The 70709-nt window shown below is 43.7% G+C and overlaps 2 protein-coding genes across 9 annotated transcripts in view; both read left to right on the top strand.

Moving 5' to 3' along the window:
- The first annotated feature begins 15829 nt into the window (after nucleotides 1-15829).
- On the top strand, nucleotides 15830-61088 carry LOC120865497 (WASH complex subunit 2-like). 3 transcript variants are annotated; one of them, XM_040242827.1, is made up of 31 exons: nucleotides 15830-15978; nucleotides 16064-16186; nucleotides 17036-17200; nucleotides 24299-24361; nucleotides 26510-26683; nucleotides 28852-28945; nucleotides 30223-30284; nucleotides 31495-31542; nucleotides 33331-33435; nucleotides 34006-34093; nucleotides 34716-34787; nucleotides 35469-35587; nucleotides 36298-36355; nucleotides 37365-37424; nucleotides 37812-37985; nucleotides 40121-40248; nucleotides 41243-41329; nucleotides 43264-43365; nucleotides 44699-44830; nucleotides 46782-46945; nucleotides 47535-47637; nucleotides 49801-49956; nucleotides 51762-51944; nucleotides 53745-53873; nucleotides 53996-54076; nucleotides 54676-54798; nucleotides 55726-55788; nucleotides 56142-56354; nucleotides 57937-58554; nucleotides 59831-60008; nucleotides 60757-61088. In XM_040242827.1, the coding sequence occupies exons 1-31, from the start codon at nucleotides 15976-15978 to the stop codon at nucleotides 60894-60896; spliced, it is 4008 nt and encodes a 1335-aa protein (XP_040098761.1). In that variant the 5' UTR covers nucleotides 15830-15975; the 3' UTR covers nucleotides 60897-61088. The 3 variants fall into 3 exon arrangements, with proteins under 3 accessions (XP_040098761.1, XP_040098763.1, XP_040098762.1); XM_040242829.1 differs by lacking the exon at nucleotides 51762-51944 and having other exon boundaries at nucleotides 60757-61087; XM_040242828.1 differs by lacking the exon at nucleotides 55726-55788 and having other exon boundaries at nucleotides 60757-61087.
- Nucleotides 61089-64278: 3190 nt separating this feature from the next.
- ZFAND4 (zinc finger AN1-type containing 4) overlaps nucleotides 64279-70709 on the top strand; it is a 56741-nt gene continuing 50310 nt past the window's right edge. For 4 of the 6 annotated variants that reach the window (XR_005721422.1, XM_040242824.1, XM_040242820.1 and 1 more), the window contains exons 1-2: nucleotides 64279-65333; nucleotides 70199-70499. Coding sequence is in view for 5 of the 6 variants with exons in the window: in XM_040242824.1 (XP_040098758.1) it covers nucleotides 70316-70499 (184 nt within the window). In the remaining variant the exon portion in view is untranslated. The remainder of the gene's footprint in view (nucleotides 65334-70198; nucleotides 70500-70709) is intronic. The other 2 variants (XM_040242823.1, XM_040242822.1) reach the window with 2 other exon arrangements.

Here is a 70709-nt window from a genome sequence, read left to right as displayed (position 1 = left end):
CTTCACTTTGACTTTTCACTTTCATGCATTGGAGAAGGAAATGGCAACCCACTCCAGTGTTCTTGCCTGGAGAAACCCAGGGACGGGGGAGCCTGGTGGGCTGCCGTCTATGGGCTTGCACAGAGTCGGACACGACTGAAGCGACTCAGCAGCAGCAGCAGCAGTGGTACCGGCTAACGTAGAATGTGATTTCGCCAATTGCCTGATCTTGGAGGAGACAAGTGATTGTGGGCGGGCAGGTCTTTATGGGGAAAAGCTGCCCTTCCTTTCTGAATAAAGACAGGGAGAGGCATCTGGTGGGCTTTGCTGAGAGTTCAGTTCTCCAAAAGCAGCTGCATAGATGGAGTTTGAGGTGTGTGATATTTAATAGAGATCAACACCTATGAAGGGAAGGAGACGAAAGCAGATGGGCAGAGACTGCCAAGCCTCCGCCTACCTGGGGGTGCCACGGAGCAACTGTGCCATCAGTGTCCACTTCAAACCAGAATGGTCAGGGCTTTGGACTCTACTTGACCTCACTGCTGGATGAGGCTGCCGCAGGAAGGCAGCAGCCCAGGGTGATCCAAGGGCACTCTGGAAGACCAGGGACCTTGGAACAGCTGAGAGCTGGAGGCCATCGATCAACCACACTCCCTGAAGCTGGGCAGCAAGTTCTTCCTTTATGGGGGTGGGGGAGTCTGTGGTCAATGACTTTTTCTTAAATGTTGTTGCAGCAGATGCTATCAATGCTTGCTCCACATCCCTCAGCCCACGCTTGAGCTCATCTGTAGCCGTGGAGGATTCCTCCTGTGCAGGCTCAGAGCTTCTACTTTTTGCTGTTAGGGTCAGTTAACTCTCAGCTACAGACAACACACACACACACCACATGAAAGAAAAGTGTTGTGTTTTCAGGTGTCAGATTCTGAGAAATTTGGAGGCCAGAATTTGCCACAGAGCTTTGAATTCAAGGAATGGACTGGCATTGTTGAAAGAAGCTGACTCATTCGAGAGAAGAATTTGTACCTGCGTTTCTCATGAACAAAATTCCATTATCTTATGGCTATAACCTATCTGGATTGTGGCACGTAGGGGCTGGCATGTTCCCAGTTTTTCAGTCGCAGTATTAGCTTTGCGGCTTCTTGGGATTTCTTATCTGAGAAAGTTACTTCTTATCAAATTACCCATGAAATACATTGGGCAAACAGGATTTGATGAAAGAAGAAGGAACTTCTTTAGATGCATTGGATGTTTATATTTTAGCTTTAAATCATGGCATGTACATATTGGTTCTTCATTAAATAATCATCAGCTCACTGTTGTCAAAGTTCAGATTAACAATGGAAACAGTTTCTTTGTAAAGAAAAACAGCTCTGCTGGTTTCCTGCTATAGGGCAAGTTATCCTGCTACTGGTTAAGGCCCCACAGAGATCTATACCCGACTTTGACCCTCTTAGTGTCATCCTTAAGTTGTTGGCCAGGGTCTTCAACTAAAAACCAGACAAACCTAAGTGAAATACATGATCAGTTTCATACTTATCCCAAAAGGGATTCTAAACAAAACTTGAATGAGAGTCGTACAGTTAAGCTGATTGAATAGAATTAGCAAATCAAGACAAGGAAATAAGGGAGAAGAATTCATGGGAGTAAAAGGGCCAGAGTAGCAGCAATTAGAACTTGGGCTGGAGGTTCCTGGTTTCTAGGAAGGCAACAACAACCAAAAAAGCAAGTTACATAATTCTTCTCAGAAAGAGAGAAGCATTCCAGGTTCTTAACAGTTTTCATCCTGGATTTCTAACATTTTTAAATAACAAAAAATTTTTTGAAGTTTTTAATTAAATTTTATAAAATAGGGGCTTCCCTGGTGGCTCAGTGGTAAAGAATCCGTCTGCGAATACAGGAGACAAGGGTTAGTCTCTGGTCTGGGAAGGTCATACATGCTGCGGAGCAGCTAAGCTTGTTGCAACAGCTGCTGAAGCTTGCGTGCCCTCGAGCTCGCACTGCACAGCAAGAGCGGTCACTGCAGCAAGAAGCGTACCACCGCCACGAGAGAGTAGCCCCCCGCCCCCGCCACAGCTAGAGAAAAGTCACGCATCAGCAAAGACCCAGTACAACCCAAAATAATACAAAGGTACATGAAAAGTGTTCTTTAAAAACTCCTTGAAATCCCTTAAAAAATTTATAAAATAAATTTCTCATGTGGAACTTTATGGTGGTCCGTCATACCCAACTCTTCAGCCTCATGGACTATAGCCTGCCAGGCACCTCTGCCCGTGGAATTTTCCAGGCGAGAATACTGCAGTGGGCCACCATGCCCTCCTCCAGGGATCTTTCCAACCCAGGGATCGAACCCTCCTCTCTTGCGTGTCCTGCCTTAGCAGGTGGACTCTTGACCACTAGCGCCACCTGGGAAGGCTTTACACGGCACGTACTAATTGATTTCATTTGTGTAACACTTTTTGCAGCACAGAAGTGAACCTTGCATAATATCTGCAGTTCTTATAGGGGAAAGAATATGGGTTTTAGTTTTAGGAAGAGCTGTGTTTAAATTCCCCCAACTCTGTTCACTATTTGGGGGATCCAGAGAAATTGTTTAATCTCTCAGAAAATAGAGATGATGGAATCTTTATTACAAGTTTGTTGGGAGGCTAACATAAAATAAAATGCAAAGCTAGCAGTATCTGGCGTGTGAGAGAGGCTGTTCACTTTCCATGCGCCCGCGTGTCCTCTTCCTCATCCCTTCTTCCCCACCCGATGTATCACTCAGACTTCTGCTGGGAAAGGACTGCACATAGGGGCGGGGTACAGGCGGAGGTGCTCCCAGAGGCGCCGGTAGCAGGGCGGCTCTCTAACCCCTAGGGGTGGGAACCATTACCAGGAGCTGCACCCGTGGGAGACGGGCCCCAACTGAAGCCTTTTCTAAAGGAATACAGCTAAGGCAGGGAAGGAGCCAAGGTCATAATTTAAAGTCCCCGGACTGTTTTGAGCTAGTTTCTTTTGGCCGTTCCATGAGGCATGCAGGATCCTAGCTCCCCAACCAGGGACCGGACCCTTGCCCCTGCGGTGGAGGCAGAGTCTTAATCACTGGACAGCCAGATGGGTTGATTTTTGTGTATGGTATAAAGGTCCACTTCATTCTTTGCATATGGATGTTCAGTTTTCCTAATACCAGATGGTAGTTTTCCCAATGCCACAAGACTGCTCCTTCCTCGTTGAATTGCTTTGACAGTCTGGTTGAAAACCATCTGACCATATATCTGAGGATTCATTTCCAGGCTCTCTGTTCTGTTGGTCTATACGTTTGTCTTTATGCCAACTACTATGTCTTTCATACTACCTTGCTTACCTCATAGATTTGTAGTAAGTTATGAAATCGACAGGTGTGAATCCTTCAACTTCGTTCTTCTTTTTTCAAGATTGCTTTGCCTTTGTGGGGTCCCTTGAGAGTCCATACGAATCTTAGGATGGGTTTTTCTATTTCTAAATTGCAAATTGCAAAAAAGGCTTTGCAGTTTTCATAGGCGTTGCATTGAGTCTGTAGATTGCTTTGGGCAGCACTGTTATCTGAACAATATTAAGGTAGTATTAGTCCTTCAGTCTATGACGTAGGCCATGTCGCCGTCTATTTACGTCTTCTCTAATTCCTTTCAACAGTTTTGTTTAGTGTTTAGTGTAGAAGTCTTTCGCCATTTTTTTGAGTACGAGACTTTAATTAAATTTATTTTGAAGTATTTTATTCTATTTGATATTGTTATAAATGAAATTGTTTTATTAATTTCTTTGGTATTGCTCATTGTTAGTATATAAAAATGCAATTAGTTTATGTGAGTTCATCTTCTATCCTGACACTTTGCTGAATTTGTTTATCATCGCTAACAGATATTTTGTGCAATACTTAGGGATTTCTACTATAGAGAAGGAAAACATTTTCCCTTAACTCTCTTAAAGTTCTTTGCTGGGTTTGAAATAAACTAACAAAAACAGATTAACCAGAGAAAGGCATATACAAATTCATTCAGTATAAGTTTTATGAGATACAAGAGACTTTATAAGGAAACAAATGACCAAAGAAACAGAACTGAGTATGTCCATGCCAGGAAACAGTGGAAACAGTGTCAGACTTTATTTTGGGGGGCTCCAAAATCACTGCAGATGGTGACTGCAGCCATGAAATTAAAAGACATTTGTTCCTTGGAAGAAAAGTTATGACCAACCTAGAGAGCATATTCAAAAGCAGAGACATTACTTTGCCAACAAAGTCTGTCTAGTCAAGGCTGTGGTTTTTCCAGTAGTCATGTATGGATGTGAGAGTTGGAATGTGAAGAAAGCTGAGCACAGAAGAACTGATCCTTTTGAACTGTGGTGCTGGAGAAGACTCTTGAGAGTCCTTTGGACTGCAAGGAGATCCAACCAGCCCATCCTAAAGTATATTAGTCCTGAATATTCATTGGAAGGCCTGATGCTGAAGCTGAAACTCCAGTACTTTGGCCACCTGATGCGAAGAACTGACTTATTGGAAAAGACCCTGATGCTGGGGAAGGTTGAAGGCAGGAGGAGAAGGGGATGACAGAGGATGAGATGGATGGATGGCGTCAGCGACTCAATGGGCTTGAGTTTGAGTAACCTCTGGGAGTTGGAGCATCACCACTGTTTGCTCCGGGAGCAAACAGCATCACCACTTTTAACATACAATAGTTCAGTTAAATAGCCCAAGAATTCATCATTGCTTAGTTGTTAAGAACCAGCCACCTGGAGCCATATGGTCTGGATTCAAGTACAGACTCTATTATTCGTGAGCTGTGTGACCCTGAAACAATTATTTCCCTTTTCTGTATCTCTATTTCTTCACCCTAAAATGAGGAGTGATACAGAGAGGCCTATACTTCCCAGGCCGGGACACCCCACAAAAGGGCTGGCCAGCACTCTCCAGACGAGCCAAGGGCACGGAAGGAAACCAAAGAGAGCAAGACCGAGGCACCACTCCAGATTAAGGGCGACCAAGAGGCATAACAGCTGGACGCAGTGTGAGGTGTGGGGTGGGCGCTGGGGCAGGAAAAGGCGTTAGAGGGACAGGTAATAATCGGCTGTATGAACATAACAACTCCCTCCTCCCCCTGGAGAGAGAATTCTGAGGCGTGTGTTTGACGGGAGTAGGCTCCAGCCTCTCACCATGGTAGCTTGATTTTTAAGCTTCCCTTTGTTGGCGGCCGCCTTCCATCCTCTGTTTGCTCACTCCCTGCCTCGTGTTCACTCTACCTTTGCAATAAACTACCGGCTCTAAAGTCCTTCTCTCAAGGTCAGCTTCTAAGGGAACTGGAACTAGGGTATTTCTTCCCATTGATACAAAGCACAATGATAGCTGGAATTAATCTATGCTATTAGAAGTCTGAGTGGAGCTGGATGGGGACAGAGGAGGGGTTCCTGGGGTGTTTTCAGTGGTCTGTTTCTTGATCTGAGTACCGGCTCTGTGGTTTTGTTCCATTTGTGAAAATTAGTTGAGCTCTGTAGCTACAATAGGTGTGCGTTTCTATAGGTATATTATAATCCAAATAATTCTGTTAGTTTTGGCAGAGTGTTTTTTTGTTTTTACAGTAAAGAAATGATTTAAAAAATCTTATTTACTGGCTTGGCAGTGAAAACTGGGATAATATGTTTATATTACCTAAAACAACAAATCATTTTTATAATTTTTTTTCTGGTTCACATATGGTCAGAAAAGAAGAAGAAGCAAAGACCAGAAAGATGGGAACTTGGACCCAGATGGCAAAAGAAGATGAGAAAAAGAAGATGAAGTTGGCATAGTATTCACAGATCAAGGGAGCAGGAGATAACAATGAAAGGTATTTAAACAGATGTTTTTAATCTCCATAGGGTCCAAACAGGTCATAAAGAGTCCTCTCCAGGAAGACAAATAAAATATAATGTCCCTTACATGAGGAATAGGAAAACAAAAACAAATCCAAACAAGCAAACAAACTTCCTCCTCAAAATGAACTCGTACCTATAAAGAACACATTGGTGGTTCCCAGAGGTGGAGGGTGGAGGGGTGTGAGAAGTGGGTGAAGGAAGTCAAAAGGTATAAGCTTCCAGTTATAAAATAAATAAGTCGTGGAAGTGTAATTTACAGCATGGTGACTACAATTAATAATATTTATTTTATATTTGAAAGTTTCCAAGAGTAAATCTTATCATAAAAGTACTCATCACCAGGAAAAAAATCTGTAACTATGTACGGTGATGCCGATTAAGTGGACCTACTGTGGTGATCATTTTGCAAAATATACAAATATCAAATCATTATGCCATACACCCAAAACTAAATCTATGTTGATTATATCTCAAAAATTCTTTAAAAAAACACTCTTCTCCAAAGCTTAGATGCACAGACATTCATAAGATGAACTTGAATTCTTAGATTCAACAGAGAAAAATCCCTAAAATAGTTTCCTACATTCAATAAAGAAAAATTTATTTGAAGAGAAACTGCAGTCAGTCCGTCCCAGTTTATAAGGAAGTACACCTTGTTTCAAAGCATCATGTTACCACCCTGGGGCTTTTTGCCAGAGGACTCAAGATTTACAGGCAAGGCAGAGAGGATACCTTCCACTGCACTTGCCAGTAGTTGAAGCATTAAGCCCAAACCTCAGAGGAGAGTCCTCAACGTTGTTGCAGATTGTAATGAAAGCCAAGGACAGAGCTACCTGAACCCGCTCTATGACTTTTATTTTATTGGACTGAGCAACAGTATTCACAACAAAAACAAGCAGATTATATTATCATGAGATTTGGAATTATTTATCAGTTACTCCTTTAAAATATTCCTTATAGATATCAACCCTCTTATTTTTAAAAACAGGAGATTCCAGATTGACTTACATAAACTAAATTGAATTATTTAGTGTACTGACACTAAAACATGATTTCAAGTTAAAATGTCACAGCATGGGCATGCGAACACACACGCGCACACACACACACACACACACACTCTCACACTCACACACACTCACACACACACACTCAAACACACACTCACACACACACTCACAAAGCCACAGACCTACTGTGAGCTGAGGTCTGATACTCTCTACTTCCCTAAGTAAAAAGCAAAACTTTTGCTGAGATTTTTTTAAAATGTATTAATATTTTAGGGATTTAAGATTATGCAATAAAAAGTCTGAAAATTACTCATCTCCAGGCCCTATCCTTATACACAGAATTAAATCTCTGGGGTCACGCCTGAGCTTGAAATCATGAGGGAGTGCTTGAGAGTACAGAAACAAACAACGAGGTCCCCCAAGAAAGAGATCGATAGGAAGCCAGGAGAGAGGACAAGGCCTCAGGCAACCTGAGTTTACACCCGCAAAGAGATTCTGCGAATTCTGACTCAGGTGGGAGAATTCTAAACCAGAAAATCAGTGTACAATCAAGAAGTGCCAGAGTCAGAGGAAGCCACTGAGCAGATGAAAGATCTTATACATGATCAAGAGATTATTAAAACAAATTCAGTATCTTAGCACCATAAAGAAAAATAAACTTGTGGAACCTTGTGTTTGATAATTTGGAGTAAGTTTCCACTGTTAACTCAAGTTCAACTTATGGTTCTTTATGAGCCATAGACTATTATTCAGTGCATTTAAGAAAGTTATGTTATTTGTCAGCTATTATTTCTGTAGGCATCTTTTATTTCTCCTATTTACCCAACTGTTTTATTAAGCCAGGTGTTGAACAGGTCTGCAAAAATGTAACCCAATGCACTCTCTGACTAAACTGTTTTTGTGAACATATAATTAATTTTTCATGAAAATCTGTAATTTATGCTGATATGCAATGGATTTATTATTGTTATAATAAATAATTTTTTAAAAAGCAAAATAAAACCAAAGAATTATGAAAAAGAACCAATTAGAAATGTTGATAATTTAAGCCCAAATTATTGAAAAGAAAAAAGTCAAATTTTATTCTGAATAACAGAACAAACAAACTAAAGTGCAAATTAGCCAGCTGGGGATTAAGTTGAGAGGGTCTTACAGAGCAGTACAAAGAAGAAAGGAAGATGAAAAAGTTAAGAGACATAAAGAACAGATAAGGACATGTTAGCTTTCATTTAGGAATTCCAGAGGGAGAGAATAGAGAGAAAGGAGGAGATATTACATAATCAGCGGCTAAGTGTTTCCCAGAAGTGAAGAAAGCTATGAAATTTCAGCACATCAAAATAGAGGGAAAAAAGCTAGAAGTTACCATAGCAGAAAGATGGTTTGGAGAAATAAGGATCAGATGTTCATTGTCAATTTCATTAGCAGCACTATATACAAGAAGACAATCAGGCGATTCTTGCAACGAGCTACTGAAAGTAACTGTCGTTTTAGAATTCTACACTCAGATAGTGTCACCTAAAAGCACAGGTGAAATGGCATATTTTAAGCATTCAGCATCTAAGAAAGTTCAGCACCAGCAGATTCTCACTGAAACAAGTATTTAAGGTGTATACCTCCACAGGAGAAAGAGTGAGAATCCAGAAGAAAAAGCAGGATGAAAAAAGGAATCTCAAACTTCATCAGCTATTCCTATAGTTTAAGACTAAGTTAGTATTGATTACCAAAAATGTTTAAAAGAACAATCTAGAATTAGAATTCTGGATGATATCAATGGAGGATTTGGGGAGAAAGGAAACAGCAGAAGGAAGTGAAAATGTCCTGTTTGGGAAGAGTATATACATACTGATTAACTTTAGATTTTGTTAGGCAAGTATAACTTTCTGTGTGGATATAAAAAATTGAGTGAAAAATAGCAATGGAATATATAAATTTCACACCAGCAGAGGAAAAAAATGGAACAAAGAAAATTTAATCAACCCAACAGAAATCAGGAATGGGGAGAAAAAAGAAACAAAAGGAGACCACAGGAAACCGCAAATGCAAAGTAAGATAACATGGTTAAATTCAAACAAATGATTGACTGTAATAAGAAAAAACATTTAAAGTGAATTTAAAAAATGGGAGATTTGTATGAAAAAACCATTTGAGGAAAATGAAAATTGCCAATAAGCTAAGGACAAGATGCTCAATCTCCCCAGTTATGGAAATACAAATATATGGCACTGAGATGCCATTTTTTTACTGATCAGATTGCAAGTATTTTAATTCTGATAATAGCACACGTTAGTACAGTTACACCCTCATAGACCACCACTGGAAGTGTAGTTTGGCACAAGTTGGAGAACAGTTTAGCATATCTATTAAAATCAAAATATTTGCATATGGGAAGCATAGTCAAGGATATCTAGCAGCTTGCCTTGTAACAGTGAGATATTAGAAAGAACCTAAGTAAGTGAAGTAACAACTAAATAAGCCATAGCATGTTCTTACTGCAGAATACTTCACAGTAGTTAAAAAGAATAATTTAGCTTATGATAATATGGATAGGTCTATTGTGAATATTTAAAAATATGCAGAATGAAAGGTACAAAATTCATGTATATATGTGCAGGCATGCATACTCAGTCACGTTTGACTTTTTGTGACCCTTTGGACTGTATCCCGCCAGGCTCCTGGGATTTTCCAGGCAAGAATACTGGAGTGGTGTGCCATTTCCTCCTCCAGGGGAATCCTCTTGATCCGGGGATTGAACCCAAGTCTCCTGCGTCCCTGAGTTGCAGGAGGATTCTTTACTACTGAGCCATCAGAGTAGCAGTTTCCATGTGTAGAACCACATAAATAAATACTGTATGTATAGGTCAGATAGATAGGTAGATACACATACATAAACACCTAGAAAAAGCTCTGAAAACTTAAAAACATCAGACTCAGAGTTAAGGTCATCTCTAAGGGATGAGCTGAGACGGAGAGTAGGGTGAGTGGTACACGCTGGCTTGTGGGGAGAGTTTGGAGCGGGGTACATAGGAGGGCTTTCGTCTTCTTTGTAAAGTCTGATTTTACTTTCAAAGTCTGATTATTTGCTGAATGAGTTTGATTACAGTTCTTTTCCTTCTGGACATGCTTGCCTTTGCACAGACAGCAGATCTGCTAACCTAGACTAGCTATGCATTCAGGGAATGGGCTGTGTAGGCACAAGTGATTTCCCAACCTTTGCACAACAGGATGCATGATCTCTCTCTTCTCCCTCCCTTCTACCCCAGTACTCACCAGACGCTGGAATCTTAAGGAAGGAGAGGCGTCCGCCATATTCAGCTGTGGACTAAGGATGGGAGCACCCACTCTTGAATATGCAGGTTACTAGCACCTTGCTAAGCAAAGCCGTGTGTGTGTGTGTGTGTGTGTGTGTGTATGGGAAAGTCATCTTTTATATAAGCAGGTGGGAAAAATTATACTTCAGATAAGGTTTCAGTGACACAATGAAACCAACCCAATAGTTTCTAGACTATTAAAGCTTTTCTGTGACCTCTCTTGAGCTATCCACTTTCGAGCTCTAACATATAATATTAAGAAAAAGGGAAATCCTCTCCACTTGAGCAGTGAGAAGCTGGAAACGCACTCAGAACAACTCTTTGTGTCACTAATTAGTATCAGGCTTATGCATTTTGCTACTTTAAATTTGTCCCTTATTTCCAATCAGCTGCTTATAAATCCTTCTGTTTGGCAACCTGGAAAATTTAATTAGAGCTCTTCTAAAATGATGCTGTTGTAGAAATAAAATACTTATGAGAACATTAAATTCAAATTTCATACTGCAAAGTCTAAAGTATTTCCTCTCTACCCCCACAGCCCTCAGAACTTTATCCACATTCTGAAACCCCAGTATTAAGTCATAATTTGCAGAATCTACTTGGAATTTACATTTTGAATATTTACTGTGTTGCTAATTGTATTGTACTGATAGCTTACGGTGAATGATGTCGGATTCCTGATCTCCGAAGATTTAGCTTCGGGACCAGGGACCAGGCTTGATCACTCAAGAGCTTTAATGTAGCAGAGTTTTATTAAAGTAAAACAAGGGACAGAGAAAGCTTCTGACATAGATATAAGAAGGGGGACAGAGGCAGTGCCCCCACTCACTAGCCTTATCAAGGCCTTATATACTTTTACCAGGCCCACTCCAATATACATCTTAAATTAACAAGATTAGAGCTAACAATAGAAAGGTCTTATCAGACCCACTCCCACAACATATGTCTTAAGATAACAAGATTAGTCAGAAAACCTCCTTAAGGAGAAACACGTCCTCGAGTAAGACACATTGTTATACTGACTAAGACAAGACAAGGTAGAAGGAAATGTTTGTACTTTTCTCCTGGAGAGCCTCAGACTCCTTTGTCCTTCTCAGAGGCTCCGGACCCCTTTCTCCTCCTTGGGGGCCCTGGACTTCTTATCGACCTACCTAGGAACTGACTCAGTACCAGGGCTTCTATTTCTTTCTCTCCTTTGAAGTTCCTAATGCAGCGGTTACTGGTTAACTGACTAGAATCTCAAAGTTCCTGGTGTCTAAACATCATTGATGCTGGATTCCCTGAACTTGCCTTGGCTCAGTGCCTGGAACAATGACCAGGCAGATCCCTCTCCTTCTCCCCTGTGGTCCAGTGAGCTGAGTCCTGCTATGTCTGGGCCTCCCTAAAGCCAACAGTTCAAGAGAGGGCTGCTTCAGTTTCTAAGCCTAAGTGATTTTCTTCCACTACCATCCAAAGGGTTTGACCCTAATACATTGCACTCCCACCGAAGATCCTCTACGTAAATTGTAGGGCCCAGTTCCTGGCTTCCATGGGAGCCTCCCAAAGCAAGACTTGGCCTCTCTCCTCCATGACAACCTTTCTTAGTGACTTTTCATATGGCACAGAGACAGACTGGCTGACAGGGTTGGCCATGGAGCTGTCCTGCTCGCCAGGGGACTCAGCCTGGCTCTTTATGCCAGCACTCTTTAGTTTGAGGAGTCTGGTCATCACCTGAGAGCTTGTCAGAAATGCAGTGTCTCAGGCCCCATCTCGTACGTGTTCACTTAGAATCCGCATTTTAGCAAGATCCCTGTGGAGACACCTCAGGACAGAAAATCAGATTAGCTCAGAGAAACTCAGATTAAGGTTCTGCGTCTGAGATCTCCCCTGATACACTTGACTTCACAAATACCCCTACAGGAAACTCCTCTAGGATTTTCACTGGTTGACAGTTTCAGTCATGTAAGGATAGCAAGAGGGTCACCCGTATGGTAGGTACATTTATGTGGATTTTCACGCATGGTTATTACGGTACAAGATCTCTTTAACATGAGTAAATTCAGTACAAAACACGACTCAAAAACAAGGAAGGAATACCAGTAAAGACAGTAAGACTGAACACACAGGAAGGGGAGGTCAAAGCAGCGCCGTCCCAGGGGAAGCAGGAAAGGCTCAGTCAAGAACATAGTCACTACTGGCCTTGGGCACAAGGGTTGACTTTTCCAGAGACTGGAAACAAGGAGCTGGGCAGTTTGTAGCCTGATTCTTTGCCAAGCACCCCTTCTTCCCACTTTTTGCCGCATTTTTCTCATCATAGGCTTGTGTGCATGCGAGTTCACGCGTGCCTGACTCCATGGACTGAGTGGAGCCCACCAGACTCCTCTGTCAATGGGATTTTCCAGGCACGCATACTGGAGGGGGTTGCCACTTCCTGCTCCAAGGGATCTTTTCAACCAGGACTGAAGCAGCATCTCCTGTACTGGCAGGCAGGTTCTTTACCACCAGCGCCACCTGGGAATCCCCCTTCTTCCTGATTTTGGTAACAGTCCCAAATTTTCATCTGGGGACTACTTCTCTCCATTCTGTATGATCTCGGTAGAAGAACCAATTACAGAAGTGGGAATGCGATCCAAGGGAAGCTAATGAGATTCTACTTATCTCAGGAGTGTGAAATTCAGAGGCAAAAACCAAGAAGGAAGATGGCTGGAACTGAGCCTCTGAAGGTGGTGACTCAGAGGAGACTGTCCCAAGTGCTTCCCAAGACCAGTGTCTGCTTGGCTCTCCTTAAGTTCAGTGAGCTCTGCAATATCTTTCCCCCAACCTCAATTCTGTTTTGAGTTTGCCAGTCATATTCTGTTGTGTGCAAAGAAAAAAAAAACTGTATGGGATACAGAACGTGTAGACATAGAAACATCTTAAGTTGAAATGAGAAGTGGAAGTCTGCTTTCTCTGGAAGAGGCAAATAGAGAGGACAGTTTGAACCACACGGTAAAGTTACAGAAGAGATCTAATCAGGGTTAAGTACATGGATCAAGTATAAGTAAAAGAACTGTTAACCAGTGCTGAGGGGCCAGCTAAGTTTGCAGAACATGAAATCGTAGTGATTTCCTTCAGGAACCTAGGTGTCAGGAAGGAGAAAGGGCATAGTTAGACTGATTCAAAGCTAGGAGCTAGCAGGGACCATGTGTCAAAACTATGAGGCGAGCCTATTAATGGGCTGTCAATAGAAGTCGAAGGCTAATATCATGAGCTCTGGGCAGGAGAAGCAAGGAAGTGAAGCTGAGAAGGTGAAATGGCGTGGTGGGGCATTGAGAGACTTGGCTTAGCTGAGAAAAGACCAGGGAATGACAGAGGGACTTGGAAGTTTAAGCGGCAGCTCTGTTACAGTCCATGGTGAGAAGTCAGCAGTTTCCGCTGAGGTCCAGGGTGCGGGTAATTCGGGGGCTCTGAGATTGGAATGCAGATTAAGGTACATTGAGGCCAAGCTTACCCATGTGCCCACTGCAGTTGTCCATGATGATGTTAGAGGAGATGTAAGTTCGGTAATTGGCTCGGCCCAGTTTTACCAACCAAATTCTAAAGTGGTTTTATTTATTAAAAATATTTTAAATGAATGTGAAGGAATGGCCAGGAGGTTGGTAGACTGCAACTTAAAAATGAAGTTCCTTCAAGAAAGTAAGACTAGCTACAGAGCAACGTAGTGGCTAACAGTGTGGGTTCCAGGCACTGTTTGTTTACGGTTTGGTCTAAGTTACTTAACCTCTCTGTGCCTCTTATTTCCTCAACTATAATGCAAGCATAAAAGTACCTGCTTCACTGTCATTGTGAGAATCAAATGAAGTAATATGTATAAAGTAGTAAATTCCTAGTACTTCAAACATGTTATATATTACAATTATACATGAGACATTATAAAACATAATGTGATCCTCTATAATGAATATTTGTGAAAAGTATGACACTGTTAGCTGCTCAGTCGTGTCCGACTCTTTGGGACATGGACTGTAACCACCAGGCTTCCCTGTCATGGGATTCTCCAGGCACAAATAGTGGAGTGGGTAACCATTCCCTTCCCCAGGGGATCTTCTTAATCCAGAGATGGAACCAACCTCTCTCGCATTACAGGCAGATTGCTTACTCTCTGAACCACCAGGGAAGCCTGGATATTTGTGCAAACATTAGAAAATAACTGAGGTGGTGGTGGTGGTTTAGTCACTAAGTTGTATCTGACTCTTGTGACCCTATGGACTGTAGCCTGCCAGACTCCCCCTCCACGGGATTTTCCAGGCTAGAATATTGGAGTGCGTTGCCATTTCCTTCCCCAGGGGATCTTCCCAATCAGGGATCGAACCCGGGTCTCCTGCATTGCAGGCAGATTCTTTAGGAACTGAGCTAGGAGGCAAGCCCCAAATAACTGGGGAGGGGCACTCAAGACTATCCTTGGGGTAATCAGGGAAGTCTTCACTCAAGAGATGGAGGCAAACATGAAACACAGGGCAAGAGTTTGATAAACAAAGGGCACAGAAAACACGGGAAGAGCTGTGTTTAAAGCTTACAGTATGGCAGGCACCTTGGTACTTTACAGATACCACATTTAACACCACATTCCTGAAAGACAGGCAACTTGCATGGATTAAATAACCTGCCCATGGGCACATAAGAATGGAAAGAAATTGGAATCTTCATTTTAAAAAGTAAGTTGGTCGGGCAGAAGGTCTCTGCAGATGGACCTTCGGGAAGTGTGAGGCAGAACAGCTGAGTCACTCGGCGCTCCTGGGAAGCCGGGAAAGTTGAGAATGGATTCACATGCAGGGTCAGGTTACAAATGGATTTTGGACTTGAATCTGAGGGCATTGCCTACGCAGTAAAGGATTTAGGGAGTAAAGGATTGTAAGGAGGCCCTACCCAGTGAGTTGAACCCGAGCATGTCCTTAAAAGCATGATGATAACGACACAGATCCATCTCCAGTAAATCTAGCTTTCCGTGTGCTGATCCAGTGACAGCGGAGATGTAGCAAGGAAGAGGCGCAGCAGCGGCGAGCTCTTCTGCACACATCTCCGGACGTTTAAAGCTCCTTGGATGGGTCTTCCAAGATCCTTTTGGCTCCCCTCTGAACACATCTGGTTCCCTGCATACTTCTGGACTAATTACGCGCCGGCCACTCGGGTCCTTCAGCTGAAGCTAAACTTGACTCACGCACCCCTTCAGCGCTCCCTGGCTTCCGCAGTCTTCCTGTTTGTTTTTTTTTTTTTTTCCCTTTTCTAAAGTGAAACAGATTTTTAAAAATTATTTTATTCTAGTTGATTTACAGTGTTTTAACTTCTCCTGTACACCAAAGTGATGGTTATATACATTCTTTTTCATATTCTTTTCCATTACGATTTACCACAGGATATTGAATATCGTTTCCTAGGACTGTGTTGTTTATCCGTTAAATATGTAACAGTTTGCATCTGCTAACCCCAATCCATTCCTGCCCTTGACCCCCCACCGCTTTCACAACCACAAGTTTGTTCTCTACATTCGCGAGTCTGTTTCACATACAGTTTCTGCATATAAGTGATATCATATATTCGCCTTTCTCCTTTTCACTTAGTTCCTCCAGCACGATCATCGCTAGATCCACGCACGTGACTCATCCGCAGCCAGCTGGCCCAGCCTCCCTTCCGCGGCCCCACATCCGGTCACGTGAGGGGCAGGTCACGGGGCGCTCTGGTCACGTGAGGCTGGTCACGTGCCAGGGCCTCGCTGCTGGGGGCTAGGCTTCCGGAGACTCCGGGGCTCAGCGGGTGCGGGCCCGCGGCTTCGGCGCCCACCAAGCTGCACGGCCGGCATGGTGAGGGCGGCGCTCTGGGTTGGGGCTGGGCCGCGTCCGCCGCCTCCCCGGAGCTCAGCTCCTCTTCTCGTCCTTCCCGCTGCAGATGAGCCGGGCCACCCCCGACCAGGAGCCAGCGCCGGCGTCCGAGCCCGTGTGGGAGCGTCCCTGGTCGGTGGAGGAGATCCGCAGGAGCAGCCAGAGCTGGTCGCTGGCGGCCGACGCGGGCGTGAGAGGCGGGACCCGGGACGGGAGCGGAGGGCCGGCCGTCTGCGGGGGGTGCGCGGCCTGCGAGCGGGAGGACTCCAGTCCCAGCCCCTCTCCCCCCAGTCGATCCCGCTCTGTCTCTCGGGGACTAAGTAACACCCCTTCTGGCTCTCGAAAACCTCCTGGTGGCAGGCGTCAGGCCCCTGGGCGGATGCCGGCAGGCGGACTTCAGCTCTCTTGAGGGCTCCTGCTCGGACTGCCGCCCATCGCAGGGCGCTCTCTTCCTTGGTCGGTTTTTTCAGCCAGGCGCCAGCTCCATCCTGAGCGGAGAGTTCGGCTTCCACCACGCCGCAGGCTTGCAGTGGCACCTCATAGGCGACTCCTTGTTGAGATCTAGACTGAGTGGGTTGGGAGACAAACCAGTATATGAATATCGTTAAGTAAGACACCTTAGGCCTGGGACCCAGTAAGCTCAGAGCCTTGATTCCAAAGTCCCATTTGAGTGGGATTTTTGGATGAGTAGTGCTTTGTTATTTTGCCTTTCGTCTGTGATCCCTGTAGAATGACAACCAAACAGCACTTTAAACTTTTTCCAGAAACGAGATAGGAAGTGTCCATTGACTCACTGCCACTGTTTTGATGAGCTTTCTTAATGTTTTTCTATGCTGCTTGGTCTTGGTACTGTCAAAAGCAGCATCCCTTTTCCATTCCAGCACACGCACACACATGCACACACACGCACACACACACACACACACACACACACACACAAAGGTGAAAGAAAATGGCTGCTTTTCTGTTTTGATACGCAGAATAGATGCATAGTATAGACGCATATTGATACTACTGTATATGTTTGTTTTTTAAACAGCTACTACAGTTTCTACAGGAATTTTCACAGCAGACTATCTCTAGGACTCATGAAATCAAGAAACAAGTGGACGGACTAATCCGGGAGACTAAAGCCACCGATTGCCGCCTGCACAATATCTTCAATGACTTCCTTATGCTCTCTAATACCCAGTTCATTGAAAACGTGAGTTACTTAGTTGCATCCCATTTTTAAAGAAATAATACTGTTAGAGGGAGCACTAGTCACTGTGATATTAACTGACCTATTGTTAGGTTCTCTTAAATTCTGGGGTAAGTAGTACTTCTTGGTAATTGATGTTCCCTCACTTTTTATTAGTAAAGTTTATCTGTTTTTTCAAGCCTTTGAGAAAACCTAATGATAAAAACTTTCCTCATATTCCAATGTTTTCATCCATTGTTAATTCTGGAGTTGTCAGCAGTTTTGGTGAATTGCATGGCCCTCCAACAAGCCTTGTTATCCTCTATAAGGAAAGCCATACACCTGGTCTGACCCTCTGGGCACCAGCATGTTATTAATTGTATGCATTATGTTCTGTTAAGTTATATTAAAAGCATGTGTGTGTCTACTTGGACTATTCTGAACTAATGCTCTGTTATGCTGGCTGAACCTGTGTCATAAAATCAACTCTAAACACATTGTTGCACTTAAACCCAAGTGCAATTTTGTCGGTTTATCAAGTTTTCAAAGTTTTAGATTCTAGGAACACATAGATAAACTAGAGCCCCTTCTTAGAGAATATCACAGTTTTCTGTACTAGTGTTATTCCAGAATAAAAAGGAATAAAATGTGGCCGGAGCTCCATGACTCGAGGGGAGATTATTCTAGAAGATAGAGAGAAAGCTTAGTTAAGCTGACCTGTGTTTCTCATAGGGTGACTAACTTTCTAAGTATCAGTGTTAGTTATACTGTGAAAAGAGGATTATTAAATTAGGCTATCTCCTGAGACTGTTAGATACAAAGTAATAAAAATGATTTTGAAAATCGCAAGGTTATACAAAGATTTAGGATTGTTAAGAGGAGACTAAATATTGTCATGCAGATATCTTACACAGCATGTTTGTACATTTTTAGTAATTGAGGTTGAAATGCCACTACTGGGCTTTTGGGGGAACCTGTGTGTAAAATGAAGATGTTAATAAAGGTTATAAGTATCTCTTTGCCTGTAATTTAAGATATAGCAGATATTCTGGTTAAACCTGTGGTCATTTTCTGGCCATCTGTGCAGAATGTCCGTGCTTGGTCCTGAGCGCTGTTCCTATTGGAAGAAGCAGTTTACAGGACCCTCGACTCTCCTTCAGCAGTGCGTGTAGTCCCATCACTTTTTCATCCCGATGAATTCTGTGTCCTTTTAACTATGTCTGTTGCTCTCATTCTGTGCCTTTCTTCCTGGATCGGGTGCTTAGCTCTTCTCGGCAGTCAGTCTTGCAGCCCTCGACTGGGCGAGGGACAGAATTGGGAGCCTTCTTTGTACCTGATGTGCCTGAAGCACACTGATACTGGCTTGATACTGACTGATACTTCGGGGGAAACGGGCATTATAAGCTCCTTTCTCTGAATCATAACCTTCAGGTCTTCTCTTTGCTCAGCTTTCCTTTTCTTTCCAAGTTTTCTTAGATTCTGAGTTTCTGATGATCCAGTTTTTGTGGGAGGTTTTTTGTTTACTTTTGTTTTTGTTGATTATTTTTGGTTTTAGTTCATGATTTCTGTTCGCTTCTTGGATTCCCTGCATCCGTCTCTGTCTCCTTTGTCTTGCGCTTCTTCCGCTTCCAGTCTGCGGCCAAGTTCCCTAGATGTGCTGTGGCCACTGCCAGCTCGAGCTGCTTCCCGGACCTCCCTGTGAGGCCACGTGTCACGTTCTTTCCAACCGTGGTAGAGCGTCATGCTGTTAAAAGGATGGCTAGCGCTTAATAAAACTGAAGGAATCTACCTGCTGATAATACATTTGGCAGGGATTTGGCTTTTTCTTCAAACCCTGACATCAGGACTCGTGTATTACAATTCTGTCTTAAATGATGGTGCCATTTGGTTTCATGGTAGTTTATTGGAAAGATACACAAAGTAATAGGTTTTTGGGTTTTAGTAACTGACCTCAGAGGCAGCTAGTAGATTGCGAACTGCATTACAGAGTTAGTGAAACTGAAGAGCAATCAAGACTTTTTAGGGCAGGAAAAATTAGTACCTTTAGAAAAGGCTCACGAGGGGACTCGAAGGAGCAGAAATGTGCACCAGTGCGTTACCAGTAGGGAATACAGTTCGTGCAGCTTCATTAATCTGTTCCTGTAGCAATTTTGTCCTGAAACACTGAGTGACCTAATGAATGACTTCTTTCATAGCACTTCCTATGATTGTAATTCTGCATCTATTGATATGGTTTGATGTGTTGAACTTCTCTACTAAATCAGGCCCCACATTTTTACCAACTGTTATGTTCTTTGGGTTCAGCGTGAGCCTGATACATAGAGACTCGTGAATATTTGAATGAATTAAAGAGAGATCATAAAAGTAGAGAGGACCATGCCTGTGTATAATGTGGTAAGAAATCTCAGCCGCTTGTCAGATTTTTCTCTTTATTCCTCACCTTCACCTCTTACCTCATCTCCCCAAATGAGGAATAGGTTCTTCAAGTAGAAATACCAAAGATATTTGACAGTTCTGTGAATGGCTGCCTGATTTTAAAATGATCAGGCAACCCGTGGAGCTGTGAGTTCAGTCTGAAGGGTGAAGTAAGTTAGCATTGCTCACCTGCTTGTATACTGAGCACTTGGGATTCATGGTCCTGCCTGGCCACCCTTGAAAGATCCCGCGGGCTTTGTGTGTTTGCTGGCTGGTTTCTTAGATGTCCTGCTTGGCTTTCTGAAGGCTGCTGATGTCTTGTGGGGTGTTTTTAGTGACAGAAAGGAGAAAAAGGAGGGTATTGATGCTGTTCAGACCTAAGCTTGAAGCTCAGTCTTTTAAGTTAAATAGTCTTGCTATTTAAAGTTTGAAGTGACCTGGGCAGCTGTCTTGTCTTAAAGTCTCAATTTTAAGATTTATTTGCCATTTTTTGTTCTTGCTTTTGAAAATTACTCCCCTAATTTCTGGTCTCTGTAGAATTATTATTATTTTTTTTAATATGGAAAAAGAAGCAGCTTTTGAAATTTCAGATACTAAAGAAGAGCCTCTCAGCATTTTGACATGTATATTCCAAGTTCATTCTCATGCAGACATTGGACTTTTTTTCCTTTTTTGTTGTGAGAATAACGTATTAAAAGTATTAAAATATGAAAAAATTTAAACTACAGAAGTCAACTATAATTCTGCCACCCCAAATTAACCAGCCACTGAACATTTTGGCATATTTTTTCTAATCCCATGTATGTATATAACTTTAACCTTTTCTGTATGTACGTATTTTCAGCCTGCATTTTTCTTCATGTTAGCATATTATTTTCTAAGCATTTTAACACATCTATAAGATTTACTGAAGTTAATTTCTGTTTCTGTTTCATTTTATGGCTACCGATATTTAACAATCCCCCATACAGAACTTTTTAAGATAAAATACTTTGTGTATCTAGGAAAGAACAGATAATAACCACAAATGCTAATAATGTGCACTACCTTGTATTAACAGATTTTAATATTTTTTTTCCTTAGCTGTAAATAATTTGGGTGTGGGCTTGCTGGTTTTGCTGTCTCTTTACTTTTCTTATGTGGAGAGTATATATATAGTCTTTGGATGTATATTGGTACATGTGTATGGGATATGAGGTAGGGATCTCATTTGTTTCTTTCCCATACAGGTAACTTTTGTTACGTAGTTCTTTTCCTCACTGACATGTATATGAATGTGTGTTCCTGTAAATATAAATAGGCTTACATGTAATTGTGAGTCTGGCTCTTACCTCTGTCTTTTATTATCTTTATCTGCTGTAGTAAGTATCATAGTCTTAAATACCAGAGATTTTTAATAAGTCTTAATAGGGCAAATCTCTGTGACTTCTCTTTATTCATAATTTTCATGGTTATCCTTGGCTTTTTTACTTCTGTGAATTTCAGGATTATCTTGCTAATTTCCCCAGAAAATTCTACTAGTATTTTGATTGGAATTGCAGAGAGTTACAGATTTGTTGTTTGTGATTTTGAATGTAAATATGATGCCATGAGCATCTTACTGTTTGTATTTATTTTTCTTGGAACTAAATTTCAAGAAGTAGAATTCTTGGGTTGGAAGTAGTGAACATTTAAAAATAATACCGTTAAAAAAGATCTTCACAACCTGGATAATCACGATGGTATGATCACTCATCTAGAGCCAGACATCCTGGAATGTGAAGTCAAGTGGGCCTTAGAAAGCATCACTACGAACAGAGCTAGTGGAGGTCATGGAATTCCAGTGGAGCTATCTCAAATCCTGAAAGATGATGCTGTGAAAGTGCTGCACTCAATATGCCAGCAAATTTGGAAAACTCAGCAGTGGCCACAGGACTGGAAAAGGTCAGTTTTCATTCCAATCCCAAAGAAAGGCAATGCCAAAGAATGCTCAAACTACCTCACAGTTGCACTCATCTCACACGCTAGTAAAGTAATGCTCAAAATTCTCCAAGCCAGGCTTCAACAGTATGTGAACCGTGAACTCCCTGATGTTCAAGCTGGTTTTAGAAAAGGCAGAGGAACCAGAGATCAAGTTGCCAGCATCTGCTGGATTATGGAAAAAGCAAGAGAGTTCCAGAAAAACATCTATTTCTGCTTTATTGACTATGCCAAAGCCTTTGACTGTGTGGATCACAATAAACTGTGGAAAATTCTTCAAGAGATGGGAATACCAGACCACCTGACCTGCCTCTTGAGAAATCTGTATGCAGGTCAGGAAGCAACAGTTAGAACTGGACATGGAACAACAGACTGGTTCCAAATAGGAAAAGGAGTACATCAAGGCTGCATATTGTCACCCTGCTTATTTAACTTGTACGCAGAGTACATCATGAGAAACGCTGGATTGGAAGAAACACAAGCTGGAATCAAGATTGCCGGGAGAAATATCAATAACCTCAGATATGGAGATGACACCACCCTTATAGCTGAAAGTGAAGAGGAACTCAAAAGCCTCTTGATGAAAGTGAAAGAGGAAAGTGAAAAAGTTGGCTTCAAGCTCAACATTCAGAAAACGAAGATCACGGCATCCAGTCCCATCACTTCATGGGAAATAGATGGGGAAACAGTAGAAACAGTGTCAGACTTTATTTTTTTGGGCTCCAAAATCACTGCAGATGGTGACTGCAGCCATGAAATTAAAAGACGCTTACTCCTTGGAAGAAAAGTTATGACCAACCTAGACCGTATATTCAAAAGCAGAGACATTACTCTGCCGACTAAGGTCGTCTAGTCAAGGCTATGGTTTTTCCTGTGGTCGTGTATGGATGTGAGAGTTGGACTGTGAAGAGGCTTTGTGCCAAAGAATTGATGCTTTTGAACTGTGGTGTTGGAGAAGACTCTTGAGAGTCCCTTGGACTGCAAGGAGATCGAACCAGTCCATTCTGAAGGAGATCAACCCTGGGATTTCTTTGGAAGGAATGATGCTAAAGCTGAAACTCCAGTACTTTGGCCACCTCATGCGAAGAGTTGACTCATTGGAAAAGACTCTGATGCTGGGAGGGATTGGGGGCAGGAGGAGAAGGGGACGACAGAGGATGAGATGGCTGGATGGCATCACGGACTCGATGGATGTGAATCTGAGTGAACTTTGGGAGTTGGTGATGGACAGGGAGGCCTGGCGTGGTGTGCTGCGATTCATGGGGTCACAAAGAGTCGGACACGACTGAGCAACTGAACTGAACTGAATCAGATTGATATTGGGTTAGAAGATATGAACGTTTGAAAATAATGTTGTCTAATCAGATTGATAGTTACTTTGAAAAGATGGGCAACCTCGCCCCACTGCTGGCAAAGGTCTGGGAAGTGGGCACTGGGATGTGCTGCGACGGCAGCGAGAGTTGTCCCACACAGAGATCTGGAAAAAGCTCTTAAGAGTAAACCAGAGTTTTGTCCTTTGGCTTGGCAATCCTGTTTTCGAGAAGCCTGTAGAAATAAAGGGTCCATGGCCTGAGAATTCAGTATATCTTTACAGCAGCTGGTTGGCACTAGCAAAAACTGGAAATGTCCTTAATGTTCTCTAATAGAGGATTCTTGAACTAACTACAGTCAACTTCGTACCATAAAATATTATGCAGATATAAAAACAAATGAGTCAAATCTATATGCATTGACCTAGAAAGTGGTTTATGAGAATGTCAAGTGAAAAAGTGGGGCAGAAGGGTATGTGTCATAGGAATACAGTTTTGTTTCAAAGCTGGAAGGGTGGAAAACTTTGGATGTGTGCATATGTCCGTAGAAATTTGTGTAAGAGCCTTGGGAAACAGAGAGGGACACACCAAACTTAGTTATTCTGAGGATGAGGTTGGAGGCAGGGATGGAATTATTTTTAAATAGATCTCTTCTGCAACTGTCTTTATATTGACATTTTAATTTTAATTGATGTGGAGTTTACATACCATAAAATACACCCTTTTAAAAGTGTAGAAGGCAGTAGGTGTTAGTGTCTTCTTAAAGTTTTGTGACCATTACTAGTATCTAATTCTAGAACATTTTCATCACTGCACTATTTATAATGAGAATGTTTTGCTTTGGGAGTTTAAGCGACAATAAATAGTTAAAAAAATCACAATGAGTTGCCGGAATGATGGCCTTGTATTGGAAAAGAGAAGCCACCTGCCCAAGCTGTATGGGTGAATCCCATGACTGGTCTTCTGGCAAATCAGTGGTGGGCTTGGCCTATCTGTTTTCTTATAAATGAGATAATAAAAATGTATCAACCATTTTAAGCAACAGGATAAAAATAACTTACCTTTGGTTTCTACTGTATAAAATGTAAAAGCTCTTCTACCCAGTGGGTAAGTTTCAGCACTTGGCGCGCTCAGGGCCTCGCGTTCGAGGGCCTGTATTAGTGCCATCTCAGCACTGTGCTGCCTTAAACAAGACAGTGTGAACCCTGGTTTCTTACTAATTTTGTGACTGTGGTCAACCGTGAGATGGAAAGTTCTTTTTTTCCTGTTTCCTAGTCTTTTGTGTCTTTTCTTTAAACTTGATTTTGGGAAAGTTGTCTGCTCTTGAATAATCATGTCTTCTTGTCTTTCTCTTTTTAAATTGTGCATTGAACGCTTACATCGTGATTGATTCCAAATGCTGTTTGGACTAAACGCTGAACTTTGCTTCCATGTTTAGCGTGTCTATGATGAGGAGGTGGAGGAGCCGGGGCTCAAGACTGAGGCAGAAAAACCAGAACAGGTACTTGCTTTGAATCACCCTTCTCTTGGGCTCCTTTAGAGAAGAAAAGTAGTGATGTATGACACGGCTGCTGGAGGGAGACTGGGGCAGGGAGCTGGACTTTGGGAGGAGTGGGAGAAGCTGGTTTTGACAGCTCAGGAATTGAACTTGTTTGTTTCTGAAATTTATTGTATTAAGAAATGTATAGATTAAGTTCCTGATTTCCGGCTTAAGCGTAGAGCAGAGGTGTTTAGAGATTTTCTGTAAAGGACCAGGTAAGAAATATTTTGTTTGCTGGCTGCATTGATCTCTGTCCTTTGCTTCTTTTTCTTCTTTTCTTCCTCTCCTATCCCTTCCCCTTCCTTCTTTAAAAATGTAAAAACCTTTTTTACATTGAGGGTTATTTAAAAAACAACAAAAAAATTGGGCCATACTGGGCAGTAAGTGGTGGGTTCTTTGAAGTAGGCGGTGAGTTCTTTGAAGATTGTGTATCCCTGTCCTTCATGACTGTTTTGCTTTTATTACCACCAGTTTAAAAATGAAAGTAAGAAGAAAACCAGACTACTTGTCACATATGAACGTGTTAGACCAAGAAAGGGTACCAGAAACCAGTTACGGTTTTGCCTGAATGGCACCCCACTCCAGTCCTCTTGCCTGGGAAATCCCATGGACGGAGGAGCCTGGTGGGCTGCAGTCCATGGGGTCGCTAAGAGTCGGACACAACTGAGCGACTTCACTTTCACTTTTCACCTTCATGCATTGGAGAAGGAAATGGCAACCCACTCCAGTGTTCTTGCCTGGAGAATCCCAGGGATGGGGGAGCCTGGTGGGCTGCCGTCTCTGGGGTCACACAGAGTTGGACACGACTGAAGTGACTTAGCAGCAGCAGCAGCAGCTTTTAAAAATTTATTTAAAAAAATTTTATTTTTAATAGATTTGCTAAACTGTTTTAAATGTAGTAATATCTGGTTATACCAAGTCAAGGTTCAGTTTAAAGTGATAGTTATTATAGTGAATTATCTTTAAAAAATCCACAAGCACGTTTCTACACACTTAGTACAATGTTAGCTGTTTAACTTAGAATCAGACATACCAGAGTGCCAAAAAGATACAGCCAAAACAGAAAAGGTAAATTAGAAAGACTTCTGCACTTGAGGTAGAAGTATAAAACACTCCTCAGGTTTTCCCTTTTGGCTTTCAAAGCAGCAGTGTGTGGGGACTTCCCAGGGTCCAGTGCTTAGGATGCCGCTGTCCCAATGTCTGGTTGGGGAACTAAGATCCCACATGCCACATGGTGTGCCAGAAAATCAAAGCAAAGGGGGAAACTGTATGGTGTGTTTGTTCCTGTAATTATATATCACCTTGTAGAATTTGTGAGGAGAGGAAATGACCCTAAATATATTCTGCAGTACTTCCTGCAACTGGTGACACAGTTGAGTGTGTGAGAGCTGCTGTTGCAGGAGTGGAGATGGGTGGAATATTCTCAGCAGGCTGCTGTTGTAGACAGAGTTTTTGTTGAGGTGGGGGCATTGTTCTAGGGTAATGTACAGGATAGATTAGAGATGAAACCAACTCTCTCTTGGTTTGAAACAAGTTTATGAAATGTAATCGTCCAGTTATTTGTTTTAACTGTAATTGAAAAATAACGTCTCTGCCTGGAGTATTTTCTTCTAAGTCTTCACCTCTGAAATTGTCCTAAGGACCATTAACCAAGGTTAGTGGGATACAGTCATGGCAAAGCTAAAGCCCTCGGCCCTTTGTTCCTTCAGAAGCAGGGAGGGAAAGTGCCCCCGATGTCTCCTGATGGGCAAGTCGTTGTTTTAGGGCACTTTCACATAGCCCATAGAGGCTGCACCATCACTCCATTGTGCTTTTATTTTTGTAAATGATGAACCTGGAGCTCTAGAACCTTCTGTAGTTTGGTGCGTGTTCAATGCGTAGACACATTTGGGACTCAACACTCCAAAGTCTGAGATGAGGCATTCAGCAGAATCTTTGACTTTCAACATTTTTAAGGTTTAACATTGTAAATGATTAAGAACAACATTTTTAATTAAGTTTTTTTGATGTTGTTTTTGAACATGAGTCTAGGCTTCAGTGAACATTCCCGGTGTTTATTAGGGTGCTATCAATACACTGGAGATCTGACTAAACGTTACTTTTTCCTAGGAAAAGACCCGGGAACAGAAAGAAGTAGATCTGATTCCTAAAGTCCAGGAGGCTGTGAACTACGGTTTACAAGTGTTGGACAGTGCGTTTGAGCAACTAGATATAAAAGCAGGAAACTCAGACTCGGAAGAAGACGATGCTAATGAGCGGATGGAATTGATCCTTGAGCCAAAGGTAAAGACGTTCAGCTGTAGTATTTGTTGTTGCCCCTGTTGTGATTGGGGTCCTTTACTTGGGCGCAGAATTGTGAAGCTGTGGCCTTCACGTCTGAGCAGTGAGGATGTCACTTAGAGCTCTCACGTTGACTCCCCCAGTCGGAGGGTTGCTGTCCAGGAGCACCGCTCGCGCAGCCAGGCTGGGGGAGTGCAGAGAGGCAGGGCGTCAGTTCCTGCTCTCAGGATGCTTGTCCTAACCACGCCAGATGGTCAGAGAAAGGAGGCAGTTACAGAAGTCTCCGTCATAGATGTTTTGACTTCTAGCTGGAGAAATTAGGTGAAGGTGAGATGAGAACTGGGCTTCGAAGGGTGAGGAGGCTCATGAGAGGCAGGGGTTGTTGGGAAACTGACGTTCTGTAGCTTGTACAAAGAGGGACCGCAGAAGCGTTAAAAGACACTGGGGTTGTTCCAGGTCTCAGCCAATGGGCGTGAAACTGCTGTGAGTGTTCACGAAGAGACTGTTGGCCAGCAGGTGCGCCTGGCTTTGCTGTGCTTTCTCTCAGGTTGGCTCAGAAGTAAACACAAGAGGTTGCCTTCCTGGTTTTGAGAGCCCTTGCGACACATAGTGCGTTGTGACTTGAAGCAAATCCAGTCTCGTAATCGTGTATTCACTGCAGGTTTCTCTTCCAGTTCGGGCTGGCCCTGCCGAGCTGGGGCTGGTCCTTTAACCCTGATATGCGTTGGTCGTCTTGCCTTTTCACTGTAGGCATTTGGAAGGCAGCAGCAGGGCCTCCTCCCCCGGTGGCTCCCGCAGTAAAGACTCTGCCTGCAGTGCAGGAGACCGGGGTTCAGTCCCTGGGTCGGGAAGATCCCCTGGGGAAGGGCATGGCCACCCACCCAGCCTTCTTGCCTGGAGAATCCACGCACAGACCTGGTGGGCTGCAGTCCATGGGGTTGCAAGGAACTGGACACGCCTGCGTGACTGACTGACACGTCAGACCTTGGGCACTGTGCTGCCTGGGCCGCGTTTCCTCCTTGAAAGCCTCACCAGTTTTCCTCTACAGAAGGCCCTGGGAACAGGCCTTCTGAGTCCGTGAACAGTCAGCCCAGTTAGCACTTCGATTTCTTCGCACTGAATCTTTGACCTTTACATTAACCTTCCCAAACTTTCTGTCATTTTCCAAGGACAGAGCTGTTCTCTCCTGTCCCCAGGGCCTTTTTTATAGGGAAGAGTTGGTAAAGCCGAAGGACCAGGCCTCCAGGGTGGAGTGCTTCTCGGCTCTAAATTTTTGATGTTGGCAATGGCCTGAAATGGAAGAATCTCTAACATGCACCTGTAGACAGTCCACTTTGTTTTATTCTGTTTGGTCATCTGATCTTATTTTACCAGCTTCACGTTCTGCTGTGTGAGCCTCTCAGGGGTATTATTATTGTTTTCTTTTTTTTTTCTCCCTCTCCTGGATAGGTTCTTATCAGTCTGTTGGAAACATTCCTTTAGTTAATTATGTTGACTGTAGATACTTGCCCTGTGGATAGCTGATACTCGACGGTAAATGCCTGATTCTTTCCGTCTAGCCCACACTTGATGTCTGTGCTCCTGCCTCTGCCCCGATGCGCTGTGGAGGCGGCCTTCTCCTTTCCCTTCCTTTGTGCCTTGTGCCTTGTTTGTCCACACGTCCCACTACCCACTAGCTGTTTGTGTTATTTCCTCCATGTGCTTCTCCAAATTTAGGACTTCGTTCTCAAGAGTCGTTGATGGGTTGCTTTTTGTTCACCAAGTTGCTTTTCGGGGGAGGCAGATAGGTCTCCATCATGAAAGCTTGTCAGGGTTTCCAGTTTCTTTCTCAGTCCTCCTCCTTTGGGGAACGTTGCTATGAAGTTGTGCCCCTTTCTTTGTTCAGTTACTGCTGGTAAACTTTTTACAAGCCTTTGCCATTTTTGTTAATATAATTAGGCACTTGAGAAGGGAAAGTCTCTATGAATCAGCTTTACTTTTCTGTCTTTACTTAGGATTTAAGTTTTTTTTAAATCAGTGATTAAAAAAAAATCCTGCTGTGTTTCTTATTCTTACTCTCTTTTATTATGTAACAGTTCTGGGGTAGTCAGATGGAAGTGGATGTCAAATGGAATACTTGATTTTATTTTAACTTAAATACTTAACTGCTTATTCCTTTTCATTGTTTACAGGATCTGTACCTTGATCGTCCTTTACCTTATTTAATTGGGTCAAAGCTATTCATGGAGCAGGAAGATGTAGGTCTTGGAGAGCTTTCTAGTGAAGGTACACTTTTGCACTACATATTTTTGTTGCTTTTAACATTTATAGCTTAACTTTGTATTTAAAAATAATTTCAAACTTCACTTTAAAGTCTTAAAGTTACAAGACTAGGACAAGAAACTCTCACATACCGTTTACTCAGGTTACCATTTGTGAATATTTCACCATATTTGTGTATCATTCTGTCTCTATATATAGTATTACTTTCTCCTGAGCCTCCTCAGGAGACATCCTGCCGCCTGACTCATGTATACGGTTGGCAGTTCATCTCCATGGGTTTTGCATCTGTGTATTCAACCAACCTGGATAGAAAATATTTGGGAGTAAAAAATTACAGAAAGTCCCAAAAGCAAATAGGCAGCTATTTACATAGCATTTACATTGTATTAGGTATTATAAGTAATCTGGAGACGAGTTAAGGTTGACTGCAGGAGAAGGCTGTGGGTTAGACGTGTATACTATGCCATCTTGGTGTCTGTGTGTGTGTCTGTTGGGGAAGGGGGGTCCTGGAACCTATCCCTTGAGGGACAGCTTATTTCTTTGCGTATTTTCTGAGAATGAGAACTTCCTCTTATTTAGTTGCACATTCTGCATATTCGTTTGCCCATCTGTCATCTTGGTTGGATGTGTGTATTGGGCTTTGATGTGAGACTTTTAATTTTTGTATCCTCCTTATTAATAGAAAAAATTAATCCAAGTGAGACTTGGCAAGAATGTACAAATCAAGTATCCTTGACTTTTTAACCTCTTCCCATAGTAACTTTCATATGAAATAAAGTCACCAATTGACAGGTCTCCAACAACAGTAGCAAAAAGTATAATTACCAAAGTTAGGAAATTTTTACTGGATTTAACACTAGCTAATCCTCAGTTATACTTAAATTTTTCCAGTTGTCCCAGTAATTTCCTTTACAGTCTCTCTTTTTCTCTGGTTCAAAATCCAATCTACTCACTGCATTTAGTTGTCAAATCTCTCTAGTCTTTTAGTTTGATACCATTTCTCAGCCTTTTTTTTGCTTTTCACAACCTTGACATCTTCAGAGAGTATAAGCCAGTTTTTTCCTTTGTAACTAATAAATATCCTGTGGGGAAATACTTTGAGCCTATGTATATGTTCCATTCCTCACTATAGTGAAGATACTTTAAGTTCCAATGAATGAGTATGGATGGTTTTATCAAAATCTTTTCATGTTGATGTATGGTGGTTTGTGATCTTGAGAAGAAATTAAGAATGTTTCCTTATGAATATTGGCTTTAACCTTTATCTTTCTTCTAACCAGAAGGTTCAGTAGGCAGTGATCGTGGGAGTATTGCAGACAGTGAAGAAGGGAACGAAGAAGAGGTAAGGGCTTGCCGGTGTGCCCAGGTCGTAGTGGGCAGGAAACGTAGGGTGCATTTAGCAGGCTCAGTAAATGACATATTCGTGGATTAGCAATTTGTTTACAGCAATCTCTTAATAGCAATGGAAGCCATGTTCGCAGGTTTTTTCCTTGGGAGGGGAGGTTCCTTTCTTTCTTGTACAAAACCAGAGGAAACCGCTGTAACCCTTTACGTCTCTTGTACTATTGCCTGCCCGCCCACCGCCCCGCCAGACCCTCTTCTTACCAGTGTGTTTCGAGGGGGACGGCTTAGATAGTTTGGCGGAATCTCTGCCTGAGATACAGTCTTTGAGTAAGTTCTATCTTTGAGTAATTCTAGGAGGAAAGTCCATATTTGAAACGTTCTTTACTCTAAAACCTTCTAGAGCAGCAGCTTGCTGAAAGCGTCCACTGCTACGTCTGGCTTCTTCCCACCCGAAGAGCCTGGTCTGACTCCCTGTTCTCTAAGGCCTCAGAGTCTGTGGGCCTTGGCCTTGACCCCAGTTATATCTGGCGTTGTTCCTTTAAATGGAATATTTGCTACTGCAAAGGGTAGAAACTCTCTGGAGGATCGTTCCTGAACGTCGCTTTCTAAAAGGCAACGGGCTTGAGCGTGCTCCCCCCGCCGCTGCTCCTCCTCCGCACAGTCGGTTTCCTTGCCTCCTGCCTCCAGCCCTCCCCTCAAGACACCGGGTAGGAGGAAATGAACCTTTTAGAAACAGCCTTGCTTTCACTGATTGTCATCAGCCGCTGAAGCGACTCTTTAGCTAATGGCTTGTGTTAAATAGTAATGTTCCCTTCGTGGGCCTGATGAAGTCATGGTTTTACTCAGAAGGAAAATGGAGAATGCAAGCCAGTGCAAACCAAGCAAAATGCAAGCCAACGCAAACTAGCTTTTGATAATCTGGTTGATTCCGTGTGCAACTCTTAATCCAGAGGTTAGAAATGATGGGGCAGATTGGTAAGAGTGAATTGTCAGAGAGGTTTAAGAGAATTACGAAGATGACCTGTAGCTGGAGTAGCCGTTGGTGACATGGCCAACTCTCCACCTCGTCTGCACCTTGGTGCTGCAGGCGGTCAGTAGTCAGTTCAGAGGCCAGTCGGTGGTGCCGCCCCAGAGGCTTAGACACAGCGTCATTTCTGTACTCCCAAGTAGAGCCATGTTGACAGAGCCTTTCTTTTCCCCCCAAAAAGGAGTCGGACGAAGATTTTGCCAATCACAGTGACAATGATCAAAACCGGGTAAGATGCGTATATTGGAGTGACTTTTAAATTTTAATTTAAGCACAGCATGTATAATGAGTCTATGTTAAAATTACTTGTGAATGACTTACGGGAAAGTAAGGATTTATTCATATTCATGTTTCCTTCAAATTTTAATGTTTTTAGGCTAACAACTTCCTTGTATATTTTTTCTCAATTTTACTTTATATTTTCTTCATTTTTCTTGGACAACAAAGAAGTAAAAAAACAAAAACAATTGAGAAACAGAGCCTCTAAAACACAGCCCAGTTTTTCATATGAATTCACCTTTCCTTTTTTAAAATGTAAGATAATCTTGTAGCAAGGCTAGGGAACACTCAAGAAGTGGAAATCTTATCATCCTACGGTCTTAGCACTGCTGTCTTAATTTTTATATGTCCTTCTAAGGACATGTTCTTTTCATTAACATGCATAGTTTATTTTTTTGTTATTTTATATTAACTCATCACAAGGATTTCTTTGTCGTTATAATAGTCTTTGTAATTTGCTTTGTAAACTTATGTATTTGTTTACCATACATGTATGGTACTGTTGTAGTCTCTGAATGTGTATGGGAAATAGTCTCTAAAGGTGTATGGGAAATAGTTAAGATTATTTTTGCGATAATACTGCAGTCAGAGTTTTCATTCATAAAAGCCCTTTGCCTCTGACCTCTTTTCTTAGGAATCAGGTGATCTAACACTACTTGATACTACTGTTTCATAGACATTCCAGAATAACAGATGGCGCTTGATGATTTTCCCAGAATCTCACCAGCACTGGAATTATGTATGAATTTTGCCACCGTAGTGTATGCTCAGCAGTATATTGAGATGATTCCAGTTTGTATTTCACTTTCCTAATTGAGAAAAAAATTTCCCACAAAAATTTCCAACTATCAGATGAAAGATTCAGCACTTTTTGATTGTTACTTTTATTTTTCACTCTTGTGTTTCACAAATGTGGCTTGTCTTTATGATTTTAATAATCAGTTCTTCTGGAGAGTGTATGTATTTCTATGGAGTTTACTATTAAGATTGATAAATTCAGACAGGTTTTCAAAGAATATGGTGATTTAAAAGCATTGGTGGAACTATTTATATTGCTAAAAATAGACTTGTTTTGTGTGCCATTGCTAATCTCAGTGTTCAAAGGATTAAATTAGTTGAAAAAGTGCTCTAAGCATAGTGATTGGCACAGTTTATTGATTAAAATGTTAACAAATTTAAAAAACGAAACAGTTTTTACATACCATGGCTACCTTTGTAAAAATTAGAACTTAACACATAAGATTAAGTTTGAGCCATCTATTCTTCATATCTTCACACTCTCTAGAGATAACGGGTGTTAACGGAAAGCACATATTTCCACGTGTTGTCCTTTGCTTTTACAAACATGCCCGTGTCTGTAGCCGTGCTGTGTGTCAGAGGGTGGTGAGTCCATTCTGCGTTTATCGCTCACGGTTCTGTGCCTTGGACAGCCTCGGATGCCTCTCCAGCTGTTGTTACAGCTTATTCTTCTTGACTGTTAGCATTTTTATTAAGATAACAGCACACTTACTGAGTTCACTCATTTCTCTCGTGGTGGGCGTGGTTGGTCTTTCCCTTCTTGCCGTTGCACTGAAGGCAAGTCTTGGGTGTGGTTTGCTCTCGCACATTCACTGCTTCGGAACTTGCGGTGAGTCATTGGTTCTTCCTCTTTGAAGGAGGAGCCTGAAGGCTGAGTGGTAGCGTCTTTTCAGCTTGCTGCCGTATCTGATGCTCATAATCTGATGGGTTATGCTCTTAGCACACTGTACAGATGAGTGATGAGGAGGACGATGGTTGCGACATTTTCGCTGACTCTGAGAAGGAGGAGGAAGAGGCCGAAGACGTCGGAGCACGTTCTAGACCCGTAAGAGGCTGCAGCGCCCGTCACCCGGCGAGGTTTTAGAAGTGCTTCCTAGGACTCACTCCTCTTCTTGTCGCGCGTATCTTGTCTCATTTTGCATCGTAGCATTTTTCACTTGGTCACTTTGATCAGTAATTCATTTTCACTTTTGGAAATGGTAATAGTTGAGCATCCCAAGTTGCCAAACAGGTACTTTCTTCTCCAAATATTAAGATTTTACTAGTTAGATCATTCAACATATATTCACATTCAGTTTCAAGATCCTAATACTCCTCCCCCCAAGGACCTTGTGGTAGTTTTCTTATCTAGATCTTTGAGTATTAAAGTCGAAGTATTAAAAAAAAATCAGGCAGTAAAGAGCATCTCCCTCTGAAGGAACACTGAGGCCTCTTTCTCAGGTGACCTGTTACAGGGCGCTTGTGTTTACACTGATTCAGTCAAACATACCTTCTCATCGGGTCGATTTCTTTGCCGTCGTTTGCATATTTTTGTTAGGTGCCCCAAAATAACCCATGCCAGTCAGTCACAGCAAATAGTGCAGAAAGTGATTCCTTTGGTCTTCCCTGGCTGTAGAAAAGAAGCAGGCCTGCATCATTTGCTGATGAACTGGCAGCTCGGATCAAAGGGGACGCCTCGAGCCGGATGGAAGAGGAGCACACAAGTACGTCGCCGCCTCTGAGGGGCACTCACAGGGCGGTGGGGCCATCGGGACCCCTCTCTGGGCTTCCCTGAGGGTGGGTTTCCTTGTTTAATTACTAAGGCACAAGAAGCATAAATTGTAGTTCTTATCAGGTTTGCTTTATAGATTCTCTGATAAGTAAACACTGGACCGCCCCCCTCCCAAGAAAAATGCACATATACACATCTATATATGAAGTTTCAGGGGATTAATGAATAACGCAGAGAACCATCGGCCCTGGATTAAAAATCCCTGGCTTCATATTTACTCTTGTTTTTTATTTAGACTAAATAAAAATGTAGCATACAATATTTTCTAGTGATTTAACAAAGTGGAAAGATATCAGAAGAATCTTTCAGCAAGTGCAATCCTGGTATGCGCGTGACCTGCTGTGATAGCTGGACCCTTCTGCCTTAAAAAGAGGCACTCCTGAGTGTCCTCTCTGGGTAGGGCGCTGAGTGGGTGCTCAGGTGCAGCAGAGATGCAAAGTTGAATGTCTTGCTCTCATCTTAGGAGTTGTGAGGGTGGCGGATGTGCGTGAAGGTTCAGTAGATAAATATTAAGAATAGACTGAATGTTATTAAACTGTGAAATATTCTTCAAGCCTTATCCCCAGGGGAAGCAAAACCTCAGAAGACGTTGAAAGGGAAGAAGGAAAGGAAAACTCCCTCAGATGGTAAGCCTTTCCCCTCGATCCTCTTCTTTAGGAGGCTCTTGACTCAGGAAGGGGGATATCGCTTCCGTAATTCATTAAAATGCCTCTTTAAAAGCTGACAGATGAGGTCTGTCTCCGTTCACTTCTAGAGGTGTGGGGAGAAGTGAGGGTGGGTTAAAAATGCTTTAAAGGTTTGAGTTACTGGATTTTACAGGGAGCATTAGCTGTCTTTCTAGACATTTATAAACTAGGGATTGCTAGCATTTGTTTTCAGTAAGGAATATTGTATCAGGCCCTTTCACGTTCAGCAGTAATGTCTGTTGTATTTCCACTTGGGGCTGTGTCAACCTGATCTCTCCTGAGTCCCCCCTTCTGTCGCCCAAATTCTGGTGGGATAGGTCTTGATGGCAACTGAAGCATATTCTTGCTTCAGAAGAAATGAGATGAAAGGGATCTCCTGCAGAGTTCACTCTGCTCCAGACACGTAACAGACTTGAGAGTGGAAACCCGAAGAACCTTTTAAGGAATCCGATGGGTTTTTGTCTGAAGGCCCTCAGACCACCAGCATTCAAATAGTGCTTATTACATATGGTTAGATAACCCGCCTGCCAGTTTTGGAGGTATTGTAATGTTGATCCCCAGAATTGGAGCTCCAAACCCATCTTTAATTCTCCATGCAAAGCATTCCCTTCTGTTTGCTAGATGAAGAAGATAACTTATTCGCACCCCCGAAGCTGACAGATGAAGACTTCTCGCCGTTTGGCTCTAGAGGCGGCCTGTTCAGTGGAGGGAAGGGACTTTTTGATGATGAGGATGAGGAGGTGAGTCCATGGTAATCAGTGAAGCTCTCCATAGCTGTGTCATGGGTTTGCAAGGAAGAAATAACTTTCAGTTCCTTTAGTAAGGAAACAGTGGCTTCTTAGTTGGAAGTTGCTTCTACTTTCATATTTTAGGAGATTTTGAACTAAGGATCACAAAGGGAGGAAATACTGTATCTTGATGCCTTTGTTAAGTAGGGAGAGGATATGAGAGTGTTAACAGTGAAAAATTTGCATTTACTTGCTTAAGTGGTTGTTTCTTAACATTGTCTTTTATCTTCTTCCGTGTTTGTATTTAATTTCTCTGTAGACTAAATTGGGCTTCCGTGATGGGTCGGTGGTAAAGAATCTGCCTGCCAATGCAGGAGATGGGGGTTTGATTCTTGGTCCAGGAAGATACCCTGGAGAAGGAAATGGCAACCCACTTCAGTATCTTTGCCTGGAAAATCCCATGGACAGAGGATCCTGGAGGGGCTACAGTCCATGTGGTCACAAAGAGCTGGACATGACTTAGCGGCTGAATAATAACAATAAGACCTAAACTGTTTTGGGCTGTGATTTCATCATAGTCTTCACTTTGGAATTGATTTTCTGGCAGAACAGTAGATGTGTTTTTTTTAAATTTTATAAGACACTTTTCTTTAGAAATATTGAAATACAACTCTGTTTTCCTGCGCTGTTTTGAACTGTGTTGTTTAATTTATTATAAGCAGAGTGACCTCTTCACAGAAGCCCCTCAGGATCGGGGAGCTCGAACCCCTGTTAATGAAGGTGAGCGTGGATTGAGGCTGACTGTGCTGCTTTGTTATAGATTTCTGGAACTGGTTCCTTCCCATCAGGAGATGGAGCCCCTGAAGTTATCCCCAAACTTTGTTTCTCTGTTGGGCAGGAAGCTGTATGTTCGCCTTCATCTGGTTAAAAGCGGTTCATTTGCACTAATTCGTGTCTTACAAAAACAAAAAAGTACCATTTGTAAACCCATATCACGATTTTGTCAACCAGGGTAAGCACTCTGGCAGTGTTGCCGATATCTTAATGTAATCAAGTTCAGTTCAAAGAAACATTTCTGAGATTCTGCATCTACATTGGAGATCAGTAATTCCTTAGCCCAGTGTACATTAGAAGAATTTGTGACATTTTTAAGAAGCTCACATATGCTATTAAAAAAGTTAAAAATTTTATTCTGTTAGGTCTGTGATAGTCTTGAGAATTGGGAATGAGTTATTTTAAGTGGCTTGGTCTCCCAGGCCAGGAGTCGTCAGATTTTGGGCTGCTGTGACGCTGGCTGCCCTGACTGTCTTGAGGGCCCCACTCTACTTTTCGGCGTCTGTGACTTGCTTGCTTTCCTGCCCTCCGTTACTCTCTTCGTTTTGGGCACTAACATCTCAGACATTTTGCTCTTTGTTTTTCACTTGGATGTTCTCATTAAACGGGACGGACGGAGTCAGGACCGTTGAGCCCTGCTTGCTCTGCTCCCGCCTCCCCATCTGTGCTCTGCATCTCCTGGGCCTCGGCAGCCAGCCCCACTGCGACTGTCTGCCCAGAGTCTGTGATCTTCCGTGGGAGTCACGGCCTAGATTGGTTTAACACCAAGAGAAAAGTCGTGGCGTCGGTAGAGAAGATAATACTAAGGGATTTGTAAATGGCTCTTCGATGAAAAATTAGTTCTTGAACATCTCCTGTTAGCTTTGTGCTATGTTGTACATGTTTCAGGAAGGTGCGTTTAGCAAGGAAAGTTGCTTTCTTTGTTGAAATGTTATCTCTTTGTTTCTCATTTTAGCATCTTCATCCTCTAAACCTGGAAAGAAAATCCCAGCAGGAGCTGTTTCTGTATTTTTAGGTATCATAACTCACAGTTTGTTTTTGAGAACTGTATAGTGTTGTTTTGTAATTTTTAATACTGTCCTCTTCAAAGAGCTGATTGGGGAGGAGAATAGGAAGAACTTCAGAGGGCATCCACCGAGAGCCGACTTACCTGTGTTAGCTCATATTCCCTTAGAAACCGGCGGCCTTGGGTTTTTTCCAGTCTGGGTGATAGTTGGTTTTGCCCTGTGGGACATTCTGTATCAGTAAAGGACGCGTGCTGTTGGGTCCCGTTAGTGTGTTTGTGGATGAACTGAAATTACGAGCTCTGGCGGGGGTACTGTTGTTTTCTCTTCCTGTGGATCAGGAGGCCCACCCGCGGCGGCTCACTCACGGCTGCTCTGCCCTGTCCTTCCACCCCCAGGGGATACTGGCGTGTTCGGTGGCGCCTCTGCCCCGGCACTGAAGGAGCCTCCGAGGCACGAGCGGCCCCCTCCAGGGAAGAGCGCGTCCATCCCAGCACCTGCTGGCCTCTTCGATGACGACGACGACGACGATGACTTTTTCGCGGCATCCCGTAGCAAACCGCCCAAGACAGGTACTGCGCCAGCCTCTGTTTGAGGGAATGTAGCTGGGTAAAGAACGCTGACCTAAAAAGGCGCGAGGTCCCTCTGGCTCCTCGTCTCGTACAGTGCTGGAATCCCTCCTCAAGCATTCTTGCCAGAGGTGTCTCATCTGTTTGGTTATGGTGCCTTGGCAGTCTCTATTTTATGGACCAGTCTTTTCTTTAGAAACTAATTACTAGGATTATCTTCCTCATAGGGAGAAAAATCTGCTCCCCTCTAGGAGCTGATCAGGATTCTAGCTTCGACCTTCTCAGTTACCAAGAGAGTTTTGATTGTGCTTTCTTCTGGCGTCCTTAGTAAACTGTATGTGAACAGAGCATCTCTGCCAGGTGTTCAGTTCCAGCAAGCCCAGGTGACCTTGGCTTTTCTCGTCTGTGATGGAGTTTTCAGCCTCTTGACCGATTTGGCACTGTCCTTTCTTCACCCCTCAAATTTCAGGCATTTCGTTCCTGAAGTCACTTCTCTGAATCAGTTGTTTAATGAGCCGCTGGCTCTCCCAGGACTGTTGTAAAAATGCAGATTCCAGTTCAGTGGATTTAGGGTGGGGCCCTTGAGTCTCCATTTCTAGCAGGCGCCCTGGCGGGCAGAGATCACTGCTCTGTTTGCTGCTCTTGGAGTAGCAAAGGATTTGGTTCGCTGGTTTGTTTTCCGGAAGAGAAAGGTGGACCACTGAGGTGCACACAGCTTCCAGCAACCTGAGCAAAGAGCTCTTTCTCCTAAGGACTGTGTACCAGGAAGCATCGAGAAGCAGGCTCTTCGACGTCAGCTTATTTTCTAGCAATAAGTGTGAAAGTAAGGATAGCAGCAGAAACGCAAGGGAAATAATGGCCTGCTTTAGAAAGGGTGCAGACTGGACACGTAATGTGCTCACATCTAGGCTGACTGGAATGACAGTGAGTAAAGGCTGTACTGCTTCTCGTGGCTTGGAAGGGGCCTCACTTGCTATCATGAACTGATTTGGAATCACAGGTAAGTGGGCGCCGCTTTGCTGGACCTGCTGCTCTCCTGGGACATTCAGGAACCAGTGCCCTCATTTCAGGGACACACACCTCACACCTCATTCAGTGACGCAGTGCTTGTGGTTGTGAAAGGTTGAAAACCACCCAAATAGTCACCAGTAGGGTAAGCTAGGGTCCTTCCATTTAGTGGAATTTTGTGAAGCTGTGAAAAAAATTGAAGTTTATCTGTGTTGACATGGGAAGGTATTACACCCTGGGTACATGGAAGGAAAATTGCAAATCATAAGATTTTTTAAAAATGATGTTATTTAGAGCCATGTCTGTGGATTGCTAGAGTTAACATGTTGCTATATCTTTGGTAGAAATTAGAGGTATGTGCCTTAAACTGTTCCTGCTGGCCTTCCCGTTTGGGTGGGCAGGTGGAATTATGGGGGCTGTGTCAGTGTTTGATTCTGTATAGTTCGGTGCTTTTAAAAGATTACTTATGTCCGGCTGAGCTGGGTCTTCCCTGTTGCTCGTGGGCTTTCTCTAGCTGTGGAGAGCGGTGTGGGGGCTTCTCACTGGGTGCCTTCTCCTCTTGGGAGCACAGGCTCAGTAGCTGTGCTGCACAGGCTTAGCTGTCCTGAAGTGTGTGGGATCTTCCCAGCCCAGAGACAGAACCTCTGTCCCCTGCACTGGTAGGAGAATTCTTTACCCCCAGATCTCCAGGGAAGTCCCTGGCTTTTTTTTTTTTTTTTTTTCTTGGCTCTGCAGCTTGTGGGATCTTAGTTTTCTGTCCAAGGATTGAACCTGGGTAGCAGAAGGCAACCCTCACTTCTCGGATTCCTAGAGCGATTGCCTTGTAAATGATCTTTCTGTGGGTCTCTTTCTGCCTTTTATGCCAGTCCAGACTCCTCAAAGCATGTGCCGCTGGTTGGAGAGCGATGTAAGCCAGATAGTTAAACTGTCTGTCTTGTGTGTTTCATTGGAGCAGCTCTTATGCTCTTTGAAAAATTCCAGCTAGTCCACTTAATATTTCTTTTGTAACGAATCGAGCAGTAACATGCTTGTTCTGTTTATTCTTTGAGAGAGAAGAAATTTTCATCTTTGAATTCTGTGGTGGGATTTTTGACCTTTGTGTAACTTTATGCTGTGGTCTCTTTCTAAAGACAAAGTCAAATCCACTGCCAGTATCTTTGACGATGAAGAAGGAGATCTGTTCAAAGAAAAAACAGTGGTTTTGCCAGAAGCTACTGTGAATCAGACAGATGAAAATAAAGCAAGAGCAGAAACAAAGGTGAGCAGGAGGGAAGACTAAAGTTAGGAGTGTATATATGGGGCATTTTGTTAATGCATATGGAACCCGAAGGGAAGTATTGCTTTCTTTCAAGTGTATAGTGAACTTCCGATGTGTAGAGTGTTGAAAGAATACAGCATACACCCGAGTAACTACTGCCGCCTAGATTAAGCGGCATCTGGATTTTGTCTTCCTGAGTGGGTCTTAATGGATGTGTTCATTGATGCTTTATCATGTGCAAAAGAATACTGCTCTACTCCTGTCATTTCTCCTGTGTTTATTAGCTGGGATTCTTCTGGACAGAAGAGCTCTCTCTCCCCTTTCTTCCTTGCCTTTTCCGTCTCATTATAGAATCGTGGATTCTCCATTCATTATCTTATCATCCGTTACGTTGTTGTTTTGCTGATGCTCAGGTTGGCCTGTCTTTGGCGAGCAGGCTGCGTCCCCCTCAGGCTTTACGCTCTGCTTGCTCCTGTCGCTTCCCTTGCTGTCCTGCACGGCTTGATCTGCCCTCTTTCTGAAGCACATCTCTTGTTGTGTGTGCATATGAAACCCTGGCCTTCCCGCTGCCGTCCGCCTGGGTGCCAGCGTTCAGAACTCGGCAGGCTCCTAACGCTGGCTGCAGCTGTGCACGTCCCATTTACGCTCTGCATGCTGTGGGCAGTCCGTTCCACAGCGACGCCCCCGAGGAGCCCCGAACCGTGGCCCCTGTCCAGGTCCCGTCTGTCCTGAGAAATGTACTTTCCAAGGACTGCTGCTTCCTTCTTTCCTAACGTATACTAATTTTTAAGTCCTTTTTCGTGGTGCTTCTCTTTTTGCGTTAGTTCTTTATATGCACTTGGTACGTGGCCAGCGTCGATGGTTTTCATTCCTCTGGTGCATGGCCTGCCTTATCTAGCAGAGATTCAGTACATCTTCTGAACAAACGAGTGAATGAACCCATATTTCCAGGTTTCTGGTTTGTTAATTCTTTAATTTTTTTTTTTCAACAAAGGTTATGCTACCTTCCAGCAAAAATCTCAAGCATTCATTGGAAACAAAGACTCACAAAGGTTTATTTTCAGATGAGGAGGACTCTGAGGTAAGGAATTCTTTTTCTCAGGTCTGGAAATTACTTCAAGGATATGACATTGGGACCTGTTTCTGATTCAGGATGTCTCAGAGGCATAAGACTTACTCAGTCAGTACTTTAGTTCTTTCTTTGAAAACAAGGTTTTGAGAACACATGGTATTTAGAAAGCAGGATGTGTACAATCCTTTCACTGTGGAGTTTAAATCTAGTGCCTCTCTTAGGAGGACAGCTCAGGGTGCTCCGATTCTAGGCTGTGAATTGATGTGCAGTGTAATGAGCTGCTTCTCCCAGGACAGAAATACACACACAGCTGCTTCTTTGAGGAGGAATTGGGTATCGTATGAGCAGTGGGTATCCTCTGCAGTGATACACACACTCTGTGTGTCACTGGAAGTAATAGACTTCCTTCACAGGAAAAGACTGGACATGGCAGAAATTTACATGTAATTTCAGGAAATGGTGAACTCTGGGTTAGACTCTTGTTTTCTTTTTTAAAGCAACAGAGCCCTTCCTTTAAGTGGACTGCTGCAGAGTGTAACATGCAGGAGAGGCAGGGGAAGCTTGGTGCTTCTCCTGTCTGGCTCTTTCTACCTAAACAGACCTCTGGGGCTCTTTGGGGCGCAGGCGAAAACCACTGGGCTGAGTGTAGCTCTTTTCACTCATTAGCACTATACTGAGTAAACATTGATTCCATGGTTTAAAAAAGTGGCATCGAGAGAAGTCTTGGAAACCGTGTTCTTGTCCTATTTGTCTGACTCTCACGAATTGAAGATTCTCTTCCTGGGGGAATAGTTGTTCCGTTTCGTGTTTCTGATTCATGCAGCTCAGTTTGCACGGCTTGCTTTGCATTGTAGGTTGACGTTTTACAGCATTTGGAAGTTTCTTCATAATCTACCAGATCTTTGTCTAGTTTGCAACATTTCCTAGCTGTCATGTCGAGAGTACAAAAGATTTTAAAGTTAAAACTGAATATATATTTATTTAAAAGAAATCATATCCTACTCTCAGAAGGCATGTCAGGTGGTCTGGCAGAGACATTACCAACAAAGGTCCGTCTAGTCAAACCGTTGGTTTTTCCAGTAGTCATGTATAAATGTGAGAGTTGGACTATAAAGAAAGTTGAGCAGCAAAGAATTGATACTTTTGAACTGGGGTGTTGGAGAAGACTCTTGAGAGTCCCTTGGACTGCAAGGGGATCCAACCAGTCAGTCCTAAAGGAAATCAGTCCTGAATATTCATTGGAAGAACAGATGTTGAAGCTGAAACTCCAATACTTTGGCCACCTGATGTGAAGAACTGTCTCATTTGAAAAGACCCTGATGCTAGGAAAGATTGAGGGCAGGAGGAGAGGGGGACGACAGAGGATGAGATGGTTGGATGGCATCACTGACTCAGTGGACCTGAGTTTGAGTAAACTCCAGGAATTGGTGATGGGCAGGTAAGCCTGGCATACTGCAGTCCATGGGGTCGCAAAGAGTTGGACATGACTGAGTGACTGAACTGAACTGACGGATATCCCACCCTTATTAGAGGAAAAAGGGGTATAACTAAAGAGTGTCACAGGTCCAGTACTTTGGGAATCTAGCTTCTATTTCCATTGTTACATGTGTTTATCTCTCTGATTCTCTAGACAGAAAAAGGAAGTTATTTTCTCAGCATGCTAGGAAATTGATTGGCAGAGTTTTCGCTGTCCTTTGTCATCCGGGTGGGAGTTTGGCGCCTCTGGGCTCCTGTGAGGCCGCCTGGAGTCAGGTGTGGGTCTCTCCCTTCTCTCCTGCGCACAGCGAGGACAGCGTCTGGTGTGTGTTCCTCAAGGACTGGGACAGCCTGCGTTCCTCTCTCACAAGAGAGGCCTGGATGGATGGCGTCTGCTGTACCCTGAACTTCAGTGTTTCATATCTGACACTTAAAATTAACCAGGAACTTTCATCTTGACCCAACAGGATTTGTTTTCTTCTCAAAGTGTGAGGAAGCCAAAAGAGGCAACTCTGCTGCCTGGCAAACCCCCCAGCTCGGTCTTGCTTTTCGATGATGAAGATGGACAGGTAAACGCTGTTACTGCGACACAAGCTAACCGAGTTTCCAGTTAGTAGAAGGCCGTTGCCAACGCAGCTTTGCATCCGGCGGCTCTTACAGTAGAACACGGCGGCGGGAAAGCAGCCAAGCCACCTGGGGCGTTTGCGGCAAATACACTGCGGTGTTTATTTCAGCGGTTCCTTTCTTGAGTTCCCAGCTACAGAGTGGGCAGGCCCTTAGATTTCTTGACCCAGCTCTATGTAAGACTTTGTAGATGTCACTTGTATAATCTGCCTTTAAGGAATACTTTTTAGGGGATGAAACCCAGTGATCTACAAGAGTGTTTCAGATGAAGTAGGAGTAGAGGGGAGAAGACAGCCATGTCCCTGCTTTGCTTTTCTTCCCCACTCTGGGTGAGAGAGAAAAGTGGGGGAAAGGAATGAGCGGGAAGAAAAACCAAACCTTTGCTCTTAGGCCGAATCACAGGTGCCTGAGCTGTTCATGTCCCAGGTCCACCGCGCGCAGATCAGCGGCTTTGGGCAAGTGTTGGCAGCGACCTTCCTGAATCTCCTCTGGCTTGATAGTTCGTAGCCTGACTGTGACAGTTGCAACAGCTAGCGCGCAGCCCTTGGCACCATGCCTGGCACATAGCTCGTGCGTGGCAGATGTTAGCTCTGTCTCGGATGCCCCCAGTGCGTGCCAGTTCGTTACTCACGGCCTTTCCTGCCTTTACACCTCTATCTAATCTTTACACTTCAGGACCATTCACCTGTTGTAGTGTATTGTTAAGAGTGTTCTTCTGTCTGACCTGGGCTCAGGCCCGTTGATGGTTTTGTTCTCTCTTCCCCAGGAATGTGTCTTTCATAAATGTGAGAGAGTAGAGAAGGCTTCCCGTTTCCTTCTTTTTCTTCTTTGCTCTGGTCTGTGATTCATAGGAAGGCGCAGGTTGCTGCCTGCTGCAGGGCTGTCCTGCTCTCACGCCGTCTGTAGGCTTTGGGCCCTCCCGGGGGGCGTAGAAGGCCCCCCAGGAGGGCCGGACGGAGCCACGCTCCCCCCCGTCTCTGTGGCTTGTCTTCTTGTCGCGCCCCTTGTGCTCCCACCCGAGCGTTCTGCCTTTGAATCCTGTTCCACGTCTGTGACTGGATACAGTTAGGGAAGACGGGAAGCTGCTGCGGTAGGTTATACAGAAGAGAGAAGTAGCATTTACTAGCCCGGCATGATTTTTCCCCCAAAGGTGTTATGTATATAGTCTTCACTTGACTGGAGACTTACTCTCTCAGGGTTTAACACAGGACAGTATCGAGTTTTCTGTTTTCTGTTTCTAGAGTTGTCATACTCTTCTGTTCCCCCTTTTATCTCTAGGATAATCTTTTTGATACTCCAGCTGCTAAGAAGCAGACATCGTCTCTACTGACTCAGAGCCAAAAGAAAGCAAAGCCCTCTGAGCCTCCCAAAAAGAAAGCATCTGCCTTGCTATTCAGCAGTGATGAGGAGGTGGGTGGAAATTTATCTCCTGGTGAGGAGTAGGGGATGGTTTGATGGATTTAAGAGTTACGGCTGTCCTAAACATCTTCTTTTTCTCCCTAGTGTAGATCTAGTGAAATTTGGTCACTAAAGACTATATTCACACAATTGTCATTCTATTCTTGAAGAAAGATGTTTATTATAGTATATTAATATAAGGTTAATCTTTTCAGAATGCTTGGGCATAAAGTGAGTATGGTCCTCAAATTTATAATACATACTTATCCAAATGAATTAGGGCTTATTTCACTTTGTTAAATGATCGCTGTGTTTCATTGATCAAGGACTATCGCTCGGCAAGGCAGGAGTGCCTTATGCTGGTTTCACTCCTTTTCTGTAAGTCTTCCCAGGATTGCCATTTGGTATCTGGATTATATATATTGTTGGAGCCAGTGGAGGATACAGTTCAGCAGCTGTTCAGATTTATCTGTGTAGAAAAAGACTAAGTATAATGATAATAAAAACTGAGCATTAAGAATCTGCTTATTTCATAATAATTACTCTGTTTTAACATTGTTGTTAAGTTTTGAGGGTAAGATACAGATAGATAAATCATAGACATGTTCAGTTTTTTATTGAAAGAAACTTAAAATGATACAACATAATTTGCTTTTTCTACTCAAACCTGTGAACGGTGATGGATTTTCCTTTTTGTTTTTTCTTTCTAGCATTGTTAGTGGGTGGTTCTCCCTGTAGTAATGGCCAACCACCATTTGAATTTTCTATCATATTATTGCAGTTCAGGGAAAATAAGAATACCAGCTAAAGTAGGGAGCAATAGTACCTGCAGAGGAAAGATGAACAGGCTTCCATTATAGAAAAGCAGCTTGACGTTGGCTGCCATTGAGGTCACGTGGAACCTGAGAGAGGACCAATCCTGGATTCCACCCCTGGGGTTCTGAATTAACTGGGGGATGACCCGCCAGGGGAGTTTTCTGAAGCTCATTTGGGGGTTCTGGGTGGTGGTCAGTGTTGAGTCTGACTTCTTTAGGGAAGCACTTCTCAAACTGTAACTTGTGAAGAAGTCACTGGATATACTGTTAACGAAGGCAGATTCTGATTCGAAAGGTCTGCAGGTGGAACCTGAGACTCTATAACAGCAGCTGCTGCTTTACAAAACCCACTTGGATTTGTAAAGCTCTAAACTCCAGAGACCAAAGGACCACTTCAGCAAGTGCTCAGGAGATCCTTGGTTTGAAGGGGTGAGCACAGCCAGGTGGGGTTTCCTTAAATGCTTTCTGAAGTCCAGATTCAGAATTTTGTGATAAGGATCACTTGCAGATTTCATTGTGTCTTATTTACGTGTGTGAGTGCTTTGTTTTCCTTTTAGTTTGGCTGAGTCGGGTCTTAGTTGACCATGTGGGATCTTTAGTTACAGCTTGCAGATTCTTAGCTGTGGCACGTGGAATCTAGCTCCCTGACCAGGATCAAACCCGGGCTCTCTGTGTTGGGAGTCTGGAGTCTTAGCCACTGCCAAGGGAAATCTCAGGGAAATCCCCTGCATGAGCTTTTTATGCATTTTTTCCCCCAGCTTACTTTGGAATTAAAAAAATTTTTAATTCAAATATCATTCTCCTCTAAAGTTGAGAGTTCTTGACTTTTTTTTAAACATTCTTGTTCCTTCTCATTCCCCTTCATAGTTAATTTTGATCTCTAAAGTAGAGAAGATCTCTTATCCTAACACAGAGAGAGAGAGTATGTGGTAGGCAGTGATGGAGGGAGACACCAGCAGGCCTGTGAGCACAGTGGGCCTCGCTGTCTAGACTTGAGTTCAGAGAAGAGCCTTGTACGTGAACGTTCCTCAGAAGTGGCACCCTGAGTGCAGATGCGGCTTAGTTCACTGAACGGGGATTTTATTTTATTTTCCCGGTTTCTTAACCTGAGTTGCCAGAGGACTTTAACCCGTATTTTATCTTTTAAGGACCAGTGGCATATTACTGACTCACAGACCAACTCGACATCTGACAAGTCTAAAGGAGAACTGAGGGACCCTGAGACCACCCACCAGGGGGTTAAGGCCGTGAAAAAGACCAGCCTCTTTGAGGAGGATGACGAGGATGACCTGTTTGCTGTTGCCAAGGACAGGTGGGAGAGTCCTTGTAAGAAACCGTTTGGTCCGTGTCTGGTAACGGGCGAAGGTGCTTGATGTGCAGAGTGTCAGTTTCTGGGGGGGACGCGCTGACCCTCCGTCACCTGGTGATGGTCCCAGCGAGCAGGTCTGCGGTTTCGCACAGTATTCCCCTTTGGTACTGTGAAGTGTTTTTCTTCATAGGTTCTCACCCAGTTTCTCCTGCTTATCTCTGCATGGCTTATGGGATCTTCATTTCCCAACCAGGGAGGGAACCCATGCTCCCTGCATTGGAAGCGTGGACTCTTAACCGCTAGGCTGCCAGGGAAGCAGTCTTTTTTTTTTTTTTTTCTTTTTTGACCTTAAAATACTGTTTTTCCTAAGTTTGTTAGGGGTTAAGTATAATTTGTTTGTTTCTCCCCCTGGGATCCCTAAAGAATGTGAAGTTTTGTCCAAGTTACTTAAGTTTGTCATTTGGATAGAAACGCACCTGTGTAAGCTCAGCAATTGCCTTGGTGATAGGTGGGTTCCTGTAGGTATGGCCTGGAAAGAACACTGTATTTTTAAAATCACACTTGCCTCCAGTTGGACTCTCTGTTTGTACAGCCAGAAGAAGGCCCAGAGAGCATCTCTCCTGTTTGAGGACGATGGTGGCAGCGGAAGCTCTCTGTTCGGCGCTCCTCCCGCATCTGCTCCTCCCGCAGCAACGGTATTCCTAACCTCTTAGCCCAGGAAGTGTCCTTGAGATGCTGTTACGTGAATACTGATGGTTCCCTCAGTGAGGTCCTAAAACCTAACCTTGGAGCCCGAGTCTTGTGGAAAAACTCCTTTGCCTGACTTTAGAGATCTTCTGACGGAGAAGGTGATGGCACCCCACTCCGGTGTTCTTGCCTGGAAAATCCCATGGACGGAGGATCCTGGTGGGCTGCAGTCTGTGGGGTCGCGACTGAGAGACTTCACTTTCACTTTTCACTTTCATGCATTGGAGAAGGAAATGGCACCCCACTCCAGTATTCTTGCCTGGAGAATCCCAGAAACGGCGGAGCCTTGAGTGGGCTGCCGTCTATGGGGTCATACAGAGTCGGACATGACTGAAGCGATTTAGCAGCAGCAGCAGAGATCTTCTGATAATGGTATTTTACAGGTCAAGTACACATGCAAAGCCTGGAGCAAAGCATCACACAGCCCCTTCAGTGTGAGGTGTAGGCACCCTAGTCCCAGGGGAGACCAGGGAACAGCACTCTTGCACCCCTGCTGGGGGCACTGCTGGGCTTAGTCCCAGTAGCATGGGATTCTGCTAACGCTAGACCAGGCCAGTTAATGTACAGGTTATTCCCTTATAAGAGCAAGTTTCAAGTACTAACAGGTTGGTCCTGGATTATAATTATTCACTATTATTATTAATAGTAAATAAGTAAAAAAGGAAGGAAATTCTGACACAGGCTACAACATGGATGAAGCTTGAGGACACAATGCTGAGTGAAATCAACCAGTTACAAAAAGACAGATGCTGTATGATCGTTCTTACCCGAGGCACTTAGGGCAGTCAGACTCATGGAAATAGTAGAAGGGTGGTTACTGGGGCCTGGAGTGTGGTGGAGAAGGGAATGGGGGTTTAATGGGTAGAGAGTTGATTTTGCCAGATGAAAAAATTCTGGAGGTTGGTTTTACAATAATGTGGATATACTTAATAGTACTGAACTCTCCACTTAGAAATGATTGAGATGGTAAATTTTTTAAAAAATCAACATTAAAGTTTTTTCAAAAATTGGTAATAGTATGTGAAAAGAAAAGTCCGTTAGTCCCTATCTATCTAGTCTAAATAGCTTTCAGCAATTACATATAAATGGCATTACTACTGTGATCACTTGAGCTAAAACTAGCAAGTCTTCATGTTAATTATATCAAAAGGAGTATTAAGGGATGAGAGGATGGTGGCGTTATGGTAGTATTTGTGCCGAGCTTGTGCTGAGCTCTTACTTGGTATAAAACACTGTGAATGGCTATAGAAATATACTGCTTGATCCTTTCAAATGAATGGATAAAGATGCATGACAGCTATCAGTGTAAGTTAGGAAAGCAGTAAAGGCTAGGTATAGATATAAATATTCTTATCAACGGAGCAACCGGTAACTTACCAAAGAGAATGGGAAAACCTTCATGGGTGACACCTGAGCTGAGCCTTGCTGGACCGATGAAGAGGATTTGCATGTCTCGACAGCGGGGATCAGGCGTGGAAGTTTACAATAGGCGTCGGGAAGAGTCAGGGTTGAGGAGGTGCAGGTGGTGCGGGTCTGAAGAGGGGCCTGTTGATTGCATGTTTAGAGTTTGATTCATACAAACCTGTGCACGTGTGGGATGGGAAACGGAGTAACCTATTAGGTGTTTTGTTTTAGCAAGTCGGCTCTGGGTGATGACACATTGCCGAAATGTGTAGGGAGAGAGGGAGGCAGAGAGGAGAGACTGATGACTGTCTGGTAGCAGACGCTACAGTGTACTTGGTGGCGCCCGCAAGGGGTTAACAGACCCAGGCGCCAACTAGACTGGCGGCAGAAGCTGCCTGCAGTGTGAGACAGCGGTAGGGCCCCCCTCCCTGTTCGCGCCCCTTCACTCTCCTGACCCCAGCGTTCAGCTGGTAACCCTGGAGAGGCGCGCACGTTTGTCGTCGTCTGTGCGTCGCCACGCTTGTCAGGCACGCTTTGTCTGTTTGTTTTCAGCCACACCGTGCGTCATGCAGGATCTTGGCTCCCTGACCAGGGATCGGAGCTGCGCCCCCCGCAGTGGAGGCCCAGGGTCCTAACCGCTGGACCACCAGGGAAGCCCCTTTCCTTTGGCTTGGTTTTGAGGATGTCATTTACTCCTCTTTTGACAGAAAAAAGAGACTGTCCCTGAAGTACCGCCTTTGCTCTTCAGTGATGAAGAAGAAACGGTGGCGCAGTCTGGAGTGAAGCCTGCAGCTAAGAAGGCTGAGAGTGCCAAGGGGACCTCAGAATTTGGGAGAACTCCTGTGGTCGAGGAATCAGGAAAGGTGGACTCTTTTTTTCTTGTATCATCTGTTACTTTTGTCTCTCAGATGTTCTTGTAAAACCCATACATGTACGCACTTACCGTTACATTTTCCTGCCACAGAAAATGATGACTCAGTTGTTGCAAATTCTGAGAACACTGAAAGTCCGAAGAAGGAAATACCTGATCTTCCCGTTCCCGGAGGTCTCGGCGCTGCGCGTGCCTCTGCTCTCTTTCCTGGGCACGTGTGTGCACATCGTGACGCACGTTTCCCGATTTGTGTCAGTGTGTCAGCGCCGTTCTGCCCTTCTCTGTCTCAGCTCTCTTTTCCTTTCGGTTTTCTCTCTGCACATCTGTTCTTTTTGACTTACTCAGTTCTCTGTAGTCTGTTTCCCCTTGGTTTCTTTGAGTTTCCACTTGTACTTGAATTATAGTGACAGCTTTAAAAAAAAATATTAACTAAAATCCATACTTTATTCGGATTTCTTTAGGTTTTAACCTGATACAACCCCTTTTTCTCTAGGATATCACATTTACTGTGACAACTTTTAAGAGTATTTTCATTTTCATTGACCAGTCTTTGATGCTATTGCCTGTAAATTACAGAGTGAAGTGAATTGTTTCTTCCACATTTGCTTTCTTCTCCTGGGATGTCTGTCCTCTCTTACAGGAGGCCCGTGAATAAGACTGCTGGCTGCGTCTGGGAATTGGCAGTTCGTTCGGTCTCTCCCTTTCCTCTCACTGGTAACTTTTCTCCGCTGTGTGCAGGCAGCTCTCTCCTAGGACCTACGTGAAGAAATGTCGCAAACGCTTTTCCTGTTGCGGCTCCTTGGGGCTGCCGTGATGCAAGCGTTCTCTCTGTATCTGAGTCACTGTGCGGCATTCTCTTCTCATCTCCATGCGGATCTTTTCTGTGGTGCTGCAGCCCACTTTCCCCCTGAATTCCAGCTGCGTGTTGCACTGCCGCCTCCCTTGCTTGAAGATAAGCGCCTTGAGGATTGGGGCCACGTTCCTTCTGCCATCCGTGATATCTGTGAGAGTGCTTAGTGCAGTACCTTGCACCAAGTAGCCACATTCAAACTCACCTGTTTTATTTAAAGGAGCACATTTTCTTCAGTTTAACCATTGTGAAATTAGGATGCACCTCACAATTGATGGCATGTTTAATTAGAAGTTGTTCCTTTTTTTTTTCTTGGCAGTTCATACAGGAACAGTAGTTATTCTAATCAGTGGTATCTTGCCTGAAACGTGGTGCTTGTTGAATGAATGAATGCTGCATTTTACGATTATTTTAGAGATTCTTCTAGTTGCGCAATATAGTAAAAGCTTTCTACAATTTAAGTGTCCAGTTCTATCAGTTAGATTCCGCCCTTGGAATTATGTGTTAGTTAGTTATTAGGGAATATATGATCCATTTGCAGTGATTAGCTTTTGTGTTCTGTGACTTTGAAGTTATTTCTAGCGCATGAGCAAGCTGTGTGACTCAAGAGTTATAACTGATAATGTATCTTGGTTGGATGGAGTTATACATAGAGGTTTTAAACTGTATGTATACAAAAATCATCTCTTTTTGGAAAAACAATCATCTTTGATTGGAAAAATCATCCTTGATTACGAATTATCTGTTCTAGACTCTCCACTAGAGTGACTCAAGAATTGGCCCGAGTGTTTTGTCACCTAGGAGTACGTGTGATTAGCTGTCATGCCCGGAAACAAGCAGATATGCTAGTAACTGAATTAGTGAGGAGCTTGGTAGGCCCCACAATAGTATTTGTGTTTCCAGATGTTACTCGCTTTTTTCCCTTACCTTATTATTTCCATTTTCAGGAAGGATCTTTGAATGTACCTCCCCAGGAAGCAGCCAAGAACTCTGATTTCTTTTCTTCATCATCCCCATTGGACAAAGGAACTAAAAGCAGAACCCAAACGGTTCTTAGCTTATTTGATGAGGAAGAGGATAAAACGGAAGATCAAAGCGGCTTCCAGGCTCTGAAAAGGGAAGTAGGAAAGGTGAGCCACGGCTCTGAAGGTCAAGCCTTCAGCAGGATGCTAGTGTCTCCTTTCGGTGTCGGTCCTGTGCTGTGAGTTGCTGGGTCACGCAGGACTCCAGTTTCCTCACAGTCTCAGCCCACTGTTGCTGACTGCTTTGATGGCCAGATGCTGGTAAGGATGTGCAGAAGCGGGTGCCCTCGTTCACTGCCGATGGGAAGGTGAAACGGTGCTGCCGCTTCAGCCACCAGTTGGTGCTTCCTCAGATTCTTGAGCAGCAAGAGTTACCATGTGACTCAGCAGTCCCGCTCCCAAGTGTATATCCAAGAGAAGTGAGAACATACGTTCATGCAAAAACTCGAACGTAACGTTCCTAACAGGTAGTATTCATAATGGCCAAAAGATGGAAACAGCTCAGCTGTCCGTCAGCTGGTGAATGGATAGACACAATGTGTTACAGCTGTAGGAGAGAATGTTCTCTGGCAGTAAATTATTAACACACGCTACAACACAGACGAGCCTTGAAAACGTGTTGAATGAAGAAGCCAGGGGGTGTGGGGGGCCAAAAAACCCACATTATCATCTGAGTTCATTTATTTGAAATGTCCTGAATAGGCAGATCCATTGTGATGGAAAGTATTACATTAGTGGTTCCTGCATCTGGGGAAGGAAGTGGACAGAAATGGAGAGTGGCTGCTGGTAGGTTTGGAGGGTCTTTTTCGGATGGTGAGAATGTTCTAAACTTAGATTGTAGTGGTATTTGCACAACTCTGTGAATATACTATAAACCATTGACTTACACACTTTAAGTAGGTGAATTCTATCTCAACAGAGGTGGTAAAAAAGAAAACGGCGATGGGCCATAGATTGGCAGTACTTCTTGTAAATCAAACTGAGGATATAGTCCAGCAACAAGTGTTGCATGAGTTTTTATTATACTAGTAGCATAGCCTTGTCTATAGACGAGCTACACGCAGTAAGTGTGACAGTCTGCTATATTTCCTTCCCCTCTCTTCTGTGTATGATTTTGTATCTAAATTTCAGATATAAAACTTTTAGTGTTAGTTGCTGTGTTACACTAACTTTTATGTGTAATCAATAATCAGTTAATTTTAATGAGACACATTTTGTCAGAAATGAGTGCTTTTGTTTGTTTCTGTCTGTGTCTGTGATACTAAAGAATGAAGGGAAGAATTTTAGAATGTGAGGTCTGGGGCATTATAGTATCAAACCAAGTAATGTGAGTAGTGATTTGGAAATGTCAGATACCCTAGCAAACAGGACTTGTTGGAATCTGAAGGTAATGAGGTAGAATGTGGTGGACAAAGTGGAAGGTGGGCAGATCCACCCATGCCCGGTATTCGGCCTAAGATGCTGGTAAGCAGAAGTTAGGGAAATGTGCTTGACCACCTGTGACTTTCTGATACTAAGTCACCTGCTGTCTCTTCTTCCCTTTGGGAATGAGAAAGAAAGAGCTTGTTTAATTTTATATTTTCATTCCTAAAATGTTCCTCAGTATAGAACTAAAGATTGATGTTAAATAACAACTCAGATACCACACAAAGGTTGGAAGGTCATCCTCCCAGATTCTGTCTGTTTCATCTGTTCTTATAAATATATTCTCCACTGTTCCTGGTATCTCCTGAGTATTCTGTTCTGTGAATGTGTCATTCCCTTCGTGATGGACACTCAGCTTGTGTCCAACCTCTGGACACTATGAACAGAGCCGCAGGGGACATCTTTGTTGTCTAATCTTTATATCTGTGTTATTTCCTTGGATAAATCCCTGGGAGTCTATGCATGACCTTTCCTCTTTTCTAGAGCCCTGATCCTGGTACCCGCCCCAAGAGCACAGGTGTCTTTCAGGATGAAGAGCTCCTTTTTAGTCACAAGCTCCAAAAGGACAACGACCCAGATGTTGACCTTTTCTCTGGCACCAAAAAATCCAGGGTCAGTTCCAAGTGGCTCCCCACAGCGTAGCTTTGTTACTGTATTAAACGTCACTTCTGCAGCTCACCTGCCTGTTAACTGTTTTTGTTCTGGATGTTGAATTTGAGTTTTGTCTGTTCTAGTTGTTCGAGCCCAGTGTTGGGAGCCTGTTTGGAGACGACGAAGACGAGGATCTTTTCGGCTCTGCCAAGTCGCAGCCTTTGGTACCAGCCTTCTGTTCTCAATGCTATGGCATGTGGGGAAACTTCTGGGAAAGGAAATGAATTGTCCAATTATACAGTTAAGGAAGATACTCATAAGTGAATGAACAGCAAATAATGTGCTGATGAGGGCGTTTATGTTGCCCCCATCTTATGTTTCCTAGTTAACCAACATTAAAGCGATAACTCACCAGGTTTTCTTACTCCATTACAAATCTTGTGTGATTTTAAAGTTGTTCATTGAAAGACCACTGCATTTGATATGATGACTGAATATTCATGCCTTTCAGCTGCAAAGTTACAAATCTGAGTGTTAACCTGTGTCGTCATTTCCGCCCCCTGCCCCACCCCCGCTTCTGCAGTAGCTTTTCTGAGGACTCTGTCTCCTCTTAACCATAGAGAGGATGCCAGCAAAGTCACAGTCTTTAGGAAGCTATTTCTGAAATGCTGCCTTTGGCAGCATTTGTATTTGTTTGTTCAACCCTTATTTGAGAAATGACTTTTAAAACTCGGAAGCCTTTTTTTTTTTTTTTTGCATTATGACTTTTCCTTAAAATGTCTTACGATACTCGACAGACTTTGGGTGTTCTTTGTTTTTGAAGATCCCAGAAAAGAAGAAGGTAGTGAAAAAAGACAACTCTGTTTCCTCTGTCAAGAACCAGAAACATCCTGAATCCACTCAGGGTATCAAAGAAAAAGACATATGGAAATCGGAAACATCTCAGGTTAGAACTGACCTCTTTAAAGGACTTCCCTCTCCTGTTTGCCTTATAACACAGATTAACCCCATCATGCCGCCCCAGGGTCATTCAGAGTTCTCTTAATTAAGGAGGAAATAGCGACTAGGCCTGCTTCTCTTTGTGGACTGCTTCCCCAGCCCCTGCTTCTCTCTCCTCTCCTCCCTGCACGGTGTTTCCATGAATCTATACTTACCATTATTATTTTTGGAGTGCCTGCAGACTCGATTCCAAGGTAGAGTGAAGACAGAATGAGTTTCCTTCCCACTAGAACCTCATTTCTCCCTTTGGGCTATCTTGGAGTAGGACTTCATTCGAATGGAACATCGATTGCACACAGTCTCTTGGTTCCCTCTCTGTGTGGCTCTTCTGAGCTTGCTGCTGTCCGGCCTCTCAGCAGTCCTCTGAGAGCAGAGCAGGACTGGACAGTGTGTCTCAGCCCTGGCTTGCAGCCGTCCCGGGATACACCACCGAGGCCTCTGCGACCTGAGCTGTGGAGATTGAGCTGCGGCACTCGCACGTCTCCAGTAACTCAAGTCTCGGCTGCTTTTGCTCCAGTGCTTTAAGCTGTGGGTGGCTTCCCGTGTGCGCTGATGCTGGCTGTGTGAGATAACCAGCGTGATGCTGTTCCCAGCTGGTGCTCTGAACACTGTGATTCTTAGGAATCTGATTCACGATCTTTCTCTCCCTTTACTCCGTGTGTGGATGGTCTTACCGCCTTCCACTAGCACAAATGAAGTAATGTTAGTGAAATGTTCTGAGAGTCCAAGAAAGAGTCAAATGCCGTTTCCATTGTAGAATTACAGAAACCTATAGCTTTGTTCCATCACAAATTTATTTTCAGAGATATATGTGATCCAAGAGACACTTCTCTCTTTCCCCAGTGGATTTTTAACTGAATGTAATTTCACGCAGGACTCACCAGGTCCCGCTCCACTTAAAACCAAAGAGCCATCCCCTCGGATCTGGAAGATACAAGTAATTATAACATGTCTGGAATCTTCGTTGCCTGCCTTGTGGCACCTATACACTTCTTTGGGTTTTCCTTTTTGTCAGCTGCTGCTGGGTGTCTTCTCATCTCTTCCCCACCCTCCAGTTGTTGCTTCCTGTGTCCTGGGGCTGTAACATCTCTTCTTTGCACCCTGTGATGGGCACAGGTGGTAGCCCTCCATCTCAACTCTTAAGAGTGGATCAGGAGATTTCCCTGCATTTCTTTCTCCTTTCATATTATCCATCATGTACACCAAGTCTTTCGTCATGTGTCACAGTAACAACTGACAGTTGTGTTTAAGGAAAGAATACAGAGTCAGCTTCCTTTCTTTTTTTTTTAGGCACATTTAGCGATCGACCCAGCAGCCTTGCTGCCTCCAGCAGCTCCCCAGATCTCTGGAATGAAGTCTGCTTTGCCAGAATCTGGAGTTCCTGCGTCTGAGTCTGGGAGGATGCAGAGTCTGGAAAGCGTGCCCACTCCTTCTGGGAGTGGGGAGGCTGGTGTGAGCTTTGACCTTCCCGCCCAGGCAGACACCTTACACTGCGCAAATAAGGTGATGAAGCCGCCCTCGCCCGCCCGCCTTTTTTTTTTTTTTTTAAAGAAAAACCAGAACAATTTGTATGTTTCTTCTGAGTTCGTCGGTTACACAGGATCTGCTGACCTCGACTCCTCATTTGAAGGAGGCACCTCTTCTTCCCTTCAGCCTCCTCGCCTGCCTTCCACCTCCCTAGTTCTGTGTCCACTCTTCCACCACCCACGTTTGTTATGTTTATGTTCTAACTCGGTGGCTAGCTCACTAGCTCCCGGCTGCCCCTGCAGACCTTCTCGACACTGAGCAGATCGTATCCTCACCATGTACTTCCTCTGCTGCCTCCTTAGTGCTCAAAAGAGAACGTTCAGACTCCGTGGTTTCGTATTAAAGCCATTTCCAGTCTGTGCTAACTGGAGCTTCCAGGTCCCACTAGCCCCCTCGCACTGCCGGCCTAAATCGAGCCCCCCCGCACCATTCCCTGAACTCGCGTGCCCCAGCGCGCTGCCGCTGCCCCTTCATGCTGCCTTCTGTGTCAGCAGCGCTCTTTCCTCAGTGACAGCTCTGCACAGACGGCATGGCTGCTGGCTTATTTCCCCTCCTCCTCCTCGTCCTGGGCTCCCTCCCCGAGACCCCATGTGCCACACTGTTGCACAAGACCGTGGACTCTGGGGTTTTGCTTTTAGTTTAGTTCTTTTTTTTCGATCGGGTCTTCCCTCTCTAAGAAGTCTTAGCTGTGCTCTGAGGAAGCAACAGTACATAGGATGACCCTGCAGATACATGCATTTTAAGTATTTTCAAAACTGTTTTCCTTACAAAAAAAAAAACCCTTCATTTTGTTATATTTCTGTGTTAGCTTTTTTGTTGTTCTTGTTAAGTTTAAATGGACTTCTTCTTGAAATAGTTTATGAAATTTCCTTGAAATAGGCAAACCCCATTGAGTACTTTGCCTAAAGTAGCATGTGCCTTTTTAAAACTACTTGACAGTGTATTTTGGAAAAGTATTATAAATACTGGGTTATTACTAATAACTGATAGATATTTTGAGATTATATTGAAAGTTCCGATTCCCAGGTCACATTTTTTTTTTTATGTGAAATATTTAAAATTGGATTTAGTGTTTGTTGACTGGAAGAAAAGAGCCCCTCTCTTTCTTCATTGTCTTAGATCCCTGTTTCTGGAGCCTGATTTTTGATTAGCCCCCTGAGAAAGCTTATTGCCAGAATCTCCCCCGATTCTTGTTTTGAAAGAGACCTGCATTTAAACTAGGGCAGAGTAAGGCCCAGGGAGCTCTGTGAGACACAGAGACTAATAGTGTGGCCTCCAGGTAAGGGAAGCCTTTATCAAATAGAACAAAAATCGTCCTCGAAAGACTCAAAAGTGGGGGGTGCTAAAGGGCTAAGAATGACTTAGTCTTGGAGCAGTAGGAGCTGCTAAATGCCTTTGGAAATCATGAGCAAATAACCTTGTCTGCATGTTAGATAGTATCTTAATTGAAATGGACTAGGCAGCCTTACAGTGTCTTGAGTTGTTGGTTATTTGCTAGGTTAGCTTGGAGCACCTTTTAAAAAACCATCAGGTCACCCTGTGGTTCTTGCCATTGCAGACCCGGGTCAAAGTGAGAAGGAAGCGCAGACCACAGACGCGTGCCGCCCGGCAGCTGGCTGCCCAGGAGTCCACTGAGGCCGAGGATATGGGCTCCCCCACGGGATCTGTGGCACAGCTGACAGATGGCGCCACATCACCAGACGGTCGTCAGCCGCCGCTGAGGGCAGCTGGTGGAGCAGACGCCTCTGAAGAGGCTGTGGCAGCTGCCCCTCCAACGTGCGCAGGTGGTCCTGTGCCTGGAGTGAGCAGAGGCCCATTTGCGAAATCTGTGGGTCAGCCTCTTGAGGATGACCTGTTTGATTCTGCAGATATCTTTTCCAAGGGCATTGCATCTCAGTCCTCAGGAAGAAGAAAAACCAAGGTGAAGGCAGCCAGCAGCCGGGCCAACCTGGGGGAGGGAAGTAAAGACAGAAGCCCCATGTTCCCTGCTCTCGGTGAGGCGGGCAGTGATGATGACCTCTTTCAGTCTATTAAACCAAAACCAGCAAAGAAAACAAATCCTTTCCCTCTCCTGGAAGACGAGGAGGATCTGTTTACAGACCAGAGAGGCAAGAAGAATGGGTCAAAATCCAACAGTCAACAGGATATTATCTCAAAAGCACAAGATATATTTGAGGTAATAGGACATAAAAATACATTTGTGCCTGGTTCTTTGTTAAGGAAGATATGCGATTGGCTCATTCGAACCATAGATTACATTAAAGCTGCTGTGTTGCTGCTCAGTATCTGCTTGCTTACTAATGATACGCAGGTTCTCTTATTAGGTTATCTTATTAGGGCTTCCCTGGCGGCTTAGACAGGGAAGAGTCCACCTGCAGTGCAGGAGACCGGGGTTCGATCCCTGGGTTGGGAAGATCCCCTGGAGAAGGAAATGGCTACCCACTCCGGTATTCTGGCCTGGAGACGTCCACGGACTGTGTAGTCCATGGGGTCACAAAGATTCCGATACAACTTAGCGACTTTTACTTTCTTTCTCTTATTAAATCACTCTGAAACTTATTCGGAAGTGATTTTCTGTTTTGTTCTTGGCCATTACCATTGACACAAGTCTTGATTTTTATCATTTTTATACAGATGTTACTGCAATCAGCATACATAAAGTGGTGTCTCTACAGCTTAGATGTTTAACCTCTGTTTCCTGGGGGAAACAGGCCATGGCAGGAGCTGATGATTTAACGCAGACAACAAGGCAGGCCTTGAGTGATACTCTTCAGGAGATGTTTATTGAGCATCTGGATACTGGATGTCATTAGGCAGATGTTTATTGAGCATCTGGGTACTGGATGTCGTTAGGCAGATGTTTATTGAGCATCTGGATACTAGATGTCGTTAGGCAGATGTTTATTGAGCGTCTGGATACTAGATGTCGTTAGGCAGATGTTTATTGAGCGTCTGGATACTGGATGTCTTTCAGCAGATGTTTATTGAGCATCTGGATACTGGATGTTGTTAGGCAGATGTTTATTGAGCACCTGGATACTGGATGCAGAAGGTGAATCAAGACCCATGCTCCGCTCCCCAGAGTGCTCAGGGAGGGGAACTGGGTCAGACAGGGCAGCATACAAGTAACGTTTCCAGGTAATGTTAAGTGCCTGGAAACAACCCAGGGCAGTGGGGCAGAGTGGTGGATTGGTGTGGGAGGTGCTTCTCCAGGTAGCACTGGCAGAGAAGGGCTCTCTGTACAGCTTGTGTTTTAGCTGGGACCTGGAAGAATGAAAAGGACTTTGCCAGGCAGAGATTTGGAGTAGTACTCTCCAGACAGAGGAGCAGCTCACGTGGCTGTTACAGAACACCGTGGCAGTTGGCATTTGTGCAATTTGTTGAAATGAATGTATGTAATAAAAAAAATAACCTTGATTAAAAATTGTTTTGGTTGTTTTTTGGCTTACAAGGACGATATATTTGCTACAGAAGCAATTAAACCCTCACAAAAAACGAGAGAGAAGGAAAGAACATTTGACTCCAACTTGTTCGACGATAACATTGATATCTTTGCTGACCTAACTGTAAAACCAAAAGAAAAGTCTAAAAAGAAAGTGGAAGCCAAGTCTATATTTGACGATGATACAGGTAAGTTTGGTTTTCTGTACATGACAGAGAGAGTCATCATCGTTCAGTGACATGATATTTCTCTTGCTATCTTTGTCTTGACCCTTTCCTGGAAGACGTTCCCTAGTTGGTTTCCTTTGACCTGCTCTGTATTCCTGAGATAGACTGAAGGTGGATAAGTAAATTGACTAGTCATTTTGGTGAAACCATGTTTTGTTATGATGGACATCAAGAAATTTGATATATATCATAGCAGTGAAGAGCCTAGAGCTTGACTGTGAAGTTTAATTTAACTTTTATCCTACTGTGCCCCCTTCCAGTTATCTAAAGTAGGCTGCATTTTTGGCATGGAGATCCTGCAAATTGGTGTATTTATTCTGAAAGACTGAGATTGGATTTTTCCCTTTGCTTGTTTTTAGTGCCTTTTCCTTTTAAAATCCAAAGGGAAAAGAGTGTAGAGTAAAAATAAGTGTAATGTCACAGATGGTAAAGCCGTGGGCTGGATTCCTCGCCTGCGTGTGTACACATGGCTTTGTAGCTGAGAAAATTATACTCAGAGAGAAACTATCACTTGTATGTGATCAGAAAACTTGGTTAGTAGCAGAGTCAGGACTGGAGTCTTAGAGGCTTAGCTTCCTCTTAGTGGTTTTAGGTATCCTGTGCTATTGTCAGACTTGAGTCTTTGCTGGTTTGTGTAGATATGTCTTAAAAGCACTCATTTTCTTGCCTATTCTGTGACTCTTTTTTCTTTTTTCCCCCATTTTTAAAGATGATATCTTCTCCTCTGGTATCCAGACTAAGACAACCAAATCAAAAAGTGGATCTTCACAGACAGTGACTGAATCAAGATCTGGACAGAAGGTTTCCAACATATTTGATGACCCCTTGAATGCCTTTGGAGGCCAGTAGAGTGTCCAGGGTATCTTTCAGCTACATCCTTGAGTCAGTGATGCTGTCTTCTGTGCTCCTTAACTGAATTATAGAAAACAAATACTGAAACAGCTTGCTCACCTCTTACCCAGCATACTTAATATTTTTCTGTACTGGTTTTAAAATCATGCTTAATTCTGCAAACAAATAAATGTTTCACAGTGTTACTATTCTTTTAAAACCATATTTTGGTTAGCCTTGGTAGGGCCATGGTTTAGGGTCTTAGAGAAGAAACCTATTTGTGCCTTTCATGGGTGGGTAGAGATTCCCAGAGGAAGCAAATGCCTGACATGACCAGAAGTCTTCTAAGTGTATGGGAGCCCTAACTTAGAGCCTGGGCACTAGATAGAAGAAGAGGGTGAGAGATTATATACTTCATGTGTCTTTACGCTAGGAGAGCAGGTTTCCTCTCATTCCACTGAATTTTGAAGATACCTTCCAGGTCCACTACAGTGAGTTGGCAAACTACAGTCCTCTACAGTTTACTTATTTATTTATTTTTGTAAATAGAGTTTTACTGGAAGGCAGTCATACCCATTCATTTCTCTGGGAGTTGGTGATGGACAGGGAGTCCAGGCATGTTGTGGTCTATGGGGTCGTAAAGAGACACAACAGAGCGACTGAACTGATGGCTGTTTTCACCCTTAGTAGGTAAATGCCAGAGTTGACAGTCGTTATCAGAGACTGGATGGCTCACAGAGTCTAAGATGTGTCCTTTGTGGCCCTTTACAGAAACAGTTTGCTGACCCTTATTGTAATGCATCCATTTCCACTCCTTGGAGCTTTGCATTATTTTTTGAAAGAGGCGGAATGAACCCAGATAGTGGTAGGGAGAAATGCTGAAGGGTGGGCATGTCTGCTTCTAGAGCGCCACTGTTCCGCAGAGCTCCACACTGATGGGCATGTTCCAGACTGCTGCCCACGATGGATGGCCGACACCCCCAGTCTGTTTTCCTGTGTGGTGCTCTCTCGCTCATGAGCTTTCAGTCTGTAACGTGGTGTAATCTTGTAAGCAGACCCAGTTGGCTTCACCCATTCTGAAGCCACTAACTTCTTTCTTCTTTCTTGGATACTTTAAAGTTGAATTGAGAATTGCTTATTCTCAAGAGATTTTGTATAGCTGTCACAGATCAGCTGTCTGTCCTTCTCTGCTGAGAGAAAGACCCAGATGGTACATACTGGTTTCCTGTTCCTTTGCCCAGCCCATTTAATGTGTCTTTCCTTCTGTGCCTTGGGTTATTTGTATTCAGAGTTACTTGTATGCTCTTGAGTCAGAGCCCAATGTGGGATCTTCCTCACTCAGTAAGCATTTGTTAAACATGTTTCTTTTGGAATGATAAAATCTCCTGACTCACCGTTAGGACTGATTCCAGGGAATTCAAGAGACAGTATAGAAAATATGCAAATTGCTATTTTGAGATGCTGGAAAGGGGGAGGGAACTTAACACTTCCTGGTTCAGTGGTTGGCACTGTTCCTATTTTCAAGTGGTAAAGAATCGATCTACCAGTGCAGGAGATGGAAGAGATGTGGGTTTGATCCCTGGGTTGGGAAGATCCGCTGGAGGAGGAAGCAGCAACCTCTTCCAGTATTCTTGCTCGGAAAATTCCAGGTACAGAGGAGCCTGGGGGGCTACAGTCCATGGGGTTGCAAGGAGTTGGACCTGGTGAGCATGCACACACACATTGAGTCTCCATAACTCTACCAGTTAGATCCTGCCCTCATTTCACAGATGAAGCAAACTTTGGAAGCAAAGTAGCACAGTGGAACAAGTTTGGATTTTTGTATTGAGACCTAGATTTAAATCTGCCACTTAGAACTGTTTTGAGTGTAGGCAACTTGTTTTACCATAGTTATTTCCTCCTTCGTCATGTAGTGGCCTCAGTACCAAGCTTGCAGGGTTGCTATGGGATAGAATATGCAAAGATCCTCATTAACTGTCTGGCACTTGAAACTTGGTAGATGATGATGATGATAATGAATGAACTGGCTTCCAGAGTTGGAACCCAAGGCTTTTTTTTTTTTTTTTAATTGGAGGCTAATTACAATATTGTGGTTATTGCTATACGTTGACATCAGCTCATTCGCCTGACACTCTAGCTTGTTCTCTCAGTTCTCCTGACTGAGAGGGGAGGCAGGTTTGGAAGCTAAGGTTTGATTCAGTAAGATTCACTCCATCATAGGCTGTCTACAAAGATAATAATCTTATCTTGTTTCTGAAGGAGCTCCAATCTACTCAGTATTAGAATTTAAGAGGGAATCATTGGCGAGACAGCCTGAAGATGTGTGAAAGCCCAGTACCTCCTCATAAACCTCAGTGTATTCTCAATTTTCTGAATTGTGGAGATAAATTGGGGGGTAGGGTCTCAGAGAGTGAGAAAGGATGGGTGACAAAGATTAGATACTGCAGTTCATTTTAGACTGGTTCCTCTGAGTCAAAAGATGAGGATTAGTAAAAGCTTCTATGAGAGGGAGATTACTTTGTCAGCTAACTAATCCACCTAGTAAGACAATAGGCCAGGATAGTTGGAAAACTGTTAAGGGTTGGATTTATAACATCTATGGAAATGAGAAAAAGCAGCATTGGAGGCCCATGTCAGGCTGAAAGACTTGTCTGTTGTGTACACTGAGCTCAACAGCTTGAGAATTAGCAAACACAAGAGGCTGGCTGGCTGGGCACACCCAACACTGCAGTTTAACCCAAAGTACCCACTCAATTTCAACTCTACACAATTCTCAGTAGGTTGGATGAGGAAAAAATGGTTAAGACCTACAGAGCTTGTTTTCTTTCCCCCTTGCTTTCAACCAGCCATGGCAATGGCCCCACGTTTCAGATGAGGTAGGCAGGGCTAGAAACATGAGGGGCGTGGAGAAGGATCCATTCAAGGCAAGCCGCCTGGGCCGCACTAGAAGTGCCCAGGTGCTTGAAGACCAGCGACTGGGGCTCTGGCTCCAGCAACTCAGGCACCTCCAAGAGCGCCTTAGGCTGGGCTCGGTAAAGGTGCTGTCCGCACCCTCGTCCGGCCGGAGGCCAACGCCATTGTTCCCAGAAGGCTGTGCGACTGTTCTCCGGCCGCCCGCTTTGGCCCTGGTCGGGCGGCCACTGTTAGTAATAAAGGGTTAACATCCGGGCTTCTCCTAACCGACAACCACCACCGAACGCGAAGGAAGCCTGGGCTTCCGAGCAACCGCCGGCGTCCGGCGGTCAGGTCCCGCCCCCGCCCCCACTGATTGGAGGGCGACGCGAGCGCCGGCGAGCGATTGGTACGCAGTGTCACAAGGGGGCGGGGCCGCGGCGGCGGCGGAGCGTTGCCCGTCGGTGCCTGCCGCAGCGTCGCTCGCGGGGCCGCGCCTCCTTAAAGACCTGCGGGCGGGCGGGCGAGCGAGTGGAAGAGAGCCGGTGAGAGCGAGCGGGCCGGGGGCGGGAGGGCGCCGCGGGCCGCTGAGTCGGGCCGCGCTGTTGCCGCCGGCCTCTTGGCTGCGCCCCCTCGCCGCCGCTGCCCCGAGACCGGCGCGGTGGGCTGCCGTGGCGGAGGAGACGGTCTCCACTTTCCGTCCCCCCGCGAGCGCCACGCGGGGTGCCCGCCCCGCCGGACAGGTGCTGCCCTTGGAGTCGCCGACTCTGACGCGGAGCCCGACCTCTGCGGTCCTGATCGGGCCAGTGCGTACGCGTAGCCGGAGTTTATGCTGGAGGAGCACGGGCTGCGCAGGTGACTCCGTCCTCTTCAAATGTCTGAAGGCTCGAGCAGGCTTTGGCTCCGAAGAATTTCCCAGTCCCGCTGGAAAACCGATTTCAGAGCTTAGGGTACAGATGCGTGACGTGGTGGATTTAATTCTGAAGCTTATATTTAAAGCTTACGGATATTTCCAGACATTACTAAAAACGGTTCATTAAAAGTTGGTATATTTAAGGGCTGCGTAATATGCTGGATCTCTTCATGTCGGGAGAAGACTTTAAAAGAACTGCTTTTATATGAGTAATACTCTTTAGAACAGAGAAGATAAAGCTGATGTTGAGTTACTGAAATTACTCGGCACGGGTGCTGCATTACCTGTCTTTCATTTCCCTTACATCTGTGGTGATTGTATTTTAAGAACTTTTTCAGAAGACAAGAGAGAAATGTTTTGGAAATTGATTTAGAAATGTTTGCTGCCATTACTCTTAGTAGCTAAGCATTTTAAAAAAATTATTGGTAAAAATTCTGGAAGTAATTCCCCCCCCCCATTCTTCCTTTCTTCTTCCTCTTCTGCTTTTTTCTTTTTTAAGCTGTCCTTGTATCATGTTCCATTCTGTTTTTGATTCTTCATTGCCCCTCATTTTCCAACATCTTAGTGTTCCATAATAAGCTCAGTCAAGCATATTCACCCACAACTTTCAGAAGGTGTCCTGATGCGGTGATTTCTACTACTGAGGAAAGGTATAATTATTTCTTAGAGGCATACATTTCAGTTTCGAATTTGATTACCAGTCTTGCTTCTTTTTGACTGTTGGAAATTACTGCATGATTAGGACCCAAGTTTGTGGTGGTGGTGTTCTAGCACCAGTAATGCTCTTCTGAGTTGCTGTTTTTAGACCATGATTACTGTTTGCATTCTCATTGTAGATGAAGGTCTTCCAAATCTCTCTTTATGTTACCTTCTCCCACCCCTTGTTTAGTATATCCAGGATATTGCTGTGGAAGTCTACTGTGGTGAAAGAAAGGCTTTTTATGTTTTGTCTCTGAATTCCTTGGGCAGGCACTAGTCACCCATGGCTTTATTTTTCTAATGCTCAGTTTAATATTCCTGACCCCTGACCTCTGAGATCTCTTACTATGTAGATAAGAGGGCTCTTGGCTTTGAGGGTACAGACATTGATAATTCTGTAGTATGTTCTTATTTGATATAGCATGATAAGTATGTTCTTAAGAATCCACATTCTATCCAAAATCGTATTTTGAATCCAAAAGCAGTCATTTCAGTGAGATGGAAAAAGGGGTTAGGGGTTCATTTTATACATTTATTATTTCTACAGGCCTCTGAATGTATTAAGGAAATGAGAAACACAGCCTGAGCAATACAGCCATTTATTTGGCTTTTACGTGAAAGTAATTGTCTTTTACCACTATCGCCAGCAGTAGTATTAGCACAATACTTGCTTGGAAAATCCCATGGATGGAGGAGCCTGGAAGGCTGCAGTCCATGGGGTCGCCAAGAGTCGGACACGACTGAGTGACTTCCCTTTCACTTTTCACTTTCATGCATTGGAGAAGGAAATGGCAAACAACTCCAGTGTTCTTGCCTGGAGAATCCCAGGGACGGGGGAGCCTGGTGGGCTTCCATCTATGGGGTCGCACAGAGTCGGACACAACTGAAGCAACTTAGTAGCAACAGCAGCAGCAGTTAGTTAATTATGTTAAATATACTTCATTATATTAAATATGGGCCAGAATATTGGAGTGGGTAGCCTATCCCTTCTCCAGAGGATCTTCCCAAAGCAGGGCTTGAACCAGGGTCTCCTGCATTGCAGGTGGATTCTTTACCAGCTGAGCCACAAGGGAAGCCCTGTCTTATAGTTTTGCTCCAAAAATCAGTTGAGAGGGTGAAAATTTATTTACTTTCTCATTGAACAACCTCTTAATGTACACCAATATGTACAAAATACTGTGTTAGGTGATGGGGCGGTAAATTCTTCCCTTAAGTAGCTTACAGTTAAGTAGAGTAAAAAAGCCATCTTAAAAATGAAACGGATTGTAATGGGTGCAGTGTATTATGGAGGTCAGAGTGTGAAGGGGAGTAGCCATAGAAGGCTTTGTAGACCAGCTTCTATTTGAGTTGAGTCCTGAAAGGTCATAGGTGCTTGTCAAGTGGCCAGGTGTGGGGACGGCAGTGAGGAGAGGAAGGCAGGAGCAACGATATAGAGACCATGTATTCTGAAGCTGCAGGTGCAAATGATGAGCGGAGAGAAGGCCAGAGGTATTGCAGGATGGGATGCGGTATGTGCATAAATGAAGTAGGGCTTGGCAGCCTTTCTAAGGAGTCAAATCTGTAGACAGTGGGAAGCCATTGTGGGGCCTTGAACTAAGGAATAACATGGTCGGTTCTACATTTTAAAAAGATAACAGTGCTCTACCTTGCATGTTATTAGTGGAATGCAAATTAAAGCAGTGAGATACCATTTGGTTCAGTTCAGTTCAGTCCAGTCGCGTCCGACTGTGCGACCCCCTGAATCGCAGCACACCAGGCCTCCCATTGCATGCCTGTTAGAATGGTCAGAATCCAGATCACTGACAGCATCAGATGCTCCTGAGGGAGTAGAGCAGTAGGAGCCATTATTCATTGCTGGTGGGAAAACAGTATAGAACAGCCACTTTGGAAGACAGTTGGACAGTTTCTTAAAAATTAAACATATTTGCCATAAGATCTAGCAGTTATACTCATTGGTATTTAGTAAGTCGAAACTTAATGTCCATACAGAAACCTGCATGTGGATGTTTATAGCAGCTTTATTTATATTTGACAAAACTGGGAATCAACCAAGAGGTGTCCTTCAGTAGGTGAATGGATAAATAAACTTTGGTACATTCAGGCAGCAGAATATTTTTCAGTGCTCTAAAGAAATGGGCTGTATCAGCCCATGAAAAAACGTAGATGAAATTTAAATGCAAATCACTAAATGAAGGAAGCCGATCTGAAAAGGCTACATACCATATGATTCCAACTGTGTGACATTTGACTGAAGTTGCTCAGTCGTGTCCGACTCTTTGTGACCCCATGGACTATAGCCCACCAGGCTCCTCCATCCATGGAATTCTCCAGGCAAGAATACTGGAGTGGGTTGCCATTTCCTTCTCCAGGGGAATCTTCCCGACCCAGGGATCAAACTCAGGTCTCCCACATTGCAGGCAGACGCTTTAACCTCTGAGCCGCCAGGGAAACTTAGGAAGAGGCAAAACTGTGGGGATGGTGAAGAGATCAGTAGATCAGTGGTTGCCAGGGATTGAAGGGAGAGAAGGATAAAGAGGCAAAGCATAACGGATTTTTAGGGCAGTGAAGTGTTCTGTGTGTTACGATAATGATGTTACTGCAATTGATAGAATTTGCAATACCAAGAGTGAACCCTAACGTGAACTGTGGGCTTTGAGTGATGTTGCTGTCTCAGTGTGTTCATTGATTGTGACAAATACACTACCCTTAGGTAAGTTGTTGGTAGTGAGAGGCTGAGTGTGTGGAAAGTCTGTGGTTCAGTTGCTAAGTCGTGTCTGACTCTGCAGCACACCGACTCCAGCACTCCAGGCTTTCCTGTCCTTCACTGCCTCCCGGAGTTTGCTCAAATCCATGTGGATTGAGTCTGCAGTGCTATGTAGCCATCGCATCCTCTGCCGCCTGTTTCTCCGTTTGCCTTCAGTCTTCCCAGCATCTGGGGCTTTTCCAGGGAGTTGGCTTTTTTCATCAGGTGGCCAAAGTTTCAGAGCTTCAACTTCAGCAGCAGTCCTCGCAATGAAAATTCAGAGTTGATTTGCTTTAGTATCGACTGGTTGGATCTCCTTGAAGTCCAAGGGACTCTCAAGAGTCTTCTCCAGCACCACAATGCGAAAGGATCAGTTCTTTGGCACTCAGCTTTCTGTATGGTCCAACTCTCACACCTGTACATGACTGCTGGAAAAACCATTGCTTTAACTATACAGACTTTTGTTGGTAAAGTGATGTCTCTGCTTTTTAATGTGCTGTCTAGGTTTGTCATAAATTTGCTTCCAAGGAGCAAGCGTGTTTTAATTTCATGACTGCGGTCACTGTCTGCAGTGATCTTGGAGCCCAAGAAAATAAAATCTCTCACTGTTTCCACTTCATCCCCTTCTGTTTGCCATGAAGTTACGGGACTGGATGCCATGATCTTAGTTTGAATGTTGAGTTTCAAAATAGCTTTTTCACTGTCCTCTGTACTTGGAGACTCTACTTTCTAGGAACTCTATACTCTCTGTTTTATCTTGCTGTGAACCGAAAACTGCTCTGAAAATAGTTTATTTAAGTGGAAAACAAATTCAGGCTTTAGGCTATCTTAGGTTCATTTCCTTATTTAGTCTGAATGAGTGGTTTCACTGCAGTGCATTCTAAAGTCAAATATTAAGTAATTTTAAAATTTTGTGTGACCTTTTCCCCCTGCTTAAATATAATTAAGAATAAAATAATTTCTGAACTATGTGATATGATACCTTAATCCAGTTATCATTAAACTTTCCTTTTTTTAAAAAAAGATAACTGACATTCTAGAGAATGGATCAGAAGAATGAAGGGCAAGAGTCAAAGACCATAGCTAGGCTATCAGAATGTCTCCATTAAGAGCTAGTTATGGCCTGAACTAAGTCCTAATCAGGGAGGTTGGAGAGAGTCATGTATTATAGAAATGTTAAGTTGTCCTGTTAGAATTGGTCACATCTGGATACCTTGAGGACTGTGAAAAAAATCTAAAATGATTTCTAGATTTCTGGCCTGAGTGACTAGGTTAATGGTGGCACTCTGTACCGTGACGGAGACGAGAACAAGAAGGAGGTTTGTAGAAAAGATGGTTAGTTTTGGATGTGTTGGATTTCAGGTGTCTGTCTAGTACTTGGATTTCAGATGCCTGTGGAAATCATGTCTACAGAATGGAGATATAGGTTATTAATTAAACCACAAGTTTTAAAAAAATAAGTGCTCCCTTACATTGTTAATGAAAATTGCAGTGAGTTCAGTGATATATGCTTTGGCAAAAAAAAAGAGTAAAAAATGTATCATTCATTTTTCTTCTTGATTTTTGCATTGCTCTTGTGTTCCCATTCTGTTCGCCCGGTCTTCCGGATATTCTTCTCCCACTCGGAGGCTTTACCCATTCAGTGTGATTCAGATGTACAGTGGCTATAACATTATGCTTTATATGGGTTATAAATGTAACTTGTGTATTTCAGGAAAGGATGTGCATAACATTCAAGGTCTTGCAAATGTATACCTACATGTTGAAGCCATTGGTTTAAGTATCATTAACAAGAAGACATATAATTGTTCAGCATGCGGTATGCATAAGTAACTGCTGAGCTCTAGTAAGATAAAATATAGCAAATATACCTATTCTTGATAATCTTGCATTCTAACTGGTAGAGAGTGCTTTCAAAGAGAATCGTGAATAGTTTGGGAGTAGACATAGTCAGCACTAAAATGAATTCTGGGCTGTCTGGAAGATTGATATAGGCCAGAGTTGTTCAGAAAATCTCTGGAGGAATGAGACTTTCACATGGGCTTGTTAAAAAAAGTTATTCTTGTTTTTTAGGTATAAAACTCAAAACATGAGCAACCATATATATAACCAGTGTTCAAAGCTGATTTGGCTAGAACTGGAATATAGTTGCCTACAGCATATTCCAGAGGAATTGGAAAAGTCCAAGTGATGGATGACAGAAAGGATCCTCCATTCTTCAATGAAGATAACATGGGACCATTTTGCTACAGACTTCCTTTTTATGATACCATGGAGCTCTTCATTGAAACCCTGACTGGAACTTGTTTTGAGCTGAGAGTTTCACCCTTTGAAGCTATTATTTCGGTGAAAGCGAAAATTCAAAGATTGGAAGGTACTGGTCTTTTTTTTTTTTTATTTTTGGGATATGAGGATTAAATTTGTTCTTCAAGATTGTGTAATCCTTTTTTAGCTTTTCTTGTGGAGCAACGTCCGCCGTACATGAATTAGAGTCGGATACTGGGTCCTTGTGAGCCCTCCCGCGCCTCAGCAGTTACCGTGAGCGGTCTTGCTTCCCTTCCTGCGATCCCCCCCTCTCTTGCTT

The sequence above is a fragment of the Oryx dammah genome, unplaced genomic scaffold (assembly GCF_014754425.2).
Source record: "Oryx dammah isolate SB20612 unplaced genomic scaffold, SCBI_Odam_1.1 HiC_scaffold_6, whole genome shotgun sequence".
NCBI lineage: Eukaryota > Metazoa > Chordata > Mammalia > Artiodactyla > Bovidae > Oryx > Oryx dammah.
The sequence above is the reverse complement of the archived record's forward strand: the minus strand, read 5'-3'. Positions and strand labels throughout refer to the sequence as shown.

Coding starts and splice junctions, on each gene's coding strand:
- LOC120865497 (XM_040242827.1), top strand. Junction 46,946..47,534: donor TTTGCTGTTGCCAAGGACAG/GTGGGAGAGTCC, acceptor CTGTTTGTACAG/CCAGAAGAAGGCCCAGAGAG. Junction 47,638..49,800: donor CTGCTCCTCCCGCAGCAACG/GTATTCCTAACC, acceptor CTCTTTTGACAG/AAAAAAGAGACTGTCCCTGA.